Source organism: Strongylocentrotus purpuratus, unplaced genomic scaffold (genome assembly GCF_000002235.5).
Source record: "Strongylocentrotus purpuratus isolate Spur 01 unplaced genomic scaffold, Spur_5.0 spur5_scaffold_2, whole genome shotgun sequence".
Taxonomy (NCBI): Eukaryota; Metazoa; Echinodermata; class Echinoidea; order Camarodonta; family Strongylocentrotidae; genus Strongylocentrotus; species Strongylocentrotus purpuratus.
The window spans coordinates 12,315,021-12,378,488 of NW_022145605.1; the positions used below are offsets into that span (position 1 = coordinate 12,315,021).

General features: G+C 38.8%; 5 protein-coding genes across 5 annotated transcripts; 2 read left to right on the forward strand and 3 right to left on the reverse strand.

The window, feature by feature from the left end:
* The first annotated feature begins 6,039 nt into the window (after positions 1 to 6,039).
* On the forward strand, positions 6,040 to 10,889 carry LOC585626 (sedoheptulokinase). The gene is made up of 3 exons (XM_785446.4): positions 6,040 to 6,766; positions 7,183 to 7,367; positions 8,863 to 10,889. The coding sequence occupies exons 1-3, from the start codon at positions 6,111 to 6,113 to the stop codon at positions 9,462 to 9,464; spliced, it is 1,443 nt and encodes a 480-aa protein (XP_790539.2). The 5' UTR covers positions 6,040 to 6,110; the 3' UTR covers positions 9,465 to 10,889.
* Positions 10,890 to 23,593: 12,704 nt separating this feature from the next.
* Positions 23,594 to 45,948, reverse strand: LOC589683 (telomerase-binding protein EST1A). Its single transcript, XM_011684364.2, has 20 exons — positions 45,648 to 45,948; positions 42,162 to 45,141; positions 41,319 to 41,505; positions 40,195 to 40,302; positions 39,069 to 39,175; positions 38,471 to 38,549; positions 36,832 to 36,942; positions 35,351 to 35,581; positions 34,575 to 34,636; positions 33,336 to 33,481; positions 32,597 to 32,707; positions 31,494 to 31,641; positions 30,499 to 30,596; positions 29,890 to 29,993; positions 28,659 to 28,838; positions 28,042 to 28,194; positions 27,650 to 27,803; positions 26,189 to 26,400; positions 25,110 to 25,191; positions 23,594 to 24,228 (listed from the first exon to the last, which is right to left on the reverse strand). The coding sequence occupies exons 1-20, from the start codon at positions 45,853 to 45,855 to the stop codon at positions 24,101 to 24,103; spliced, it is 5,589 nt and encodes a 1,862-aa protein (XP_011682666.2). The 5' UTR covers positions 45,856 to 45,948; the 3' UTR covers positions 23,594 to 24,100.
* On the forward strand, positions 45,881 to 52,246 carry LOC592015 (transcription elongation factor SPT4-A). Its single transcript, XM_030991050.1, has 5 exons — positions 45,881 to 45,892; positions 46,016 to 46,261; positions 47,980 to 48,086; positions 48,695 to 48,750; positions 50,684 to 52,246. The coding sequence occupies exons 1-5, from the start codon at positions 45,881 to 45,883 to the stop codon at positions 50,803 to 50,805; spliced, it is 543 nt and encodes a 180-aa protein (XP_030846910.1). The 3' UTR covers positions 50,806 to 52,246.
* Positions 52,247 to 53,144: 898 nt separating this feature from the next.
* Positions 53,145 to 56,951, reverse strand: LOC100894099 (spermatogenesis-associated protein 22). Its single transcript, XM_003724234.3, has 4 exons — positions 56,680 to 56,951; positions 55,478 to 55,628; positions 54,277 to 54,377; positions 53,145 to 53,673 (listed from the first exon to the last, which is right to left on the reverse strand). The coding sequence occupies exons 1-4, from the start codon at positions 56,911 to 56,913 to the stop codon at positions 53,479 to 53,481; spliced, it is 681 nt and encodes a 226-aa protein (XP_003724282.3). The 5' UTR covers positions 56,914 to 56,951; the 3' UTR covers positions 53,145 to 53,478.
* Positions 56,952 to 57,523: 572 nt separating this feature from the next.
* On the reverse strand, positions 57,524 to 60,407 carry LOC105446939. The gene is made up of 3 exons (XM_030991051.1): positions 60,203 to 60,407; positions 59,593 to 59,814; positions 57,524 to 57,765 (listed from the first exon to the last, which is right to left on the reverse strand). The coding sequence occupies exons 1-3, from the start codon at positions 60,300 to 60,302 to the stop codon at positions 57,524 to 57,526; spliced, it is 564 nt and encodes a 187-aa protein (XP_030846911.1). The 5' UTR covers positions 60,303 to 60,407.
* Between the last annotated feature and the right edge of the window lie 3,061 nt (positions 60,408 to 63,468).

Consider the following 63,468-nt stretch of genomic DNA (forward strand, 5'->3'; position numbering starts at 1 on the left):
ATGAACGAATCTTGCGTATATTTAAATATAATTTTTGGCGTGCATGGAAAATTCATTCCTGTTGTATTCTTGAAATTCAACTAATCATGGCTAGATGTGTGGCCTCCCTGTCAAGGTCATTTATGTAGCAAGAGATCGAGAGGTATAGTAATTTTAAACTCGTTGTTAAAATTATATTGTAATAATCTCATCAGATCATGTATACATACAATCTAGACTTCTTTGAGACATGCATGCAACATTCGTCGTAGTAAGACAGAGAGTAATACATAGAGAAGTAGTAAACCAGGGCGTAGGAAAGCAGAAAGAAATCTTCATCAATGGGTTTGGGAAATGGCGTTTGATTGAACACATCTCTCGATTTACAGGATTAATTTCTTTTATTGAGTATCAATATAATGCATGTGTATGTCCCATCACACTGATGCAATGTCAGTTATGTTTATATCTGTATATGATCAGTATATCTGACTGGGACATACACACGTGATATCTAGTAAATTGTCAAATGTTTATTCTCATCTATAATTACTATTTCTATCAAGTTTTATTTCAAACATCCATCGCTCCTGTACAGTGTTTTTACCATTACATCTTATACATTCACACTTTCCATTTATGTCTATATTGTACTGATCGTTTCCACTAATGCCTGTGTTGTGGTGATTTTGTCAGTTTGTGTGCAGTATATCTGAATAAGGGAAAGTGAAGTGGAGTTTTGCAATGTACATTACGTTGTGAAAGGTGCATGAATTCTATCTGTTCGAGCTGTATTGAAAATATCGCTCTTCTTACAGGCTTTTTGATCGCCTTGAGAAATTTTGGAATCATCTAAAAGTCTGTGAATTCCTCTGTTTGTTATACATATGCATTTCCAATTTTCATACGTGACTGCTGTAACGTGTTACAGACGTTCACCTACATATCCGGAATATGTTGACTATGTAAATATATATCGATATCTAATGTTCTCAGTCAAGGTATCACATTGAATTAATTCCTGTCTTTGTACAAACGTTTTTATATCTGAATTTATTTTGCAAATATATATGAGAGTGTATATTTCTGTATGTGAGTAAAGTGGAAACAAATAATACGTATGACGAGTTTAACAGAAGGACTTGCGAAATATGGAATTTATTGTAAGAACAACAAATTTTTGTAACTATCTGATCAGAAATTGTAGAGACAACAATTTAATGTATTTATATAAGACTTACAAAATATATTAAATGCATGTCATTTGCTTCTTTTTTTTGTTATCGTGTCATAAACAACTAAATTGGTTATGTCGTAGACCTGATAGATCCATGTTTATAGACTTTATATGGTTATTACAGTTGTGATGTTTTGTTTGTTAAGGTCATTTGGTAAAAATCTTTTGAGTGTGTGTGTGCAGCTAGCTGTTCTAAGATTTAATCGATAGTCAGCTCCAGGAGGACAACCGTTACGTTTGTTTTATCTGTCCGGCCGGACAGATCTATATGTTGCTCATCAAAAGTACATTGTTATTATTCGTCGATTTCCATTTGTATATATTGTGAGATTAAACAGCATGAATAGAGTTTCATCTAGACTGACCATAGTAAGTTCCATCGTTAGGATATCAGTAATTTGATGAACCACCGTGACCCAATATATATATATATATATATATATTGGTAACAGGTAATATCTGTTTAAAAATGAACACTCAGATTAAGATTTCCTAAAAGTGCAGAAGTCAAGAGACAAGATATCACTAATCGTATTTGTTAAATCATATTGTATGATATTGAGATTGAAATTGTAAATATAAGGAAATGCAATCCCTTCAACTTTTACCCACACTGACTGTGTATCAGAGTTGTTATTGTGTTAATAATTGTATGTGTGTACATAATCATAAATATTTCAGAGGAATACACAATGGTAATAACATGTCTTATAGTTCATCTGTTTGTGTTGACTATGTGTTGGAAGGTGTTGACTATGTAAATATAATATTATATATATATATATACATGTATAATGTTCTCATTCAAAGAATCATATCGTATTAATTCATGTGTTTGTAGAAACGTTTTTTTATATCTGAATTTATTTTGCAAATATATATGAGAGTGTATATTTTTGTATTTGGATAAAGTGGAAACAAAATAATACGTATGACGAGTTTTACAGAAGGACTTGCGAAATATAGCATTTGTTGCAAGAACAAACAATGCTTGTAACATCTTTATAAGTCGAGACAACGATTCCATGTAAATATATTTTTAATGGATATATTTTGCTTTTAATTATTGTTTCATCATGTGATAAGAAAAGTATTTGGTTATCCGCGATGTTGTACACATAATTTTTGGATGTTATGTTTGTTGAGTTGAGATGTTTTGTTATATTTGGTAAAATATTTGTGCGTGTGTGTGCAGCTAGCTGTTCTAAGACATAATCCATAGTCAGCTCCAGGAGGACAACATATACGTTGGCGATATCTGTCCGGCCGGACAGGTATATATGGTTTATCCAATTTGTTATTATTCATCGATTTCTATTTTTTATATTGTGAGATTAATCAGCAAGAATAGGGTTCCGTCTAAACTGACCATATTAAGTTTCATCGTTGAGACATCAATAATTTAGTGAACCATCCGTGAACCGAGGAATCTAATGGTAAGAGATAATATCCACTTTTTAAACACTCGAAGTGAACTTTCACAGAAATGCAGACATTTAAATAGTCCTCATAAACCTAGGAAATTGTAAATTGAAGGAAATGTAATCCTTTTAACTTTTACCCGTACTAACTGTGTATCAGAGGTGTATTATTTTTATTGTACTTGACTGTGTACATAATCATAAATAATATGCGCAATTTCAGAGAATTACAAACAGAAACTGATGATATGTCTTTGTACATATGTATAAAACAGTTCGATCCATAACTGATTGAACTCGTGGGATTTAAAATTGTTTTGTTTTTGACAGAAGGTAGAATGGAATATATCGCAAGAAACTGAATAAAAGAATTACATTTTGAATTATCACCTCAGATTTTTATTCGCGTAAACTGGTATAAGTCAGATAGTCGGATAAGAGGTGGGCAACATGAAGAAAGAAAGAGGACAAAGCGCTTTTCACAGGATTGGAGAGTGTGAGAAGGAGAGAAAGGGCGTGGTGTAAATAGACGCTGAAAGATAGAGACGGACCATGAAAGAGAGAGAGAGAGAGAGATAGAAAGAAAAAAAGGAGAATGAAAAGCAAACGCACATACGAAAGCAAGAAACCATGATCTCACACAAAGTCATACTCAAAACAGTATCGACGATCACTCCACATTTTGCTGAGGAACCACTCAGAAATGAATTAACAGATTAACACCCGGGGATTAACACAAATTGACACAAAACGGATTAACACACAACGCCATTATGAACATCGATATAAACCTTTCAATTATATACATGAGTCCTGAAGAAGATCATGAGGTATAGATCGAAAGCTTGTAAAAGAAAAGGAGACTAAAAAAATAATGTTATTTACAACCGTGCATAATTATCTCATTATAGTTCCTTTTACATGTATATACTTCCCCCAAGTATGGAAAACCACACGTCTTTTTTCGGGGTGCATCACCCCCCCCCCCCCCCCCCCTCTCTCTCTCTCTCTCTCTCTCTCTCTCCTCTCCCTCTCCCTCTCCCTCTCTCTATGTATGATGTATGCATACCACCTTAACTTTTGTTTTTGTGCTTCTGATTATCATGATAATGCAGTTTTCGATTGAGGAACAATATATCTAAGGTGTATGTCGAAAGGAGCGTGAAAACTAATTTCTATGACTAATGGTTCTCTCTACTAATATTTTGTAAACAAAATATAAAGCATGAAAGGTTGCTTCAATCACAAAGGAACAAACATGGGCAAAAAGGGTGGATGTTCTTTGATTCAAACCAAATTTCTATTTTTTCTCCTTCACGTACACCCACACACCCAACTCATCGCCCTTCTCTATTCTCTCTCTCTCTCTCTCTCTCTCTCTCTATTTATTTCTCTTCCTCTCTCGATCTCTATATTTTTCCCCGATGAGATGTCATACTATAATAAACTATGATTCCATCTTTCTCTTTTCTCCCACTCTCTCACTCTCACACATTATACACCTATCATCCTACTCTTCCTTTATTTTCTCTATCTCTGTTTGTTTCCCCCAGCTCTTCCTTTATTCTCTATGATTTTCAACCATGAGATGTCGTATTTTGATACACTGAGATTCAATCTAGGGGCATGGGGGTGCACGACCCCCCTGCTTCCATTTCGCTCGCCTTTTTAACCCAATTATCTAATTACTCCTTCTCTTTCTCCCTATGTTACTCTTCCTCTAATAATTCATTAAGTTCATCTGATAGATGTCTTTTTGTAATAATTTAAGATTCCATCATTATTTTTTTTCTATCTCTATATCTGTCTATCGAAAAAAATAAAATGATAAACGTCCCTCTTCCCTCACGCGATGGCTAAATTATCAAGATGTCGTCGACTAGTGGATAAGCCATCGATCGGATTTTGGATCACTTGGCACGTGGTTCGAATCTCTATCACGATTCTAACGTCCTTTGGCCACCTGGCAAGACAATTTTCTGCATTCTTGCGTTTCTTTCAACGCAGCTAGTCATAAAGAAGGGTGGATGCTTGAGCGCCTTATCATGGTAGAGCGGCTAAAACCAGAGCCATAGCTCTACGGGGGGGGGGGGGGGCTGGGCTCCAATTTTCGAGCAACCATCACCTCATATTTGGACAGCGACACCGGCAGCGACATGCCTGTTTATCCTCGTATTTGGGTGTCTGAATATAATATGCCCATCGAATTAAATGCAAGATCTAATCTATCAGCATAGTTTGATCAGGGACGTGATAGAGAAGGACTGGAATCAAGCCGCTCTCCTTTGACCCCATGCTCCAAGCCGCCGAAAAGTTATGCGCTAACCTGCATCTGTTGACCAGGTGGTGAGATAAAAGAGCGCATGTAATTTCAGGTTTTAGCATTCCTACATCAGAAAATGGTATCACAGCAACTGTTCGCTGTCCCTTCCAATGATTTCTCATCCATTGTTGAATGTGTAAAGAGTAGAACAAGCGAACACAAACTTGTGTAATTTCATCCTTTTTTAACTTGAAAAATACAAAAAAACACGCGAAAACACGCATTAGCGAACTTAATGTTGTTGAAGATTGTAAATCATGGATCAAATAACGGGACATTAAAGCATGCACAAATTAGCGCATCATCCTAAAATATTGAGTTTTTGTCAGGATGTAATTTTTCTTTTACCAACTCTGGCATACAAATTATAGGAAGGACGGAGTTCTAAAATTGAAAATTTGTTTGATGCACTATTCTCAATAAAATCACCATATAAAGTTTTTGATTTACACTGCAATTTTGCCGGTAATTTAATATTTTGTAATAAATGTAAAACTGATGCCTGGCTTCCGAAAGTCCCCGCAGTGGAAGCGCGGTTCGGAGCATGGAACTTCAAAGCCAAGTGGAATGTTACACATCCCATTGTTACGCTTTAGAACTCACGAATGCGTTTGAATAAATTACAAGAGTTTCGACTCCTTTCTTTCACCTCCCTGGTTTGATCAACGGTTTCACTATGAATATGACTGACAAAGAAAGCGGACAAAATATACAGTTCCTCAGGTACTCAAAGGAACATCCCTTCACTGCTATTATGTAAAATTGTGTAGAACAGGTGTCACATGCATATTCACCTTTTTACATAATAGCAGTGAAGGGATGTTCCTTTGTCTACCCGAGGAACTGTATATTTTGTCCGCTTTCTTTGTCCGTCATGTTCATAGTGTTTATCATCATATCATTTGCGAGGTTAACGAACTTTTTAATTGTTATCAATACACAAAAGAGGGAAGAAGAGGGGGGGGGGTCACCGTTTGGTTGTAATGCAAGTGAAGAATGCACATTTGGCGTGCCATACGTGTTTGCGGGGTACACGCCCACTTATTACCGTGCTTATCAAACAAATATTAATTTTGTTTATTTTTTCGCTATTTGGAAGACAACTTTGCATCAGAATTCAAACCTGCAGGAATATGAAATATTCATAAAAATGAGTGTTAAGTCCGTAGACACAAAACTCGGGATCGATTTAGGCACAACATCAGTCAAACTATCGCTGATCAACTCCAATACCCGCGAGGTTTTGCACACGGTCGCCCAGTCCACGTCCGCCCAGGCTGCTGGCGTGGAGTACCCACACTTATCGGATGAGCAGGACGTAACGAAAATCTTCAAAACTATTCAAGCATGCCTACAGCAGTTGGCGCGATTTTATTCTGAATGCGAACCCGTGTACGATTTGAAGGCTATAGGCGTGACGGGACAGATGCACGGCATTGTCTTTTGGAAATCTGATGTAACAATCAAAGACATCGTAAAAGAAGTCAAGGAAGATGAAAAAGAAACAAGCGGGGAGAAATTTAGCAATCTGTTCACATGGCAAGATGGGAGATGCAGTCCTGATTTTCTTGCTGAACTTCCATCTCCGGACTCGCACCTCAGATTAGCGACAGGTCACGGCTGTGCTACTGCATTCTGGCATCAGAAAAACAACCCACATTTTTTGGAGAGATTTGATCGAGCCGGAACGATCATGGATCTGTTTGTGACAATGTTATGTGGGATCGATCGTCCTGTTATGTCAACACAGAACGCAGCAAGCTGGGGGTATTTCAACTGCAAAACCAATGCCTGGAATTCTCAAATGTAATTCATTTTTACTTGAAGTACAACTGTAAGTCTAAATAAAAGCTGGACTTAAATAAATCATGTACTATGAGTATGAATAGTATGATCATGACATAGTATTCATGTTTTACCTTCAGTATAAGCAGGCGCGTACGCAGTAGGCCTTTGAGCTCACTTGTGTTATTTCTCTGTATATTGATTAAAATGAACCAAATGTGCTGACAGTTCCCACACTCTAAGAACACCAAGATGCCTCAAAGGCCTATTTCAACTGTTTTATATATTTTTTATTTTATAACGTTCCAAAAGGATGTATTTGATTCTTATACAAAAACCTTACTGAAATAAGAATTTAGAATAAGTAATTGATATAAATTTCAAAATATGAATTCAAGCTAGAATCTGAGTTGATGTCCTGGATTTCTGTACTGTAGGCTGTCCAAGGCTGGGTTTCCAGTCCATCTCCTACCAGAAGTGAGAGATCCAGGTACCATTGCAGGCCAGACCAGGGAGTCTAGTTGGTGTGATGGAGTCTTACCAGAGGCTGTGGATGTTGGAGTTGGGATGGGGGACCTACCGTGTACCATACTACCAGTGCTACAAGCATCGAGTGATGGAGGTATTGATAATTCTGTTCTTTTCTCTTCTTTTTTTTTGTGAGTTGTGCGCATGCACCACTTACCGCCGCTCCACATACATTAGCACGGAAGCAAGGAAAGTCACATTACCAAAGTCCGGAATAATTCACTGGTGTTAGGAGAATGAGCATTAACACTGCTAAAACCGGTGGAGTTTTGGCCGGCGTTTCCAAACACAACACTCCAGTGGATGGGTTTCTTTATTCAGGTGTTTCGTTGTGTTTTGGGGTATTTAGTTGCCTAGCAACTTGCAACAAAACTCTGCCGGGATGGTGAGAAAAACTAATGGTTTTTGCTTGAAGTGTAATTCTTGGGTCTTCACTTGATAACAGATATCGATCACTTTTAACGAAGGTCTTATGTAATGCACTACACTCCTTGCCAATTCTCCATAAGGAATATTTCTTCATCATGAGTTTTCCTAGTTTTACCCACTGGAAGACTCTGAGATCTTGGTGGGGGGGGGGGGGGAGGGGCAGCATGCTCAAATAATTTCCTGGTGGGGCATCCATTTAGCTATGTGCGAGTCTTGTATACCAGTCAATGGTATTGCAACCAAGTCTGGTGTCTGCGAATTATGACTTTAAAGCTAATCTTGAATTTTGGCAATGTTGGTACTGAAGTACCAACATTATGACTTCTGCATCATGCAGATGTTGGGTTTGCTGGAAATCGTATTCACTGACTTCATGTCACTCATTACTTAGCAATGAAGCAACCCTTTTTTTTTTTTTACCAATGTACGTCTTTCGGCAGAACTTCAATTATATTTGTTTGTGAACATTCTTGTAAGTTTAGTTGATTCTTTGAAAATTTATTTTCCATCAGAACTAGAACTTGAAGATTATCTGAAATGCTCTCTAGTAATGTGGGTAGGTAATAGACTCTGCCATAAATTTTTAAATTCTGCTCTAGCTATATTCGGATAAGAATTTGTTTTCGCCCGTCAGAAGCTACGCAGTTTGGGGTAGCATTTTTTTAAACAGACCATTTTCAAGTTAAGCATGACTTAAACTGTTCGCTAATGAATTTTCATTTTCCTCATAGGTTTGAAAAAAACTGGAACCACCAGGTCCCAGTAGGTAACAGTTTAATAGGTTTATTTACCAAACACCATGTGTCAACATATTCATTTTGTGTAAATTACTATAATTCTAGATAAACATAAAAGCATGCCACGTTTCATCATGGATATCTTTTCTCATTTTCATTTCACTTAAAAATTGTTATTTATTCATGTTCTTGGAGAATCGAGAGTGATACATGGCAGTTAAGAAATTAACTAGTAAAATTATGTTATCTTAAGAATACAGACAAATGTAGAACTTAAATTCTGTATTTGCGTTAAATTTCTGTACTTGTGTGAAACTATCGAGTGCCGCATAATCTCGGCTCCATCCTTCCCCGACAATCAAGAACAAACTTTGTCATCCAATCAACCCATTGCTTATCATAATCTTGTACCATTCATTACAGTGATTAGCATCGGCACATCTGCTCAGATTGTTACTACCACACCAGCTGGGTTCAGCCCGCCCAAGTCAGACCCCTCCTCCCCCATCGAGTACTTCCCATTCTTCGACGGGACCTTCCTCTCTGTGGCTGCCGCCCTTACAGGAGGCAACGTCCTGGCCCAGCTGGTGACTACACTCCAGGAGTGGCTGCACAGTTTGGATTTACCCCAAGCATCCGACAGAGATCAATTATTCTCCAAGTTGATCGACTTGGGTTTGAAATGCGAGGACACCACGCTCAAGGTCGATCCCGTTCTGGGAGGAGAACGCCATCAGCCGAACAGGAGGGGTACGGTGTCCAACGTCTGTTTTGAGAACCTGTCCCTTGGGGACGTCTTCAGGGCCACTTGCCGCGGAATTGCAGAGAACCTTAGCGCAATGGCTCCCCCTGATGAGATGGTTGCTAAGGGAGTGACACAGGTTGTTGGTTGTGGCAGTGCCCTGCTTCGTAACCCAGTACTCAAGCAAGAGATTGAGAGAGCATTTCAGAGTTTACCATTCGTGTACAGTGATCAGGGCGATGCATCATTAGGAGCAGCATTAGCAATGTGTAGGGATAAATAGCAACATCGAACGTAATGATGATAATCTATCATATCATTATCATTATGCCCAAATATCCCTGCTTAACTAGGTGATCATTGAATACACTTAAGCATATAGGCTCTCTTGGGAACTTTGAAAATATTAGAGTATTCTTCCGATAACGGAATGTTATCAATCAGCAAGAGTGACCTTTACTTTTATACCGTACAGGTCTTATGGAATGGACTACAATTTCAACCAATTACTCCATAAGGAAAGATCATCGATCATAAATTTTGGGGTTAAATTAAGGGGTGAGACAGTCCAATTCGCTGTTTGCGAGACTTGTACACTCATTAATGGTATTTCCACCCAGTCCAGTGTTGGTGAATTATGACATAAGGAACTTCAAACTTGTAACTAGTTTGCATCACCATAGGGAGACAGGTGATCAGGATGTAGGATTGTCAGGTCAAAGGTCAAAAGTGATAAAGATCAATGTACATGTAAATTTGGGATTTTTTCACTCATCACTATATTTCAAGAATAAATCTTTCCTGAAATAAGGCAGAGGCATATAAGTCGTATTTATGTCTTGTTTAATTGGATTATGCAGACCTTGTGGAAACCATTTACAAGATGGAAAGTGATCCAGAGCAAAAACTGAAGAACATTTCAAGAAAGAGACATAATCCTGAAATAAAAGTAAAAACTAACAAGGAAAATCCAGAGTATGGAATGTCTTTGTCAACATAATGTTATCCAACATTGTCTTCTATGTATAGCTCCAGTAAACCTCACTACCGAGGGGTCATGCTCCCCCATGTCTCTGCATCTCCTCTGCACCATCCAAGGTCGGCACTCTATGAACTCAGACGTGGTCACATGTGTGTAGTGGTGGTTATTTTACCTGACTGCTAAGAAAGCATTTACTCAAGGGGGGCATGGTTGAGGGGAAAACAAAAAAACTTTTCTTTTTTTTTAGTGCTCACTATCGCCCCTGGACATGCCACATTCATGTATCTAAAAATGTCACCAATTTATTGTTAAAAAGGAGCCGTCAAATTTAAGAAGCTCGATAAATTGAGCACACATACACCATTCTTTGTATTTATCGCAGTTTACTGACTTCACCATCCAAATACAAAGAAAGTTCACCAGGGGCAATGAATGCAGATCATAGGGTTGGTTGACACTTGAGATTGCTTCATAGGGTTATGCATGTGACCTTGCATGAGTTCGCTGAGTATCTTTGGGTGGTGCGGAGGGGCCTCACAGACACAAGGAAGCATGAGCACTGATCAATACCAAGGCTTTGCTTGAGCTGATATAGCTGTATATTATCTCCCGATACATGTAGATATATGTATTATGAGGCCTATGGGATAATACTTTTGCCAATTTGATACCCTTGCATATTTTGTGCCATTATTTTGCAAAATAAATTTTCATGAACATTCATATGATATGTAATTTGAGTTTCGACTCCTTTTTAAATAGCACATTGTAAAATATAAAAATGTATCACATCGTAAAATGTGATGAAGAGGAAGATCCAATGATGTAATTCCTTTAAAACATCCTTGCTACATGGTATTAATACAATGGCAACAAAAATTGGACAGATTTATCTTTAGAAATATTAATTTCTGACACTTTTTTGAGTTTGATGTTTCTCAAATGTCTTCATTAAACACTGCCACTGCAGTCACAAGGTTCTTCTGGATATGATTGAGGCAGTTAGACTACACAAACAAGACAACTAATAACCACACCTGTGCTCTTACTGTATTAAAATTCTTTTTAAATGACTGGAATGCAAAATTCATTCCTCTGATGTTTTCAAAGGCATGCTTCACAATTACTTCACAAATCATGGAAATATCATCAGCAATATATGTCTTTTGCATATCTTTAATTCCCAATACTGATATTTTCATAAAAAGCAATAAGAAAGTAACTCATAGCAGAAAATAAATTGTAGGCAGCTGTAAATATTCAGATGTGACGATTCAACTCATGTAGCAGGATGGAATATATCCCCTTGTTTTTTTTCTCAATGTCACATGATATATGTATGTTGCATTGAGCAATCTGCTCTATACGCCTTTGACTTTTTATGGGGCAAGGTCATATCTACCATGTCTTTCATAAATGAGGATATCAAAGCTCCCCTTTCTTTCCATTTCTCCTCTTTCTCTTTCTCGTTCAACCTTTCCTGTTCCCTTCTTTCATCTCCCTCTTTCTCATTCACCCTCTGTTTCTCTCCCACTTTTATTCTTCTCCTACTTTCCTTTCTCCCTTGTGCGCCATTTTTCTCTCTCTCTCTCTCTCTCTCTATCCTTCTCATCTACCCTCTTCCGTTTCTCATCTTCTCTCTTCCTCCTTCACCCATCTCTTGAATTAAAGAATTGCCATACTCAACAAAATTTTAAAATGTTTCTGAAAGGACATCTTTTCTAATTATTCTATAGCATTGTCTTGCCTTGTCTGTTTTGTTTTGTTTTGTTTTGTTTTGTTTTTTGTTTTTTTTTTGGGGGGGGGCTTGTTTTCTGTCAAACCGTTTGTACTCATTGAAAAGATGTTTTATTCATAAAGCATATTACTATCATTTTCCCTCTCTCTCTCTAAGTCTCTTCTCATTCTATTCATCCTTCCCTCACCCTCTTCAGATCCCTCCCTCTCTCTCTAAGTCTCTTCTCATTCTATTCATCCTTCCCTCACCCTCTTCAGATCCCTCCCTCTCTCTCTCTAAGTCTCTTCTCATTCTCTTCATCCTTCCCTCACCCTCTTCAGATCCCTCCCTCTCTCTCTTAGTCTCTTCTCATTCTCTTCATCCTTCCCTCACCCTCTTCAGATCCCTCTCTCTCTCTCTCTAAGTCTCTTCTCATTCTCTTCATCCTTTCCTCACCCTCTTCAGATCCCTCCCTCTCTCTCTTAGTCTCTTCTCATTCTCTTCATCCTTCCCTCACCCTCTTCAGATCCCTCCCTCTCTCTCTCTCTAAGTCTCTTCTCATTCTCTTCATCCTTCCCTCACCCTCTTCAGATCCCTCTCTCTCTCTCTAAGTCTCTTCTCATTCTCTTCATCCTTCCCTCACCCTCTTCAGATCCCTCCCTCTCTCTCTAAGTCTCTTCTCATTCTCTTCATCCTTCCCTCACCCTCTTCAGATCCCTCCCTCTCTCTCTCTCTAAGTCTCTACTCATTCTCTTCATCCTTCCCTCACCCTCTTCAGATCCCTCCCTCTCTCTCTCTCTAAGTCTCTTCTCATTCTCTTCATCCTTCCCTCACCCTCTTCAGATCCCTCCCTCTCTCTCTAAGTCTCTTCTCATTCTATTCATCCTTCCCTCACCCTCTTCAGATCCCTCCCTCTCTCTCTAAGTCTCTTCTCATTCTCTTCATCCTTCCCTCACCCTCTTCAGATCCCTCCCTCTCTCTCTCTAAGTCTCTTCTCATTCTCTTCATCCTTCCCTCACCCTCTTCAGATCCCTCCCTCTCTCTCTAAGTCTCTTCTCATTCTATTCATCCTTCCCTCACCCTCTTCAGATCCCTCCCTCTCTCTCTAAGTCTCTTCTCATTCTCTTCATCCTTCCCTCACCCTCTTCAGATCTCTCCCTCTCTCTCTCTCTAAGTCTCTTCTCATTCTCTTCATCCTTCCCTCACCCTCTTCAGATCCCTCCCTCTCTCTCTCTCTAAGTCTCTTCTCATTCTATTCATCCTTCCCTCACCCTCTTCAGATCCCTCTCTCTCTCTCTAAGTCTCTTCTCATTCTCTTCATCCTTCCCTCACCCTCTTCAAATCCCTCTCTCTCTCTCTAAGTCTCTTCTCATTCTCTTCATCCTTCCCTCACCCTCTTCAGATCCCTCCCTCTCTCTCTAAGTCTCTTCTCATTCTATTCATCCTTCCCTCACCCTCTTCAGATCCCTCTCTCTCTCTCTCTAAGTCTCTTCTCATTCTATTCATCCTTCCCTCACCCTCTTCAGATCCCTCCCTCTCTCTCTCTCTAAGTCTCTTCTCATTCTCTTCATCCTTCCCTCACCCTCTTCAGATCCCTCTCTCTCTCTCTCTCTCTCTAAGTCTCTTCTCATTCTCTTCATCCTTCCCTCACCCTCTTCAGATCCCTCCCTCTCTCTCTTAGTCTCTTCTCATTCTCTTCATCCTTCCCTCACCCTCTTCAGATCCCTCCCTCTCTCTCTCTCTAAGTCTCTTCTCATTCTCTTCATCCTTCCCTCACCCTCTTCAGATCCCTCCCTCTCTCTCTCTCTAAGTCTCTTCTCATTCTATTCATCCTTCCCTCACCCTCTTCAGATCCCTCTCTCTCTCTCTAAGTCTCTTCTCATTCTCTTCATCCTTCCCTCACCCTCTTCAAATCCCTCTCTCTCTCTCTAAGTCTCTTCTCATTCTCTTCATCCTTCCCTCACCCTCTTCAGATCCCTCCCTCTCTCTCTAAGTCTCTTCTCATTCTATTCATCCTTCCCTCACCCTCTTCAGATCCCTCTCTCTCTCTCTCTAAGTCTCTTCTCATTCTATTCATCCTTCCCTCACCCTCTTCAGATCCCTCCCTCTCTCTCTCTCTAAGTCTCTTCTCATTCTCTTCATCCTTCCCTCACCCTCTTCAGATCCCTCTCTCTCTCTCTCTCTAAGTCTCTTCTCATTCTCTTCATCCTTCCCTCACCCTCTTCAGATCCCTCCCTCTCTCTCTTAGTCTCTTCTCATTCTCTTCATCCTTCCCTCACCCTCTTCAGATCCCTCCCTCTCTCTCTCTCTAAGTCTCTTCTCATTCTATTCATCCTTCCCTCACCCTCTTCAGATCCCTCTCTCTCTCTCTCTCTAAGTCTCTTCTCATTCTCTTCATCCTTCCCTCACCCTCTTCAGATCCCTCCCTCTCTCTCTCTCTAAGTCTCTTCTCATTCTATTCATCCTTCCCTCACCCTTTTCAGATCCCTCTCTCTCTCTCTCTAAGTCTCTCTCATTCTCTTCATCCTTCCCTCACCCTCTTCAGATCCCTCCCTCTCTCTCTCTAAGTCTCTTCTCATTCTCTTCATCCTTCCCTCACCCTCTTCAGATCCCTCTCTCTCTCTCTAAGTCTCTTCTCATTCTATTCATCCTTCCCTCACCCTCTTCAGATCCCTCCCTCTCTCTCTCTCTAAGTCTCTTCTCATTCTCTTCATCCTTCCCTCACCCTCTTCAGATCCCTCCCTCTCTCTAAGTCTCTTCTCATTCTCTTCATCCTTCCCTCACCCTCTTCAGATCCCTCTCTCTCTCTCTCTAAGTCTCTTCTCATTCTCTTCATCCTTCCCTCACCCTCTTCAGATCCCTCCCTCTCTCTCTCTAAGTCTCTTCTCATTCTCTTCATCCTTCCCTCACCCTCTTCAGATCCCTCCCTCTCTCTCTAAGTCTCTTCTCATTCTCTTCATCCTTCCCTCACCCTCTTCAGATCCCTCCCTCTCTCTCTAAGTCTCTTCTCATTCTATTCATCCTTCCCTCACCCTCTTCAGATCCCTCCCTCTCTCTCTCTAAGTCTCTTCTCATTCTCTTCATCCTTCCCTCACCCTCTTCAGATCCCTCTCTCTCTCTAAGTCTCTTCTCATTCTATTCATCCTTCCCTCACCCTCATCAGATCCCTCCCTCTCTCTCTCTCTAAGTCTCTTCTCATTCTCTTCATCCTTCCCTCACCCTTTTCAGATCCCTCCCTCTCTCTCTCTCTAAGTCTCTTCTCATTCTCTTCATCCTTCCCTCACCCTCTTCAGATCTCTCCCTCTCTCTCTCTCTAAGTCTCTTCTCATTCTCTTCATCCTTCCCTCACCCTCTTCAGATCCCTCCCTCTCTCTCTCTCTAAGTCTCTTCTCATTCTATTCATCCTTCCCTCACCCTCTTCAGATCCCTCTCTCTCTCTCTAAGTCTCTTCTCATTCTCTTCATCCTTCCCTCACCCTCTTCAAATCCCTCTCTCTCTCTCTAAGTCTCTTCTCATTCTCTTCATCCTTCCCTCACCCTCTTCAGATCCCTCCCTCTCTCTCTAAGTCTCTTCTCATTCTCTTCATCCTTCCCTCACCCTCTTCAGATCCCTCTCTCTCTCTCTCTAAGTCTCTTCTCATTCTATTCATCCTTCCCTCACCCTCTTCAGATCCCTCCCTCTCTCTCTCTCTAAGTCTCTTCTCATTCTCTTCATCCTTCCCTCACCCTCTTCAGATCCCTCTCTCTCTCTCTCTCTCTAAGTCTCTTCTCATTCTCTTCATCCTTCCCTCACCCTCTTCAGATCCCTCCCTCTCTCTCTTAGTCTCTTCTCATTCTCTTCATCCTTCCCTCACCCTCTTCAGATCCCTCCCTCTCTCTCTCTCTAAGTCTCTTCTCATTCTCTTCATCCTTCCCTCACCCTCTTCAGATCCCTCCCTCTCTCTCTCTCTAAGTCTCTTCTCATTCTCTTCATCCTTCCCTCACCCTCTTCAGATCCCTCCCTCTCTCTCTAAGTCTCTTCTCATTCTATTCATCCTTCCCTCACCCTCTTCAGATCCCTCTCTCTCTCTCTCTAAGTCTCTTCTCATTCTATTCATCCTTCCCTCACCCTCTTCAGATCCCTCCCTCTCTCTCTCTCTAAGTCTCTTCTCATTCTCTTCATCCTTCCCTCACCCTCTTCAGATCCCTCTCTCTCTCTCTCTCTCTAAGTCTCTTCTCATTCTCTTCATCCTTCCCTCACCCTCTTCAGATCCCTCCCTCTCTCTCTTAGTCTCTTCTCATTCTCTTCATCCTTCCCTCACCCTCTTCAGATCCCTCCCTCTCTCTCTCTCTCTCTCTAAGTCTCTTCTCATTCTATTCATCCTTCCCTCACCCTCTTCAGATCCCTCTCTCTCTCTCTCTAAGTCTCTTCTCATTCTCTTCATCCTTCCCTCACCCTCTTCAAATCCCTCTCTCTCTCTCTAAGTCTCTTCTCATTCTCTTCATCCTTCCCTCACCCTCTTCAGATCCCTCCCTCTCTCTCTAAGTCTCTTCTCATTCTATTCATCCTTCCCTCACCCTCTTCAGATCCCTCTCTCTCTCTCTCTAAGTCTCTTCTCATTCTATTCATCCTTCCCTCACCCTCTTCAGATCCCTCCCTCTCTCTCTCTCTAAGTCTCTTCTCATTCTCTTCATCCTTCCCTCACCCTCTTCAGATCCCTCTCTCTCTCTCTCTCTCTAAGTCTCTTCTCATTCTCTTCATCCTTCCCTCACCCTCTTCAGATCCCTCCCTCTCTCTCTTAGTCTCTTCTCATTCTCTTCATCCTTCCCTCACCCTCTTCAGATCCCTCCCTCTCTCTCTCTCTCTCTCTAAGTCTCTTCTCATTCTATTCATCCTTCCCTCACCCTCTTCAGATCCCTCTCTCTCTCTCTCTAAGTCTCTTCTCATTCTCTTCATCCTTCCCTCACCCTCTTCAGATCCCTCCCTCTCTCTCTCTCTAAGTCTCTTCTCATTCTATTCATCCTTCCCTCACCCTTTTCAGATCCCTCTCTCTCTCTCTCTCTAAGTCTCTCTCATTCTCTTCATCCTTCCCTCACCCTCTTCAGATCCCTCCCTCTCTCTCTCTAAGTCTCTTCTCATTCTCTTCATCCTTCCCTCACCCTCTTCAGATCCCTCTCTCTCTCTCTAAGTCTCTTCTCATTCTATTCATCCTTCACTCACCCTCTTCAGATCCCTCCCTCTCTCTCTCTCTAAGTCTCTTCTCATTCTCTTCATCCTTCCCTCACCCTCTTCAGATCCCTCCCTCTCTCTCTCTAAGTCTCTTCTCATTCTCTTCATCCTTCCCTCACCCTCTTCAGATCCCTCTCTCTCTCTCTCTAAGTCTCTTCTCATTCTCTTCATCCTTCCCTCACCCTCTTCAGATCCCTCCCTCTCTCTCTCTCTAAGTCTCTTCTCATTCTATTCATCCTTCCCTCACCCTCTTCAGATCCCTCCCTCTCTCTCTTAGTCTCTTCTCATTCTATTCATCCTTCCCTCACCCTCTTCAGATCCCTCCCTCTCTCTCTCTAAGTCTCTTCTCATTCTCTTCATCCTTCCCTCACCCTCTTCAGATCCCTCTCTCTCTCTCTCTAAGTCTCTTCTCATTCTCTTCATCCTTCCCTCACCCTCTTCAGATCCCTCCCTCTCTCTCTCTTAGTCTCTTCTCATTCTATTCATCCTTCCCTCACCCTCTTCAAATCCCTCTCTCTCTCTCTCTCTAAGTCTCTTCTCATTCTATTCATCCTTCCCTCACCCTCTTCAGATCCCTCCCTCTCTCTCTCTTAGTCTCTTCTCATTCTCTTCATCCTTCCCTCACCCTCTTCAAATCCCTCTCTCTCTCTCTCTCTAAGTCTCTTCTCATTCTATTCATCCTTCCCTCACCCTCTTCAGATCCCTCCCTCTCTCTCTAAGTCTCTTCTCATTCTATTCATCCTTCCCTCACCCTCTTCAGATCCCTCTCTCTCTCTCTCTAAGTCTCTTCTCATTCTCTTCATCCTTCCCTCACCCTCTTCAGATCCCTCCCTCTCTCTCTTAGTCTCTTCTCATTCTCTTCATCCTTCCCTCACCCTCTTCAGATCCCTCCCTCTCTCTCTCTAAGTCTCTTCTCATTCTCTTCATCCTTCCCTCACCCTCTTCAGATCCCTCTCTCTCTCTCTAAGTCTCTTCTCATTCTATTCATCCTTCCCTCACCCTCTTCAGATCCCTCCCTCTCTCTCTCTCTAAGTCTCTTCTCATTCTCTTCATCCTTCCCTCACCCTCTTCAGATCCCTCCCTCTCTCTCTCTAAGTCTCTTCTCATTCTCTTCATCCTTCCCTCACCCTCTTCAGATCCCTCTCTCTCTCTCTCTAAGTCTCTTCTCATTCTCTTCATCCTTCCCTCACCCTCTTCAGATCCCTCCCTCTCTCTCTCTAAGTCTCTTCTCATTCTATTCATCCTTCCCTCACCCTCTTCAGATCCCTCCCTCTCTCTCTTAGTCTCTTCTCATTCTCTTCATCCTTCCCTCACCCTCTTCAGATCCCTCCCTCTCTCTCTTAGTCTCTTCTCATTCTCTTCATCCTTCCCTCACCCTCTTCAGATCCCTCTCTCTCTCTCTCTCTAAGTCTCTTCTCATTCTATTCATCCTTCCCTCACCCTCTTCAGATCCCTCCCTCTCTCTCTCTCTAAGTCTCTTCTCATTCTCTTCATCCTTCCCTCACCCTCTTCAGATCCCTCTCTCTCTCTCTCTAAGTCTCTTCTCATTCTCTTCATCCTTCCCTCACCCTCTTCAGATCCCTCCCCCTCTCTCTAAGTCTCTTCTCATTCTATTCATCCTTCCCTCACCCTCTTCAGATCCCTCCCTCTCTCTCTTATCTCTTCTCATTCCATTCATCCTTCCTTCACCCTCTTCAGATCCCTCCCTCTCTCTCTTAGTCTCTTCTCATTCTCTTCATCCTTCCCTCACCCTCTTCAGATCCCTCTCTCTCTCTCTCTAAGTCTCTTCTCATTCTATTCATCCTTCCCTCACCCTCTTCAGATCCCTCCCTCTCTCTCTCTTAGTCTCTTCTCATTCTCTTCATCCTTCCCTCACCCTCTTCAGATCCCTCCCTCTCTCTCTTAGTCTCTTCTCATTCTCTTCATCCTTCCCTCACCCTCTTCAGATCCCTCTCTCTCTCTCTCTTAGTCTCTTCTCATTCTCTTCATCCTTCCCTCACCCTCTTCAGATCCCTCCCTCTCTCTCTTAGTCTCTTCTCATTCTCTTCATCCTTCCCTCACCCTCTTCAGACCCCTCCCTCTCTCTCTCTAAGTCTCTTCTCATTCTCTTCATCCTTCCCTCACCCTCTTCAGATCCCTCTCTCTCTAAGTCTCTTCTCATTCTCTTCATCCTTCCCTCACCCTCTTCAGATCCCTCCCTCTCTCTCTCTCTAAGTCTCTTCTCATTCTATTCATCCTTCCCTCACCCTCTTCAGATCCCTCCCTCTCTCTCTCTAAGTCTCTTCTCATTCTCTTCATCCTTCCCTCACCCTCTTCAGATCCCTCCCTCTCTCTCTCTCTAAGTCTCTTCTCATTCTCTTCATCCTTCCCTCACCCTCTTCAGATCCCTCTCTCTCTCTCTAAGTCTCTTCTCATTCTATTCATCCTTCCCTCACCCTCTTCAGATCCCTCTCTCTCTCTCTAAGTCTCTTCTCATTCTATTCATCCTTCCCTCACCCTCTTCAGATCCCTCCCTCTCTCTCTTAGTCTCTTCTCATTCTCTTCGTCCTTCCCTCACCCTCTTCAGATCCCTCCCTCTCTCTCTTAGTCTCTTCTCATTCTATTCATCCTTCCCTCACCCTCTTCAGATCCCTCTCTCTCTCTCTAAGTCTCTTCTCATTCTATTCATCCTTCCCTCACCCTCTTCAGATCCCTCTCTCTCTCTCTCTAAGTCTCTTCTCATTCTATTCATCCTTCCCTCACCCTCTTCAGATCCCTCCCTCTCTCTCTTAGTCTCTTCTCATTCTATTCATCCTTCCCTCACCCTCTTCAGATCCCTCCCTCTCTCTCTTAGTCTCTTCTCATTCTCTTCATCCTTCCCTCACCCTCTTCAGATCCCTCTCTCTCTCTCTTAGTCTCTTCTCATTCTCTTCATCCTTCCCTCACCCTCTTCAGATCTCTCTCTCTCTCTCTAAGTCTCTTCTCATTCTCTTCATCCTTCCCTCACCCTCTTCAGATCCCTCTCTCTCTCTCTCTAAGTCTCTTCTCATTCTATTCATCCTTCCCTCACCCTCTTCAGATCCCTCCCTCTCTCTCTTAGTCTCTTCTCATTCTCTTCATCCTTCCCTCACCCTCTTCAGATCCCTCTCTCTCTCTCTCTTAGTCTCTTCTCATTCTCTTCATCCTTCCCTCACCCTCTTCAGATCCCTCCCTCTCTCTCTTAGTCTCTTCTCATTCTCTTCATCCTTCCCTCACCCTCTTCAGATCCCTCCCTCTCTCTCTTAGTCTCTTCTCATTCTATTCATCCTTCCCTCACCCTCTTCAGATCCCTCTCTCTCTCTCTTAGTCTCTTCTCATTCTATTCATCCTTCCCTCACCCTCTTCAGATCCGCCGCAATCAAAGCACTTCCGCATCATTTATTAACATTATGTTTTCATGGTTACCCTTTTGATGTCCCGTTTTATCAACACTTTTTTTTAAGCTACTAGAACAACTTACAGAGATTTAAAAAAACTGATGCAGCTTATTGAGTCTGTAAAACGTCCACATTTATTTTTCTCACTGAAAATCATCTTTGTAACAAAAACAGGTACAGATTTGCAGTGGTAAAAAACAGTATGAAACCTTTTTATGTTAACAAATGTGATTTATTTATTTCATTTAACAAGGTTTTCAGTAGTATAGTACTTGACAAGAACATTTTGACTTGTGTGCTCCAGTGAAAACAAAATTATTTCCTTTGAATCATAACTGCTTATCTGTAAGCCTCATGGATTCTTGCAATTCATAACTATGTACATGTATTCCTAACTTCAAGTCTTCCAAAATAATTACACTCATCACATAAATATATAAATAAATTAACTTTCATTGTTCTGAGGCACTTGCTTAAGTCAAGTAGCCAAAACAAAAACAAATGCATTTTTAAAAGTCTTTTCAAGAAGGTAAAAAACAAAAATTCTTCTGTCTCTCTTGCCAAGCATTTTTAACAGCCTGAAATGCATTAATTCAAATCAATTTCAAATGTATATACATGAATAAGACCTGTGAGAAAAGCACGCACTAAAAGGAAATGTCTTGAATTTTGTTATCTACCACCGAAACCTATAAATGTTGTAATTTCTTTCAGATTCACGAGGCAGGATATAGAGAATTATTTTTAATTCAAATGTGTGAATGAAGTACAGCATCACAAGAATCGGGCTGATCAAGCCATTGCAGATTGCTTCAAAATGTGGTCATCCTCTCATTCATACATCATGAATAAATATGTCTTTGGCTCAAAGCTGTAAAGAGTTGCACACTGTAAAAACAAGATTGCTAAAGCAAATGTCACTTTTTGATTTATAGTGAATTCAATTCAGAATAATTTACCAATTATTACCAGGGTGACTTTTGTGATCAAAGGAGGCAAAAAAATACTCATCATTCTCCCACCCCCCCCCACCCCCCCCCCCCCCCCCCCCCCCCCCCCCCCCCCCCGCCTCCCTTTGAAAGAAAATGATTGTCACTTCTATGCCATTAATTTCAGATGCAGGAATTTGCAAGCTGTGGAACAAGATAGGGCATGTGATAGGAAGCACCAAATTTCAAAAGTGTTGGAGATGAGAATGGGGGTATAATACAAAATAATTTAGTTGTATCCTTAAAGAGTTATTAAAAAAAATTAGCAGAGGCATTCGCCTATGAGCACCAAATATATCCATGCATACTCTTGGCACAGGCTTACACAGAGTGCACACAACCTTTTAACATGCATGCAATGGTACTTTTTAAAAAAAAGGGCGGTGCACTTCTGCACATACTCTGCACTCTCTTTAAAAAATATAAAAATAAAACTTTTAAAAGGACCATGTTTCATTCAGCAGAGTGTGAACATACAGGTGTGGAGGTAGTTTCAAATCATCCATTGTTCCATTTTACAGAATCAAGCACTTTCCATTTATGACAGCACATTGACATTGTTTTCAAATAGATGAAATGGCATTTGCCGATCAAATTCCTCCCATCCGAGCGCAAAGTTTTGTCCCCGACAAGGTTAATTTCACGCTGGGCACCGAACAAAGTCTGTTCTTGCCGTTCATGTACAAATTCGCTGTAAATCTATAGAATGGAATGTCAAGGATTTACAAGCAACTTACTTCTTTCAGAACAAAGCTGTCTATGGCGACTGCCGAAGGGAAACACAAAGAGTGGTCTTTGTGGACAGGTACTTTTAGTATGCATTTCAATGAGAAACCATTTTCAAGGGAAACAAAAAATGTGGTCCTTGTAGACAGGTGGTCACTAAAGCAGGTTTGACTGTTATTGGAACACAGCGTGTATAACAGCTATGGGCATCACAATACAAAGCAACCAACAGAGAGGCAGAGACTACACTCGCTCTTATACAATCTCTTAGAAGGCTTTTACATGTTTTCTATCCAGCTGGGTACATGTAACAATTTAAAACACGGGTTTAGAGTAAAATTCTATAAGGCACGTGTGTTGATCTTACACCCTTTTAGGTAAAATCAGGTAATGATAATTGCAATGTAAAGTGCTCAGAAACATAGTATTAAGCTCTATACAAATGCGACTATTATTTAATATTAGAAAAATAATATCCTTTTCGCTTTTGTACGACAGATCCTGATAAAAAATTGCAAAATTAATGAAGCAAATTTGTAAATACTATTACGATGAAAACATTGTGCTCTAGAAGACTGTACACATGACTACAACACAAACGAGCAGCCAGGCATGGCGTTCATAGGGATACTGCTTCACAGTGCATGCAACCCCACTTAGCTTTTTAAGTCTATCAGACGATCAACGGGTTGAAAGTAAAATCAGTGCATCCAAAAGTGGCATCTTTTCAGCCTAGCCCTGATCAGTTAGTACATGCAATACCAAGCATAATCAGTAAATGATCTGAACTCTTTATTTAACCCTCCTAGCTAGGCAGGTAAGTTCGATATTTGTGTTGGGATTACACATTGTACAATTACTCTCCATCTAACAAAAGAGAACACGGGCATAAATGATATACTCCAGAATTTTTCCTGTCAAAAATTTTAAGAAGTCTGAGGCAAAATAGAGTCTGACCCTCATTTATCCGGCCATAAAATATACGGATCCCCCTAGCAACCTTCTTCTTCTTCTTCCTCCTTTTCTACTGGTGGTTGAATTCCTCTGCTTGATGATGAATCATGCTGGGGCACAGGGGAAATGGTTGCGCTGTCAAGAGTTGGTAATTAGGTGAGAGGTACAGGAAGAATGAAGGACAGAAATAAGAAGCCAGAAAAGGGGGTGATTCACAAACATCCTAAGGTGAACTTATCTCTAAGTTGGACTTAACAGTTATGGAAAGCCATTAGCATCATTGAAAATATTTTGTAAAAATTATTGTAAAAGGCATAAAATGTTGATTAAAATCATTCATATTTTCTATTATCTTTGGAGATTTCATATTCTTGATGTGGAATTTATGAAAAGTCTAAAATACTTGAATTTTGCTTTTGAATGTTATTTCATTATAAGGCTACAAATGGCTCTCGATAATATTTAAGTCCAACTTAAAGTTAAGTTCGACTTAGAATCTTTGTGAAACACCCCCAAGGTCTCTGAGAGTCCATTGCCACCAGAACATACCACCCAAAACTTGCTCAAAACTCACTCAATACTCAAACTTGCATTTTGTTCCCAGAAAGTTTTTTAAAAACAATCAAAGCAAAGATTGAATACATTATGACATGCATGAACCCTACTGGCAAAAAGAAGCCATGTTCAAACGTAAATCTCATTTTAGCATCAATCTCATTTTAGGCCAAATCACATATCTAGATTGGTGCCGATCCTGGATTAACGAGGTCTTAATGTACCAGCTGCTTGATTGATCTACCTCAGTCTACATGACTGTATTCACCAATGGATCACAGTCTTTCCTCTCAGGAGCCAACTGCGGAGCATTCTCTCTGTTCAAGGCACTGCTGAAGGAAGGAACACGGCTACATCCTAGAAGACACTCTCCATGATGTCATCAGACTTCCTTCAGACCTTGGCCCATTTGATGAACAGGGCGATGTCCCTGACCGGTACGTTCTGCTGGATGGCCTTGACCCTCAGGTTGCGGTCATTGGTCAAGAGAACCACCTCTCGGTCAATCTGCAGCGGAGCATCTGAGGGCACACAGAGAATCATGCAGAAAGTTCATTGTCTTGATCTATTACTTCAATCTATCAAAGTCTTTGGATCAATGAATCAGAATTCCTTCAACAGTGACATTCCATTATGAATATTCTAGTTTGGCAGAAATTTGGCAGAAATATTCAGTCACTATTTAAGAATGACTCCTATTCAAAGTCATGGGCTAATGAGTCATTTGATATCTCGTGATAAAATGGAAGTCGTCATTTCCCGTAAGTTAGTATTTGAATGTTGAGAGATATGTCATTACTTGGATTTATGTCACTTAATAATAATAATAATAATTCTAAATTTATATTGCGCACAACTCTGCCAACAAAATGGCACCCTTTGCGCACACATCAACAAATCAAATACATTACAAGAATATGGTCATTAATCAAAATTCAACAAAATATATTACAAAATGAAAAGGCCACAAATGATCAACATAACTACAGATATGCTACTAATAACCAAAAGTAATACAAAATATTCTGACTCAGATAATAATCCTAACACTAAGCCTTATTCATCGACAAGGTTTTCAATTTTTGTTGAAAGGTTCTAATTGATGTTCTAATTCACTTGTAACAGTCAATGAAAGCTAAATGCATGAATGCCTCCCTATAATGTGGCACACCTGTAAATCAACTGCTTTGGAACAACCTCTGCAGGGAAACATAATTTCCTATTCACAGTAAGAGTTACATAAATGAGCAAGCTAAGAGCTCTTGCTCCTATTCACTATTATTCCACTCTAGCTCTATTTCACAAGTTAAAACTACATTTCAGTTTTTTTTTAAAGCACATTGCATATTCCATTACAAGAGGAGTGAAAGAGGTTTATACTGGCTTATATAAACAAACATACCTTTATCTTTGGGCATATACTGCCTAGCATCTTCCGAACAGTAATGCATGCAGCATCGCAGAATGTGATCATCATTGTTACCCTGAGTCAAAGTAGAGAAACGGAAGCAAAATTTACTAAAGGCCATTTCACAAATAACACAGGGAAACTGCAGCAGTCTTTCCTCTAACGTGTACATGGATGGCAAGTAGAGATGAATAAAGTAGCTGTGCTCACAAAAAAGTCCAATGTGTGCTCAGTAGACCTGTTTACTAAACATATTCAGATTTTATGCATTCTTTTTAAACACAGGTTGTTTGTGACAACTCGAAAGCTTGCACAAGGTTTCCCCAACATAGCAACAAGTAATGTATGCAGACTAGATTCAAAGTATTGTAGTTCATTCATTATTAACAGGTTAATGGAATAACCCATCACTAGGTGCCCAGGAAAGAAAAATCCATAAATTTGAACATGTTAGTATACTTGTCTATTGTCATCTGTATGTTATAGGAAAGATTGGTGAAGCACACTCCACATATGTCATCATTAAAAACGTCATTGCATCATATGTGAATGTACCCTATAAATCATTATGAATACAATGAATTCCAACCGAGACCGTAACGACTTTGCAAACACTAAATAATGGCCTGGGGGCGTCATAGCTTCCCATTTACAGAAAAAATTGTTAAGACTTTGCTACTGTACATGTAGAAATCTCACTATACAGTCCCATGACTTTTATCTTGAAAATATTTTGCATTTTTGGATATTGGGTTTATGAAAAGATTTCAAGTTAGCCTAACATTTTCAAATTTGTGGATTCTGTTTACAGAACAAGTGGAAAATTTAATTTTGTTTTCTTCGTAATTGAGTTATCATAAGTAAAGGAATTCATGCATTGGGATTCAGATGTACAACATAAAGGAGAGCCATTTGTAGCCTTTTATGCCTTTTATATAACTTTTACAAAATATTTTCAAGGATGCTAACGGCTTTCCATAATCGTTAAGTCCAACTTAGAGATAAGTTCAACTTTGGATCTTTGTGAAACACCCCCCCCCCCCCCCCGATACTCCAATTAGGTTTAGACTCACCCTCCAATCAGCCTCCTCGCTCCTGAACCTGATGTTGTCCAGGCTGCTTCCCTTCGAGGTCAAGGCACGGAGGTAACGGTTCCTGTTGGCAAACTCCTCCTCCAGATACTCGACGGCGTACCTGGCTCCGTGCTGTACCTTGACTGCATGGTGAGGGTCACTGTACTGACCTTCCCTGCTCCCACGGGCTAGTCCATCCAGCTCATTGATCACTGCAGGACAAACAGACATTCAAAAAATAATATTCTGCTTTTATATAGCACCCAATATATCGATACAACAATGTGCCTAAGCGCTTTACAGATATAATATTACCCCGGTCATCGGATTAAGACCACCTGTCTACAAAGACCACTTTTTGTGTTTCCCTTAGGCGTTCGCTATAGACAGGTTTGACTGTACTTGTCTTTAATGAACCTTTACTTTCACTGCCTACAGGGACCCCCTGTGTCTATTTGAGATAAAGTGAGGTTTCCCAAAGAACGCCCTCCTAGTCTGCGCTTGAGAGAAACAGACAGGATCGGTAGTCTGGGCCCTGTCTTACAAAGACTTGATATTAAGCGCAACTATTGCGATTGATATCAATCGCAACTATGTACATAAGAGATAGGAGACTGGAAACTTGCGATTGATTAGAGGACTTATTTGGATTAATCGCAACTCTTGGTAATACAGGGCCCAAGCATGACATCTTTTACCTCATATATCAATTACTCCAGGAAAAAAAGGGACAAGGATAAATTTAAATACAATAAAGAGTATTTGGCAACTGTTAAGCAAATAATTAACGTTGGTGAAGGTTTTGGGACAAACTATCACTTCCGAGGCGATCTGGATGTAGCTATCTTTCCAAAGCGAAGCTGAGGAAAGATAGCGTATACATTCTGATCGAAATCAAAAGGTGATTATTTGCTTTATATTCCACATCTAAAACAATTTAACTACAGAAAGAAAAGGACGTGTATGAATCTACATAAAAGACACCTAGGCCCAAATTCACACCAAAAAAGTTTACGTTTAACCCAACCCCTTGAGGGTACGGTGCGCGCATGTGTTTTCTTTAATTGCGCTCATTGACAATGACAATGACAATGACAATGACAATGACAATTTATTCTCATGTCACCCACATTGGGGTATTGGAGAAGTTTACAATCAGTTAGAATTTGTCAATTTAACACTGTTTTAATCAATGGTAATGCGCGCTTAATTACACCTGTTTTAGTGCACTTTTGGATAATCTTCAGTGAAAGTGCATTGCACTGTGTAGATAGTACCTTTATATTCAGTGAAAGTGTGTTGCACTGTGTAGATAGTAGTACTATCTACACAGTGTAACAAACTTTTAGCTTCTCCCATCAATAATGGGCAAACTATTTTTCATCATGTGATTTACTTTTGACCAATCTCCTGTCGCCATTATAACAATAACCACCACCCGCACCAACTGAAAGTACATACCCACAAGAGGGATGACCACAAGGTACCTCTGACATGTCACCAGTCTCTGGATAGCCGGCAGGTGATCTATGAAGCAGTTGGTGTCTGGTACCAAGAAGTATGGCTTGATGACTATCTCCAGAAGACGTTGCGACCGATGACTCTCAACGATGGCCTGTGAAAAGGTAGGGATAGTGAATGAGTGGTCATTATAGAGTCTCTCACTGTCTGTGTATGATATATTTAGGATGTTCTCGCCCTATTTAGGTATTTTCATAGAATTCTGAAGAGAAATTTCCCCTAAAATTAGAGTCAATTATGTATACGTCCCATTCCCCCAGGTTTTGCGCCCCTCTTTCTTAACTTCTACAAATCTCCAACTCCTTGCTAAATAAAATAGAGAAGCAACGGACCTGTATTTGGGCACCTCTTATCTCCCTGTCCCTGAGTTGTTTCTCTAGACTGTCTCTCCTTTCTCTCAATCTGCTGATGGTTCCATCTCCATGAGGTACGTCATCTTCTACGTAGGACTCCATCACAATGACATCATCATTGTCATCTCCTCTCTGCAGAGACATAGAAAGATATGATTAACAAGTGGAGAACTACTGCTGGTGTTTATTATGTATTGACATTATCATCATCATCATCCACTCTCTAAACACACAGAGAAAGAAATGAGAAACAAGTAGAGAATAACTGTTGGTGTAATGTTTTATCTTTTATGTTGGGCTACATCGCAATGACATCATTATCATCATCCACTCTGTAATTAATCTACATAGGAAAACATCATATCTATTACTGACATCATCATCATCGACATCATCATTATCATCATCATCATCACCACCGCCACCTCTGAACTGAATCACTGTAACCCTTTCCAAAGGGCACGAGGGAATCCATTTAGTTCCGGCCCAGGGCCTCCCAGTTATGAGACCCCTGCTGTACAACTGTGCTGTCTGATTAATAGTTACAACAATCATTCAACAAACTTAGATTTAAGAATACCACCCATACTGCTCACCTCAAGGTCTTTGGCTTGAAGGTAGCTGTGATCTGTCTCTCTGCGAGGTAGTGCCCTTGGGGCTACGGAAACGTAGGAATCGCTCTTGACCGAGAAGCTGATGAGAGGAGTCTCCTGTCCGCTCAGGTACTCACCAAACATGGTCAGTGAGTCAAGGCGGACACGATCGTTGGCAAGGATCTGAAAAAGGAAGATAATTGATTAAACTTCTGTTAAAGCCCCACTGTCCTACTTGTAGCTACTTGCTCCCTCTATATCGAAAACAATGCCTAATCGGTAACCATTGGTCCCCCATGGTCCTCTTTTTCTTATGTTTATTGACAGCTTAGTTGATGAGATAACCACTTGTCCAGTGACCTTGCAGGGCGGTCTAATCCCTCCCATAAACTAGTACAGATGCGCATTAAATTATGTTTAATTATTTCATGGTTGTTCCTACTATTACTACCTCTTAAAGGCATTGTTTAACAATATTTCCAGTTTTACAAATCCGAGATGCATGGCCCTAGGTGTTAATGATCATGAAGTGCTTCAAAAAAGTAAGAATCTTTGAGTGACCGGTTTTACCATACTCATTTTACCCAATAGACTGTAGTGTTATAAAACCCATTCGGAAAACGGTTTTTGACATTTCTAATTCTAATCATTAATATCTTGATAATCAGACAGGCGATCGGCTTGTAAAAGTCATGGGATTCCTGACTGACCTAAAGGTTTATAATTATGATTGCAGCATTAACTAAATCCAGGAATTTTTTTAGAGTCTGATGCAAAGATACCCAATCCCTTTAACGATTCTGATCAATCTTTATTGATATCATTTTCCCATTAACAATTAATCGTTTTCCTTTAAAATGTTAAGGATCTTCATATTTGAGTTCAAAGCTTAAAACAATTTTACTACCCCAAAGACCATGTCAACATGATAAACAGAGCCATGTGTGTTGTGACACTGGTCCACATTACAAAAGATGCATAAGTAGGGAATGAAATTCTCTAGGCAATTTGAGTATGGAATGTCTTACATCCATGTTAAAATACTCCAAATGCCAACAACATAGTTTTCAGAATACTGTATAAAAGAACATCATTTTCCAATACCATCTGTCTGTTGGGAGCTTCTTGTGTGATTAAAAATTCAAACTAAGGGCACATTGTATTCTATAAAATAAAATGAGAGAAACCTGGCAAAGAATATTAAGGTCTGACTAATATGTTCAAATCTGCTCACCTTGGAAGTATCAGCTTGAATGAATACAGGTTGTAGAGGGAGGGCCATGAGCGGCACAAAACCCGACAGTGCCATATCTTCAGGTAACAAGACTTCTAGGCTGTCTGTTAAAGGGTACAGTAAAAATTCAATGAAAGTAAGTTGGGTCATAGAGAGTGGGCCAGGAGAGGAGAGACACAAAACCTGACAGTGCCATATCTTCCAGTCACAAGACTTCTAGGTTGTTAAGAGGGTACATTAAGAATTCAATGAAATGTAAGTTAGGTTATAGAGAGTGGGCCAAGAGAGACACAGAACCTGACATATCATCCAGTAGCAACACTTCTAGGCTGTCTGTTAAAAAGTGCAGTAAGAATTCAGTGGAATGAACATCATACATGGAGAGCTACGAGTGGTACAAAACCTGACAGAATCATGTCTTGCGTCACCAGCACATTTAGACCATTTGATAAAGGGTACATTAAGAATTTATTGATAGTAAAATTGCGTCATCTTTGGTGCCCAAAAGATATTTCCACATGGATTCAATTAATCTTTCTGAAAATTCTGAACTATGATGGGGTAAAGAGAAATATGAAATAGTTATGAGGTTTGAGGATAGACAAATACCTTCTTCATCGTTGACAGCAAACTTGACATCAGGCACAGCCACTCTCTTGACTAGGTTCAAGAACTGTGCTACCGAAGACCAAACATCAAGCGATGCACTGTATATATACATGAAAAATAAATCAATAGCAATGTATGAAGTGACAAGCTGAATGATAAGCCAACATGCCGAGTCTACAGCCCCCTGGCGGGAGACTTCTGTCTCGGAGATGATTCTACGAGAACATTCTTACAAAACTGCTCTCCCAATTTAGTCTGCTCCCCCCCCCCCCCTCGAAAAAAGGTATACTCATATATGAGCTAAAATGAGTACATATCATTATTTTTGTGTTTAAGATAACAATTTAATTCTAGTTTTCCCTGACTTTTTCTGCCTGTGGTGATTTGTCACTATGAGTGGGCATTAACATCTAGGGTACCTATGCACATCTTAGTGCTGGTGGGGCTGTGATAAGACCGAGTATCTTGGCTTCGTGAGCTAGCTGGCTAGCCATGCAATGACACTGTGATCATATCAGGTTCACGCAATATCTCCCTCTCGGGTAGTGTCTGACCTTGGCATCTCTGAACATGTGAGAGGCATTGACTTGTTAGTGTTATATTTCTATTTAAAGTGTTCTTCTGATCTGCAGAACTCCTTCAAATATTATTATATCATACAACTCAGTGAACAATTTGAATTTTTTGAGATGCAAGGAGAGATGTATATGGATTGAACTGTGTAGGGCCACTCACCTCAAAAAATCACTGTTACACAGGTGTGAGCACATATAATATTCTGAAACCTATAGATTATGGTTCAGATTTCTGTTTTTTTTTTTAACTCTTGTTGATGAAATCAAAAATTAGTGAAAAATCTGCTGATAACAAATCAGAAGCAAGGATTTCAGTAGCTTATAACAAAAACTGACATTTGTAACTGATAACAAGTTCTGTGAAACGCCCACCTGAACTCAACCTTATCTACAAGCTATACTTGGTAAATTGCTACTGACCTGTATGAGGTAGTATTATAGCTAGGAGGAGGGTTCCAGAGCTTTGGATGGCACATCATCCAGTCAGCATAGACCTTGACACCAGGTAGTAGCTCGTGTAGATCCTGAGACAACACGCTCTGATCAGTGCCCTGCTGATCTAGATGATCTGGGAGACATAGTTATCATCAATTATAAATATGAACTAAATATTAATGATGATGATAATAATAATAATTCAAAGTGTTCTTTGGATCTGCTAAACATTCACCCTCCGAGTCAGTAAAGCGGTACGTTTGTCTTGATTTTCTCTTTCTTTCTATTGTACCACTTAATTTATATTTAATTACTCATATAGTTTAGGGACAAGCCTTTGGTAGGCCTTTAGCCTTTGTTTGTCCCCTCACATTTTGATACTTCTGTTCTGTTGTGTTATTTGTTGGAATTGACTTTGTATTGTGTATGTTTATTATAATTTTTATCAAATGTGCAAATAAAATGAATTGAAATGAATAATAATGACACCAGTTAGGAACTCATTAGATACAAGTAAGACAAACTGATCAGTGATTTGTTAATGATGATCTGCCATGACACAACAGACCCAATAGAAAGAAAGGTTTAACTGCACAATACCCAACCAGATATCCATAAAATATATTCATGTTCGGTCAGGATTGGAGTAAGGGTTAACACCAGGATTATGGTTAGGATTAGGTTAAGGTTAAAGTTAAAGTTAAAGTCAGGATTAGGATAAGGGCATGGGCAAGGTTCAAGTTCAAATTTAGTGTTCTTTTCAACAACATTCTCATAAGTAGAATACACAAGTTATACATTGAAAGCAATTATACATTGAAAAGAGAAAGATGAGGAGACCTCAGGAAAAGCTTAGCTTGTAAAGGTAAGGTCCCTCAAAACAATTATAAACAATTGGTCAAATACTGCAGAGTTAACTATAAACATTGTTATAACTATATCATAGGAAAAGTGGAAAGGCAAAAAGAGACTGTAACTCGAAAAAATTCCTAATAAAAACAAGTAATTCAAAGACTAAACCATAGGTATAACACGAACAGAACATAGACACATTAAATGAAAGCTCTGTAGAATTCATAGAGTGTAACCTTGTAAGAGTGAACAGCATCTCAAGCATAATAAGGCAAACATGTTGAGACCAAGCAGGATGGCGTGCTCTAGGAGTTGAGGATAATTCTCAGCTGGGGAAGGACTTTCACCTAATGGGAAGACAAATTAGCAAATTGGCAATGCAACAGAACATGGTACCATCATTCCTTGATTTGACATGGTTCTGTTGGCTGATATTTAGATCTTGAATATGGGTCGATCAGGACATCTTTTCAAGGCACTTTGCAACTAAACCTGAATAAATATGATCAAATAGCAGGATTAGATATGATCTATAATTTGTTTTTATTTTTTTATTTTTTTATTTTTTATTGGTGAATATTAAGTACTGTGTGCATTGTAGCTAGATAGTAACTGATATGATAGACATTTTGTTACTGGCTAACAATAGCCATGATCTATATTTATCACTGGGTGCACAAATTATGAGATATAGGGCCCAGACCTCATCAAGTAATGAATATTTTCTCATATCCATGCAATTTTACAATCGCACAATTGGCACAAAGCAGATCATTATCCTAGCAAATTAAAGACTACTAAAATGGATAATAGTAAAGGAGACATGGAGGTGTTAGCTGTACAGCAAACATTTGAAAGGGATGAGGTGTACGAGCACTGAACTTTATCTTACCCTTACCCCCCCCCCCCCCCACCCTCACCACCCCCTACCCCAACCTACCCAATCCCTTTTCCAAATGCCCCACCCCAACTCGCCTGAAGGGGATGTGTTAGCTACAGCAAACATATTGATAGCCATGAGTTGAATGAGTCTTGTACTCAAGATGGCTGAAGGCGAGTGGTCTAGGAGTGCCTTGAACTCTCTTAATAGATGCTCTGTTGCATGCTCGAAGGCCTCCATCCTGTCAAATAAATAAACAGATCAAATTCTTAACCTGTTGCCTAAGGGAACCATGTGGTTCCTGTATTATGTCTATGAGAGAATTCAGTAGTCATCAGGGTCGGTATTCAATTCAATACAATAGCATAAGTAAGAAATTTACTAGGTAAATGGCTAAATTAAGTCATTAACTTATCTCATATTCAAATCGCATTTTAGACTTATACTTTCGTAAGACAAAATCTGAGTACAATACTTACTGATAAGCATTGTGACGTCACACGGTCAATCAAAAGTAATGCGCAATTGATGCATTGCAATAAATGCGCAGGATATAATACTGCGTAAGAAAACCATATGCCTGCCAATCAAGGCCTCCAAATAATTGGCTTAAGTCTGGTATGGAGTTGGCTTAGATTTAGAGTAAAATACTTAGCCAAAAGTGTGAATTGAATACCATAATTGGCTAAGTATTTTATCTAAGCCAAATACTAAGTAAAAAGCTTGAATTTTGTACTTAAGTATTGAATTGAATACGGGCCCTGGGCCCCATCTTATAAAGAGTTGATATCAATCACAACTTATTTGCAATCGATATCTTTCGCAACTACGTATATAAGAGATAGCAGACTGCAAACTTGTGATTTATTGGAGGAATGGCGATTGATTTGGATCAATCGTAACTCTTTATAAGACAGGGGCCAAGGTTGTTCAATTGTTAACAGGTAGCCCAGTTTGCAATCAAAAGACTAAAAGATGACTTACAATGACTAAGAGCTACAGATCTAATTTATTGGTATATTACTCTGGATCGACATGTGTTGTAGTGCACCAAAATCTGACATTGCACCTTAAATTCCTATATGAGAGACAAAGTACTTTACTTTCAATTTGGGCATCTATTATGGGGATTACTATTCACTGAAAATAAAGTTGAAGGCAAATTTAAAAACAAATAAATAACAACAATCACATTCAAAACGATACTTTCAAAAGAAAAGATTCCTATTTCTGGCTCGAAAGTGATTGCTTTCAAGTGTTCCAAGATAGATGTAGGAATATTGACTATATTTAACTAACCAAGCATTATCTAGAAAATATTTGGGTTATCTTACCCCGTTTTTGTGAAGAGCTTCCCATGGACATTCAAGAAACTCAGCACAAACTTTTTGTTGAGCTGCCAGAAAGGAGAATACATTCATACTGTCATTATAAATAAAAATACTTTACGCACAAGGTAGTAATGACCACTTATATGGTAGCCAAAGCATGTGGAAAGAGCATCTTAAAACTCCTATGAGCAATATACTATCAAAATAAAGAGGAAAAATTGTTGCCTTGCCAATCACTGATGTCCAGTCAATAATTCGTTTTCTCATCAGTGTCTACCTAATGGCCTAGTGAAATCTTTAGGTTTATGATGTCTACTCAATCTATCACTCAAAAGGTGGTTACCCATCTGTTCGTTTTACCTCACAGGAGGTGGGGGAGTTGCCTGTGGGACTTCCCTAGCAGGTGACGGCATTTTAGGATAGTTGTCCTGGGAAAAAGGTATCAAAACAAGGGGGGTAGTTGGCCTGGGGGAGAGTTGTCCTGGAAATGGTTGTCACAGGGGATAGTTGTCCTGGGGATATTTGTCCTTCTGATAGTTGTCCTAGGGGGAGTTGACCTTAGAGATAAATGTCCTGGGGACAGTTGTCCTAGGGGGTAGTTGTCCTTATGATAGTTGAGCTTAGGATAGCTGTCCTAGAGGGTACTTGTCCTTGGGGATAATAGTCCTAGGGGATATTTGTCCTAGGGGATAGTTGTCCTAGGGGATAGTTGTCCTAGGGAATAGTTGTCTTGGAGGATAGTTGTCCTAGAGATAGTTATCATAGAAATCTAAGCTCACCTCAGTGGCAGACAGGTGGGAGAGATTCTCTCCAAGATTCTCCATCTCATCCTCGTCCTCTTCCTCTTCCATCTTCTCTCCTCCTACCCTCCTCCCATCATGAGCGACCCAGACTTCCTTCCTTCCTCTGTTGTCATCTTGAGAGGGTCTCCTCCTTCTCTTTCTCCTCTGTTCTCTCCTTCTCTCCATCTCTTTCCTCAACTCCAAATCCTCTTGCTCTTTGTGTGCAACCTGGGGGTGTTTCACAAAGATCCCAAGTCAAACTTAACTCTAAGTTAGACTTCAACATTATGGAGAGCCTTTTGTAGCTTAAAATAAAATATGTTCAAAAGCAAAAATTAAAGTACTTTAGACTTCTTATGAATTTCACATCAAGAACATGAAATCTCCTTGATAATAGAAAATATGAATGATTTGAATCAACATTTTATGCCTTTAAAAATAACTTTTACAAAATACTTTCATAGATGTCAACGGCTTTCCATAATTGATTAGTTCAACTATCTTTGTGAAACACCCCCCTGGTAGAACTGCGATGACAATACAGCGAATTGTAAAAACACGCACAAGAGACGATGGTGCACGTACACTTTAGACTTCAGATTTTACATCAAGAAATGGATTTGATATGATATAATTTTGGAACAATCAAGTTTTGAAATGAGTCGACAAATGTGCTAAAAGAATTAAATTACAACATGATGGATGAATTGAGCTGTTCCAGCGCTAAAATAAGAAAAGGTGTTATTTTTTAATTTATGGGAGTCTAAACTGGTTTACCTAAATGAACAATAGTACTAGAACGCTGTTCAAACTACCCATATTCTTAAAGGTTATCCTGAAGCAAAATTTTACACTGGATTTAAAGGAGAAGTCCACCCTGATATTAATTTGGTTTTAATAGAAGCAGAAAAATGAGAGAAACCAAGTAGTCAAAGTTTGAGCAATTTCCGATTAAAAATAGGAAAGTTATGAATTTTGGAAGTTGTCATAATTGAAACACAAATTGGCAAAAATGTGAGGAATCTTGGGAGCTCCTTTCCAATTTGCTCTGTACAGACAATTTCATAAATTTTCATTATATTAGTTGTTGATGAGGGAATTGATTTTTTTCATACGGGGGTTATATACAAAATATATTTACAATAATTATATTTAGGGTGAAAAAAAATTTGAGGGAAAATATAAATGTTCGACCTTATTTAGTACAGTGCAAATGGAAGGGGAGGGCGCAAGATGTGTCAGGGAGTTGCCAATTTGTGTTTGATTGATCGCACTTTCAAAAATTCATAACTTTCCTATTTTTAATCGGATATTACTCAAACTTTTACTGACCTGTTTCTCTCATTTTTCTGCTTCTGTTAAAATCAAATTAACATCATTAAATTGTTTTGGTGTCTTTCAATGCCACTTCAAAGAATCCAAAAACCAAAGTTTGAATATTCATATACCAAATAAATGCTCATTATTTATTTGTTTACCTTCCTTCTGACCTCCTCAAACAAGGTCATCAAACTTTCTCTAGCGGTTACGAATGGGTTGGTAGCTGCTAAACTCCTCACGTAGAAGTAGACTGCATCAAGCTTACGCCTCTATACAGGATATAAAACAGAGAGACACACACATATCAAACTAAAGAGATAGATGATAATAATATTGAGCATGAACGATCAATAATATGGCATATTCTGTCCAAACTTACTAACTGACACTGGATTAAAGCCAGCCCTAAGTCAAGTTAAACAATGGCAGTAAGACCGTAGTCCTTGTGCACATGACTTGATCCCAGCATTTAGTGGAACTGAACTATTAGAATACTGACTGATGTGTATGACTTAAATGTTTGTTTTCATTCACAGATTTGTATGCAGTCAAAGATAAATAGAAAAAAAGAGAATATTTAATACCATTGTAATTATAGGTGTGTATTTGGACCTAGGCTCTGATTTCCTTAAGGTGGATATCTGGTAATTAACATAATTTTTTAATGGTAAAATATTTTACAGTGAAATTAGCATATTGGTAATTGGCATTATGAAAAATGCCAATTCAATGTACACTTAATTAAATTATGCGCATAATTAATTAGGCGTTCATGAATAAATTATGCGTTAATTAACTTTATTGGCACGAAGCTCCTATGAAAACTTTTGGGGCTACCAGGTTGAGTGACATGTCATTTTAAAGCTATTTTCATGTGCAATGGGACTACAGTCTTTAATATTCAAATAAGAATTGTTTTGCATGTTAAATATAAGAAAAACCATTATTTAACAGAAAAGTGACCCTAATTATGTATGCAAGGTGACTAATAAGTGCACTTCCTTAAAAAAAATTACCAAAAAAAAAAAGTCATCCCATGCTCTAATGTATGTACTGCCTACATGTGATATTTCATTAATAAAGGTAATAAAATGAATGCAGGAGAACTGTTCAAAATTTGTAGATCATTAACAAAACATGAAAGTACATTAAATTGCCTGTAAAGTTTCTTCATATAAATGTGTGTGATTCAGAACATGTGTATTAGCCTATGGCAATCTCACTTGCCATAGGTAATGTACAGGGCCCAATGAGTCAGCATGAACCATAGAGATGGCATGAACAGAGCTCTCACTGGGGAATCCCCATATGGTTATAGCGCCATCTATAGCTCAGATTGTACCTGAAAGATAGCAGCTTCATGATTCTGCTTTTTTCCCCATCAAATTTGCTCAACAAATATGGAAATTATGCATTTTTTTCGGATGATGTCTCCTGGTCTGTCCTGGATGCCATGGCAACGGAAATGCTGGGAATTGCATGGCTCATTAAAGGTACTTAATTAAGTGACTTTCAAAAAGAATTTGGGTATTTTCTCTTTATATCATGAAAATATATACTTCAGACTATTCATTAATGCCAAAAAACCAACAACAAAAATTCTTCATTTTTTAGGTATATTAATTAGCTATTTACATCCTTAAGTTGTTTCATACCCACCAACCTTCCACAGCAAATATTAAGATAAAATCAGAAAAATAACACTTCATGTATGTTCTCACACAGAAATTTTCAGGCCCCAAAATACGAATTATTCCTCCAAAATTGGAATGGTTGACAGCTGCATTGTTGGCTTACCGTATACAAGGCCAATATAGCCAGCTGGTTGTATGGTCTTCCATTCCTTGGTGCTAGATGCTGTGCTTTCATATACCAGCTGATAACAAATGAGGATAAAACACAGTACATTGTTAATCACTCACAGCTACAACCGCTAAAAAAAAATTGCGTCCAGTGGCTCTTCATAAACTTTACAGTACTTTTTATGCAGGGGCTCTTTTCATAAATATTCATAATCCTCAAAGGGCTCTTTTCCCATTAAAAAAAAACTTGTATGTTCCTCCCTCAAAGGACTCCTTGTTTCCAGTTGATTAATATTTCTTGAGCTGAATTTCATTTTCAAAATTATTTCTTTCTACTTTACATTTCAGCTTGTTCATGTTTGAGTATGCACAATCTTTGAGGTACCAGTAAATTAAGGATGTTATGTGACTGGCGCTTAGAGACTTCGGTGGTAAGCGCTTTGTAAGTAACGTATTCATTCATTCATCATCATCATCATCATCATCATCATCATTTAGTGCTATGCCAGACACAGAGAATCCATCATTTCAACCCGGAGCCTCTCAATGCATGGTTGATATGATCATTATATTCTACATTTTTAATGACTAACCTCCTTGCTTTCCCATAGTTGTTGGTCTCGTTAGCCTGCTCCTTGTACCTGGCTATATCACCCAGTGCTATCATGCATCTCTGTGCACTCAGCAGAGCCAATTTAATCTGCAGGAGAAAAAGCAATGGACAGGTGAAAGAAAAACTCACACCTGTGGCTAACAGCCTTCAGTAGCAAGTATGTTAAACCTGGTTTATTTACTGTTAATGTCTAGAATTTTTGTAAATTCATAGTAAATGTTAATCTGTATATGTTACACAAGTGAAAATCAAATATCCAGAAATGGACAATAAATGAATACTAAAGTGTGGCAACTCAAAATATTTCATTCAAATTTCAGGATGGATTTGAAACTTGACAACTATTGCAGATAAAACACATGAAGAGAGAGAGAGTTCCTCCACTTCAATGGATTGTGATAATATTTGGCACCTTTTATGTGAACATTATTTCATTGTATGCCATCGTCTAGAGTCTAAACTCATCTAATACATATTCAGAGATCCAAAATGGAAGTGTCAGCCGCCATTTCTGGGGGGGCATTGAGTATGTTCCATAGTTAAATTATCCCTGCTTTAGTTTAGGGACAGTCATGAACCTGTCTGATTACATACATACATACATACAACATTGAACCATCTCTTTGTTCTGCATTTGGATGCCCTAAGCTATGGTGGATGAAGCACTACAGTGCTCCAAGAAACTGTGGAAACCAAATTGGTCTACAACCAACAGGCCAGTATAATCCTTATACCAAGCAGCCTTTCTGAACAAAACGAAATTGTACAGGATAAGAAGCAAGGTGTATTGCAATACAATGCTAACAAAAACAAATGACAATCCTCTTAAATCTTAACAGTATATCCTAAATCTAAAGTGTGATAAACATAGTGAGTGACAAGAGAAAGAAAAACAGAAAGAAAGAGTATAAGAGGGGTAGAAAGAGAGAGAGAGAGAGAGAGAGAGAATGGAGAAGAGAATGGGGAGTGAATGAAAGAGACATAGAGGGAGAGGATGAGAGATAGATAGAGAGCAAATAAGAGAGAGTGAGAGAGAAAGACAAAGAGAAGAAGAGAAAGAGGGGATGGAGTGACAGGGGGTAAGAGAGAAAGAAAAAAAAAATTACCGATCTTCTAGGTTCTTCATGAAGGGGATCTAAACCGGTACGATTTTCTAACTGGAATTGATAGGTTGATTGCAGCTTGTTCAGCAGACCTTCATAGAATGCAGTGCCCTAAAACAAATTTAAACACAGTTGATCATAATTAAAGCAACAACAACAAAAGTACAGATTATCATTAGGTTTCATTAATTTTATGATATTAGAAAATGCAAAGATTCATTTTGCATAAATTATGAATACACACATTTCATCATTTTATTTTCTTACTTATTTTATTGTTTTGTATTTCTTATCATATCTAAATTCTTTTGTTCTGGAATATATCAACTTACTTTGAGAAACATATCAAAGCAATTTGATATCAATTCATATTACTCCCACTTATACATCTATTACCTGTATTCACATTTCTGCTTGTACATATATATATATATATGCAATTATATCACATTTTGATGACAATCATGACATACTAATTCTCGCTACCCTAAATAGGTACGAAAATCTCGAAATTCGCGAGACGAGGTAATTTTCACTCTCTCGGGTCGTCACTACAACTTCCGGTATAGAGTCCCATCCCGCTGGCGCTAGCGCCTGTGTTCGCTGTGCAGAGTTTTCACGCACGCTAAAATCGATGCCAATCAGTGTAATTTGTACAGATTATAATATGCAATGGAAAGCTTCGGGCAGAATTAGTGACTTTAGCACAAAAGGCCGTTAAACTCTACCGTGAAAGAGAGGGTTGTGATCACGAACGCCTGCACAGGAAGCTGTAATGTCGAAAAGCTATCCCATAATGCAATGCGCGTTTTCAGGATTTTCCCCGGATCTCGGCAGAATCGCTATTTGGGGTAGCGAGAATTGTTATGTAACGCCTTACAAGTATATCTGATTTTGATGAAAATGGTATCAAAATGTGCGTATGACTTGAGGGGAAAAAGTAATGAAACAACAATTTAAAATTCCAAGCGACGCAATCTCTGAAAATGTGGGGGGGGGGGAGCCTCTGGTTGTTAAAAGCACCTATCTATGGATGCATGTAGGCACAGTCTCAACTCAAGTGCGGATAGATTGCATAATGAACTCATTTGTATACTGTAAGTGTGACTACACATCATGTAACTCACATGTTGCATGAAATCAAGAAGATCTTCCTTGTAGCTGTCTCCATTAGGCTGTTCCTGGATGGCCTTCCTCAGTGCTTCGATGAGCTGGTAGTAGCTGTTCTTCCACAGGGTCTGCTCCACATTGTACTGATTACATAGATCTAGGTCTAGCAGAATGATGCCCTCGTATAGCTGCTCCAGCTCTTGCCTGGTGAGGAAGAAGTCGTGTTAGAATTGTTGATTATGGTCATGCAATTTCATCATAAAAGGAACTGTCGAAAATCAATTGGGAAAGGATATGATTAAGTTGTAAATAAATGTATGCTGTGATGTTTTGGGACTACCAAAAGTGACAAGAATATGCATCAATCTAGCTAAAAATCACATGGAAATAGACACATGGGAATACACACAACACTTGTCCACTCTTCAGCTATTTCTCATCATGTTTCAAATATGAAGGAATTTTGAAGAGCACTCCTTTACTAGGTAAATTTCTACCAAGGTATTCCTTCAAAAGTTGAAACTGACATAATAAGAATGAGAAAGCTCACAAATTACATTTCACCTCTATGAGGTTTTATATTCATCACAAGTTTTAATGATAAGATTTATTCTTGCCAACAAAAAAGTTGTGTAAAAACATGTTTTACACTTAGTATGCACAAAGATCTAAATCCAATCAAGTTATTTGTAATGCACCGATTCTGAAAGAGTATATCAAATCTGACAGGGTTTAAGAAATTCACAAAATTGACTCTACTGTAATAGATCATTATAGGGTTTACTCAATGTTCAATAAAACTTTCTTACAATCTATGATTATTATTAAATATTATTAGCCATCAAAGAGAAAGGACTCACTGCTTGTCTTGGAGCTGTTGCAGAGTCTCCCTTGTAGAAATGCCATGACTCAATGCATTGAATAGCTCTGTTTCACACCGAGCAGCATCTCGTAGGAGCTTCTGCGCTGATTGGTGGTTTACAGATTGGTGCTCCTGTAGCACGGCAGCATTAGGTGGATTGATGTATCCTGGGTGATAGGGCATTCCAGGAGGTAGTGGGTAAGAGTGTCCTCCGTAGGGTGGTGGATACTGCATCAGATGAGGCGGCGGGGGAAGGGGAGGATTCCCTGACTTGTATACCTGGGCTGCATCAGCTTGGCTTGCCCAGGAGGAGGGATTAGGCACTTGGTAGCCTGGAGGCGGAGTTGGGTATCCGTACGGAGGCTGCATCATCCCACCAAAGCCGGGAGGATAGTTTGGAACGTAGGGGTTCCAATTCTCTTGCTGAGCAGCGGGTGGTGTTCCCCCTCCTCTAGAATCTCTTTTGTCCAACTCAGGGTCCTGGAAGTGCAGATCACCATGCTTCATTTGATGTTGCTGCAGAGCAGGCTTTTGATTAGGCTTGCTTGGGTCCCACAGGCGGCTCTGATCACCAGTGCGCCCCTTTGGCTTGGCCTTAGGTTCTTCAGGAGTCACTGGGGTATCAGCTTGTCCTTCAGGAGGCTGATAGAACTGATCATACACAGGAATATAACTGCCATGAGGCTGGGTATTGTCTTGTTCTACCTTCCCAGGCAACCTCAGGATACCCCCTCCATGCTTAGTACTGGACTCCTCTGCTTCACTACTGCCTCTTCTTCTTCCCTTCCTTTCAGAGCCATCATCGCTCGACACCGATACCCTATCACGTCTTCTCGTCGTATCCTTTCTCCCTCCAGAGTGATAGCGCGTCCGGTGATCTTGTTCTCTCTGGTGTCTTTCTGGTTCCCCACCACGCTGATGTCTGTCTTCATCAAATCTCTTATCCGGAGCATTTCTTCTGTCTTCAGGTCGTCCATTTCCTGATCTATGGGAATCTTCAGTATCCCTGTACCGTCTGTCATTTCCTGATTTATGGTATCCTTCTGTATCCCCTAACTGTCTTTCATTTCCCTGTCTGTAAGATTCTTCTTTATCTTTAAATCGTCTTTCATTTCCTGACATATACAGCTCATCATCATGATCTCTATACTGCCTTTCATTTCTTTGGTCCTTTCGTTCATTATTAGAGCTGCTTGAATGGGATCTGTTTGAAGCATGATCATGTTGCATAGGTTGCTTTTCATCTCTATTTGGAGGTCTCCTCCTGTCATCATGTTGCCTCTCAAAGCCTCTGTCATCATGATCTCTGTTTTGAAACCTTTCATCTCTTTTTGGTGGTCTCCTTTCTTCATGCTGTCTCTCAAATCTTCCGCTTTCACCAAACTCTTTCTTTTGAAACTTACGATTAGTGATGACCATAGATTCTACATGGAAGTTGAGATCATCAACATTTTCCTCCCACTCACCAGGCATTGTCAAAGCATGACCCATATCAGTTTTCTCACTCCTTAAAGAATTGTCAATGTCCATCCTCTGCCGGGAGCGACCAGCGGAGTAGCTCTTTGAAGGCTTCTCCTGTACCACCCGAGAGCTCTCATTAACCTCAGATCCTGTCTTGACTGTAATCCGTAGATCTTTTGAACTAGACACTGTATCAAATTCTTCCTGACTTGAACTCTCTCTTTCCATCTTTTCTTTCTTGGCTCTTAGCTTCTGTATTTCTACAGCATAATTTTGCCTGGATGACTTGACAAGATCTTTCTTGGGTTCCTTATGTGATGTGTCCAACTCTGTTTTTGAGTGACCCTTTTTGCTGCTCGTTGTTCTTGCTCCATGATCTTGTCTGGTATTAGTTTGCCCGCATGTCTGATTACTTTTGCTCTGTGGAAGTCGTTCTCCTGTCTCATTTTGTTTTATACTATCCCTGTGATGGGTGTCGGCAGACTTTTTAGGTGAATGTTGAGCTTGGTACTGATGCTCAAACTCTTTATCCCAATCACTACCCATCAGGCTCACCACTTCCTGGGATGTATTTTCTGATAATTTAGAGTCATTATGGATCTCCTGCTTTCTCCCTTGATATTCTATGTCATCACCACGTCTTCCTTTGCCATTGCGACCATGCACATGTTTCGGTGGGCTTTCATTCCTACTTGGACCTTGCACACGTTTTGGGGGGCTTTCTCTGCTATTCAGACTCTGCACATGTTTCTGTGGGCTTTCATTCCTACTCGGACCTTGCACATGCTTTGGGGGGCTTTCTCTGCTATTCCGACTCTGAACATGTTTAGGTGGGTTTTTAGTCTCAATTACTTTTTCATCTACTTGAACTTCTGGGGATGTACATGCAATGTCTGTTTCCCAGTCCTCTGGTTTGATTTCCCATGTGTCTTCATGCCCATGCTCATTATCTACTGATAGTGTCTTCCCAGTCTTATGCATCTTTGATAGCTCCTGTTTAACAGGTCTGTCTCGTTGTTCTCTCTGGCGCGAAGGTTCCTGATTTTCCCTTGGTCTTGATCCAGATTTTGCATGGTTGCTTCCACTCTCAGCTCTTCTGTCCAATCTGTCATGCCTGCTTCCACTTCGATCTCCTCTTCTTTGTGGTTTCTCTGCCTCTGATCTCTGTTGCCCTTGGTTCTTACTTTGTACAGCCTCATGCTCAGCCTCTTTCTGTTGGGGAAGCTCTTTGGATTTACTCTCCTCTTGGACACAAGAGACCTGATCTCCTTTGGATCCGACCTCCCTTGAATTGGCAGAAGCCTGGACGGGTTTGGTCGGGGATTCATCTCTGCTGGAATTCAAGTCACTTCCTGCAGACGAAGAGTTCCTGGCTATCCGAGACTTGCCCGGCCTATATAACTGTTGATCTGGTTTTCGCTGTTCTTTTTCCTTGCGTGCCTTTGTAGGACGTGATTTGGTGGGTTGCTTCTCTTCCTTCTCTGCACCAAGCTGTGATTTAGTCTTCCCTGTTTGATCTGCAAAAAAACACAAAAAATTTTAAATCACATTAAATTGCAAACCAAACTACATTTATCATTATAAATTCATTTTCTTTAGACATGGTTCCACACTAACTTTATTGATGTGGTCCCTCTTTTTCCCTTCAAAATCGAATTCTTCAAATCATAATTTCAATTCAATTGGTTGGACGTTGGATGGATGTCCAGAGTCGAAAAATATTGTAGGGGGGGGGGGCCTAGATCTAAGTCAAAATTGTGATTACTAAGTCTTTACATTGCGAAAAAAATGTGACCCAACCCGCTGTTTGAATCGTTTTCATTAGCGGGATGAGCTCTGGAGCTCCGACGCCTTCGGCATCGGCGTCGGAGCTCCCTGGATCTGCAGTTACATTGCCATTGCATTGCCATTGGCATTGGCCATTGCGTACAACAAACACATAGATCTACACCTGAAAGAAATACAAACTAAATCATCACTATGGTAGGTAAGTTCATAAGAAGGAGCACTTAGTTCATCTTACCATCATGACCAGCTCCTTTCTTCGAAGTTTCCACCCTTCTTTTTAGCTGATCATGTGTAACTTTCACAACTTCCACTTTGCATTTGGTCGCCATTTTCACATTTCGCGGTGTAGTTGAACGAGAGAGGGCGCATGTAATAAATGAAATGAATCGCTTATCGGATATGCTTTCAAAACCAATTGGCCTAAAGATGCATCTAAAAAACATGAGGTCTATTTTTTGGTCATATACGATGAAGAGATATGTTTGAATGTAATGGTTATGTCATTTTGAATAGGATCAATATAACGCGGTTGTGTCCTGACTATTTTTTAAGTTGTTACCTGAAATGAGACTAAGTTGCTGTCACACTCAAAACTAAAAACAGCAACAACAACACACACAAACGGGGATTCCACATCCACACTCCACGCACACAAACACATGCGGCGCGTGCATACAAGATCTATGTACAAAATCCAACTCTCGCATCAGCTCTGCACTGCAGCTGCAAGATCGAGAAATACACGAAGTCGATTCTTGGACGAACGGACTCCAAAATAGCAACAAAATGGATGTTGTACCCACTGGAATGCGAGGCTTAAGGGCATGTTTAGTGTGTTCACTTATTAAGGTATTTTTTAGTTTAAAAATGATTAAATTTGTTTTATAATATTATTATTATATTATTGTTGACTAGAAATAAAATCTAATTTCTTCTGTCTGGGACTAGGGCAGTCTAACTCCAGGGAGCTCCCCCGCTGCTTCAGCGGCTGCATAGGAAAACGTTCAAACAACGGGTTGGGCGACATTATCTCAAAATATGCAAAGGGTGTAATTACAATTTTTACTTAATAGGTTGCTCGACTCCTCTGGGCATCTTGCTGGCCACTTGAAAGTATAATTTGAAGAAGTCTTTGATGGGAAAGGGGGTGATTCTTCATCCTACCCCGAAGTAGACCGAATTTTCCGTCTCTTTCGTTCGTTAGCCTCTTATTGGGGTAGGGTCGGCCGGCTCTCTCTTTAGAGACGGAAACCGTCTATACACATTCCCTTGATAACGCCACGGCCATTTCAGGTCGTAGCGTTTTGCCCCCAAAATCCCCCAAAATGTCATTTTACCTCGTGCATATCCACATGTAAATTAGGCCTAGGCTATAATAAATCAGTTCCACTTACCAACTTGACTGAAATAATCAGTTTAATAGTCCCTTTTTAGGAAATTATGGGTCAAAATCGAAATCCATTTTGAAAATCTTTTTCAACATGGATTTCGATTTTGACCCATAAATTCCTAAAAAGGGACTATTAAACTGATTATTTCAGTCAAGTTGGTAAGTGGAACTGATTTATTATAGCCTAGGCCTAATTTACAATATAAAATGCACGAGGTAAAATGACATTTTGGGGGATTTTGGGGGCAAAACGCTACGACCTGAAATGGCCGTGGCGTTATCAAGGGAATGTGTATAGACGGTTTCCGTCTCTAAAGAGAGAGCCGACCCTACCCCAATAAGAGGCTAACGAACGAAAGAGACGGAAAATTCGGTCTAACCCCGAAGGCGAAGATTCTTCCATCATCCATGTTGTATCATTGATTCAACATGGCGAAGAGAAAGTACGCACTAACGCACATGCGTCAGAGCTTCCTGGAGTTACCCGCTGGGCTGCATCTCACGAAACCGTCACAAGTTCACCAACTTCCCATTGAAATGCGTGTATTAAGTTTAACACATGTTTCCATGGGATGTCGCTGAACTTGTAGTTGTACTTATATGACGGTTTCGTGAGACGCAGCCCAGGATTTATCTACGGTCTAGACTCCGCACGAAGAACTTTGCGCATTGAGCGCTGTACAGTGAGTTTAGGCGGATGGCACCAGCATACTTTCGTATCCATTTTTTTACCCATATCTCCGGCGTGGAGATACCCTAATAAAACATACCCCAAAAATCAATTTAATCTTCATTTGTTCAAATAATGGTCATGATCTTAAGTCATGATATTTCTTACCCCTTTCGTGCCAATTTTCTTATATTTTTTGGAGTATTTTTCCTAAAAACAAAGACATTATACCAATCACTTTCTCACAGGTTTCATGGCAAAATGGTGCCCAATTACAATACAATTGCATACCGTAGGCCTACCGTACCGACGGAGGGCCAGTGTGTGGGCGTGAGTGAAGTCAATTTAATACAGTCTATAACTTCACGCACACTCATAATGCATTGCATCTCCGATATCTTGAACTTGGTAATTTTGTAGACACTCTGACTTATTTCTTTTCTTGTGTATACTATAGACTAAAGTGACATTTAAAATTTAAAAAAATTGGTATTGTTTATTTGGTAGACTGCTGACCAATTTGAGGTTGATGGATGTGACAATTGTGCAGAGTTTTTACAGATGAAAAACAACAGAGATATGGTCTTTGATTGCACAAGTCCAACGTTTGATGGGTGAGTACATCTTTCCTTAAATTCTAAACTTCTCAAATCATCACATATTCAGCGTTGTCACCAGAATTATTTTGCTATAAAATCTTTAGCCTTAAGTTTTGTGTAAGCAAACGCTAGTCATGATTTCAAGGAACCACTCAATTCCATTGGCATATATCAGAAGATTGTTTAGACCCTGTAAATGACTTAAAGGGTTTATGCTTGCGAACTACATACATGTACATGTATCTCCTAACTAACCTGTTCCCAAAATACTTCATATTAATATAGTAATTAGTATTCATTATATGAAATTATATTTCATTTTCATTTCATTTCTTTATTGTGTCCATATAGGATAATTGTTTATATGCACATGAACAATCTTGCTTCAACATATGAACATAGGAACAACATATAATTGACATTCATAGGGCCCTGTTTTAGTATACATTTAAATACTCCCTTCTTCTTCTTCTTCTTCTTCTTCTTCTTATACAAATTGGCCTAGATAGTGGCAACTCCCTCGGCTACAAGAAGTTCAATGATTGGGACAATATTGTGTGATAAACACCCACTATTCAGCATATTTAAATCATTTTTTTCCCCCTCTTTTTTCCTTCTTCAAGCTTAATTTCTTTGATGAGTCCAGAAGATAGCTGGGTAGCCAAGTGGCAGAGAGTTAGTAAGTGATCAGTCTTCTTTTTTCTTGTGTTTTTATATTTCTAGGTAATCTTAATTAGTGAAATGTCTTCTTTTTTCATTTTTTTTTGTTTTGGGAAATTTTGAAAATTGGGTGGATAGTGATTCTTTACAATTTTGATATATTTGGATGCCCCTGTGGATGAATTATAAGCACTAGAAAATTCAGCCTCTAAAACACTTCTACTTTCGAAAAAAATTGAATATAAAAATTTACGAGTGCTCCCGGTAAATTTTGATAAATTTCAAATAGCGCCTACGGCCGTACAATGGTAGCTGCGACCATATAAATCTCAGAATGTGTAGTTGTGATATATATATATAATTTCCAAACGGGAATAGCTAATCGGTATGGTTTTAGTCAGGAAACATTGTTTTATATGTGTGTGTGTGTGTGTATTTGGTTTTTACAGACGTGTATCAATCAGATATGATTATTTACGTCTGGGGACCGACCTTTAACGTCACCATCCGAAAGACGTGACTCAGTTTCGAACCTGCGTCCTCGGCTGAATCAGTTTGTAACTTCCACTGTTAGCTGGATTACAGGCGCACGCCACAACGCCTAGTTGTGGCTTAATTAATATGTTGACCTTGAGAGGGAGCTATACAACATAAAGAGTTTATTATTTACAATTTCATAACTTTAGACTTGATTTCAAAACTTTGTATTACCTTTAAGTAGATATGCCAAACAGGATACTGAGAGAATATTTCTAGTCTAGTGACTGTGTACATATTTGATGAAAATTGTTTTCAAATTATATGTCATCAAGGAAAAAAATCAATGGTCATATTATTTGTAAATGAAATAAAAGATTAATCTATATGTGTTGTAGAGGACACCTTTCAAAAATATCCCTTTTGTTTTTAAAATATTTGTGTCACTTTTTTAATTACACCTCAGGATGTAAGGCATTCTATTTCTCAACTTGACTTTAATACAAGTCAAAGATGGCACGCTTAAAGGTACTATGTCCCATTTGCAGGCCCATAAAATGAAAAGGTTAAATTCCACAGCATTTGAAAGGCAATACTAATTTAGAACTTCCCTCAAAACGAAAGGGCTTGAAAATGGCTTTTAGTGGGAAAATAACGACCAGTTGGTTGTTGAATCGACTTAAGTGATTGCAATCAGCTAAGTAAATTCTGATTTTCAAACCCTTTTACCAAATTTTATGGAAGTACGTTTCATGCTGCACAAAGATTTAATCAGTTAAATTTTGGCCATTTCAAGTAGTGGTTTATTGATGTATGGTAGACAAATTCTCATTCAATGTTGTTGAATCGACTTAAGTGATTGCAATCAGCTAAGTAAATTCTGATTTTCAAACCCTTTTACCAAATTTTATGGAAGTACGTTTCATGCTGCACAAAGATTTAATCAGTTAGATTTTGGCCATTTCAAGTAGTGGTTTATTGATGTATGGTAGACAAATGCTCATGTACCTGTTAAAGCTCATTTTATATATATATATTACCAAAAAAAAAAGTATGTCAGTTAGTCACTCAATAGTGTCTGACAGTGAAGTCTAGAAGGTAAACAGGTTTCCTTGCATAATTTGAATACTAGGACACTGCTAATGTTTAAATTGAACAGATGGGACATACATAACATATTCATAAATGTTGCAAAGTTCTACATAATTTGATGTTGGCTGCAAAATGGACATAGTATCTTTAAATGACAATTAACAATGTTTTGACAACATAAAAGATGATATTTTTTTCAGAATACTACCTCAGGCAATGTAACACAAAGATAAGTTAGCAAGTGACTGCTATTTTGCAATTGACCATGATGTACAATCAATCGGTTGAACGATCAATTGCTAAGCTTTGTGTTACAGGTCCCATTAACAATATTCACTTTCTCTGGCCAAAGCTTATAATCATTTCCCTATCTTCTCTTCTAGATCGCTGTGTTAAAGGATGCTATGCAGTGTCTGTAACGGGGGAGCTACCCAAAGGCATGAAGCAAGAATTGAAGAGCAGGGGGGTGATATACAAGTCCAGAGATACCAGTGTCAAGTCATGATGATAACATTTTAGCGATTGTAAATTTGTAAATATACCTCTTTCCCCATGTATGAGTATACCTTTTGTCCCAATCTACAGACATCCAAGCCGTTTTACGACACTTGTGTTTCTGTCACTATTGTTTAGCAGTAATTTCCTCCCCAACTGAATGCCTAACTAGTTTGACCCTTGACCCTTAACCCTATCCCTAAACTTAAAACTAAAATATTGGCAACCCGAACCCTAAACTTAAACTAAAACTCATCGAAAGTATAGATGTGACTCTTTTTTTTAATCTTTATTTTTTTTAATGTAGATTAAGGTAATTGACAAGGTGAACACACATAACCATCTTTAATACTGTACTTTGATACTTGTGAAAGATCATGTTTCAATTAGATCCCTATTTAAATTACATGAATGAATGATGACATTTTTTAACCTGCTATTTCAAATGAGCAAAAGAATTGAAAATGGTATCTCATGTTCCCCCAGAATTTGATGGGGTAACATGAAGTGCAACTTTTTTTCTAGTGCCAACTGCAATAAACATCCTAATTTCTTTATGAAATCATAATCAGTAGGTTAAAAAGAAACAAACTGTGGTTTAAGGAAGTCTACATACTTTGGGTTGTGTCTGAACAAATTTTATGTAATGTTATTTGGGTTATAATATCACAAAAATGTCAAGGGAACTTACTTATTATCAAACTAGAGTTCTAACCTTGCCAATCTTCCTCAGAAAAAAAAAATAATACCCCCCCCCCCCCCCCCACCAAAAAAAAAAAGGAGAAAATCTGTCTAGGCAAAACAAGGAATGCAATGTATATTGCATCCTTATAACTATGTGTTCACATAAGATTTTAGAAAAAGAGAAGAATCTAAGGTTCCTAAAAACACTAGTCTGAATGCCAAATTAAGAAATTTTCCTTCAAAACAGGAATGGTTGGCAGGTCTAGATTATACTGACAAGTTATTAACTTGTAATTTGATAATACTGATGTTTGAAATGCAACAAGAATAGACTTCATGCTTGGTATCAATCCAATTGTTTTATTTAAACTGATGAGGAAGAAGCAATCAATAGTATACATCATGTATTACATGTATATGTGAAGAAAAGCATTATCTGAAACACCTTTATGTCACAAAGTCCTTTAAATATACATGTATTTTATACAGTTTACCATACCATAATTAACTAACAGGACTTACTGACTTGGAACTGTTGTTTCTAACTTACTTATTTTATAAGATTTTCAAAAGAATTTAATAATTGAAGCAGGTAGATACTTGGCATGTATACCCTTACTAAATTGTTTTTCCAAAAATCAGGGGAAACATCATGAATCTATTTTTTCTTATTTTCACACTTTCTTGTAATTCTGTAAATGTCATTTCCTATGTACTGTACATGTTCAAGTTATGTGATGTTTTAAATAAAAGAATTTTCAACCATATTCAATTAGTATGTTTTTCTATGTTTAAAAAAAACATATATGAAATACTTGCTGTAGGACCAACATTTTTTTTGGACAATTTCTTTCTCCAGGAATGATACACTATTTTCTTTTCTAGCTATTATTCAAGAAACAGTAAAATGGAGTAACACAATTTTACATACCTGTATCAACTTCTCAAAATGTTTATTCCTATTTACCCTCATAATAATGGTGCAAGGATTTTTTTCAGACTTCACATTTTTTACTTTGTACTGGTAATCCACTAAAGTGCCAATTGGAATCAATGTTTAGTTCTCCCCTTGCCGCATAATTAATGAATAGGCAAATAAGTGCAATTCTAAAAGGCTTTAAATTTCTCTAAAACCAGAAGCTTTTGCAATTTCTGAAGAACAGTCATTTATATTTGAAAAAACTTTTGCACATTGAAGAAATTCAGTTTGGTAATTCAATCATTTTACAACAGAAAACTGCATGAATCTGGATCACTGGCTGTGCAAGCGAAAACTTTCTGGTTTTATAAATATTTGTTTATATAACAACACTGTCATAAAACTCTAGCTATATATTAATCCTTCAAATCTGTACACAGAAACCTATTTGTACATTTGTAAGGCAAACAAAAATACATAGCATCATATCCTTATTACTATGACTTTTGATCATCACAAGAAAGCATTTCAGACAATTTGAATACTCTCCAAATAAATACCTGTGTTATATATTATATTATACATATATGATACAAGTAGATAGTTTATAATATATACTGAATTTATACACATAAAATGAAACTGATGAAGTTCTATGTACATATCTGCGATAAAGGCTATAGCAGTCAGCCTCTAATGCTCTTCCCCCCCCCCCCAAAAAAAAAAAATAATAATAATAATAATAATAATAAAACCTCAGATTTTGAAAATGTGACATAGATACAAATTAATCGTCAAATTTCCAAATTAAGCCAAATGATCTCCCCCAAACAAGCCCCCTCCCCCCATTCATTTTTGAAAATAAAATTTAACAAAGCTCTCAGAAAAAAAAAGGGGGGGGGGGGCTAACGATTAAGGCTTGTTCACAAATGCTGCCGTAAACTGCGGCTGTAAACTGCTGTAGCAGCATGCAAGAAAGATGTTAAATGCATACTGGCTTATTTGTATGTTATCAGATATAGTGCAGTTTACTGTTGCTAATGTGAACTAGGCTTATATATACAACCTATAATGAATCTTCTATGGCTCTACACCTGTGGCATTTAGCCTCTCTCTGACACCCCTATCGCATGCAGCCACCATGCTTCTCATCACCTTTTGTTCAGGCAGTGTTGCTGGGCGGACAGACACGCAGCGGAAGACACCCTCTTTGGCCAGTATGTTCCCAACACTACGGAGGCATTGACCCCTAGTCAGCAGGCCTAGTGGACGGTCCTGTAGATACAAATATAAAGAGATTGGTCTTCATTTCATTTCAATAGATACATAATTAATTCAATAACAATTAGTTTAGAGAATTGTTTTGCATACATGTGCACATTATTATGGTTTATTATTCATTAGTTGTTGTATGGAGTCACAATTAGAATATGATTGCATATAGAATATCAAGGCACTGTAAAACCAGATATTTTTGTGCACATGACATTTTTTTTTAATTCACAAATAATTCAGACTTGCAAAAGTTTCTGCAAGAAAAAATAGTGGACATAACTGATAGTTAAGATTTTCAAATACATATTCTCACTTCAATTCAATTCAATTTATTTGGCATCATAAACAAATAATTCATAATTTATATAAACAATTTAAACAATAAAGAGTATCTACTTTCTTTTTTGTGTAGTATAATCTAGACTGGCACAGCATATCTATGTATATCTTTGCATTACCTCTTTACAGAAGTAACACTCATGTGATACAAGCATGGAACTCAAACTTAAAGAACAACAGAGATTTTGGTGAATGGTTCCCTTTAAGTCAAATGATAATGAGATACATGTATATTTAATTCATTTTATTTGCTTAATAGCTTACTGTCTCGTAAAAGATGCACTGAAGGGTATGATTGCCATCCTTTAATGTAAATTTCTTGGCCATTCCAGTATCATTGGAACACACAGCCGAGTTAAGGATGCCTGGAATAAAAACAGTCAGTAGTATATCAGCATAATAATTTCAGACATATCAAGGGTTCAGTGACATAAAGACGTAACTCCATATTTTGCCAAAATGAGTATTTGATATCAAAATGTTTTAAAAATGTGGGCTTTCCAGGAAACACAAAGACTCAACTCCAGCCAACACCCCCATTGAAGTCAATGGCTAGTGGAACATAGACTCAACTCCTTAAGGCCCAAGTGCTCAGTGAGTCTGTGACACATCAACCACTTTTTCTCAAAATGGCCAAAATGGAGTTAAGTCTTGGGTCACTGCCCCCTCGATATATACAACTATAAAATATACAAATCCATTCAGCATTTCATCATTTTTTTCTTGGCCACTCAATTTGTAATGGACAACAGACTTGAGGGTTTCTGGAAAACTATAGTGATCTACAAGCATTCTAACAGCTAAAAGCATATGACCAGAGTAGATGAAATTCCACTCAGCAATTTATCATAGTTCTTAGCCTCTACATATTTGTTGGAACACACTGCAGAACTTATTATGCCTGAAACAAACACAGTGATTTCTATCAGCATAATAGAAATATACAGTGTAGGATGGGAAAGTCAATGCTGCATTTTGTAACTTGGCCAGGCACAATGCATCTCCACCTTCCACAGGAGATATTAGGAATCTCCAAGGATGAGATTAAGAATGTGGTGCATTTTGCATGCTTTTAAAAGTGCAGAAAGTTTTCAGTAAACAAGAGAAATGTAGGTTTCGTTATACTAGTTTGAAGGCAAACAAAAATAGGAATCATTCCCCAAAATAGGAGTGGTTGTGAGCTATGAGACACTTTATACAGAAGAGCAAGTGTATCACAGCAAGGAGAAACATTCAGTGAACTGTGACATACCGGTATTGCTCTTGGAACTCCAAAGAGATGCATTTATGGTATGGTAATTGGTATGGTATTTATTGAATCATGCATCGCAGTTACATATACTTTGTGGAGCGTGTGTGCAGCGCTTTGTAACTGCAAGGAAAAGGGGCTATATCAAATATCTTTTGGATTGGATACTGAATTGCACAGAATTATTTAGAGGAGTAACTTTTAAGAGTAACATACCAAACAGTTCAAAGAAGAGTTGCCCTTGGGTGTCTCTGGATACTGTCCAGTACCTGAGCTCCTCTATGGACACAGTCAGCATCTTCATGGATTTATCCACAGAGCATCCTGCACTCTCAGGGTTCTTCATCTCCCAAGCTGCAGTATTAGGCTAGCAAAGCAGAGGATTTGAATTAGAGTATAAAATAGAATATAAAATATTTCATTCATTGTCTTCTTCCAAAACAAAAGAAGAAACTTTCCATCCAGGTGAATTGTATTACCGGTACATAAAATTACACAACTTATACAAAATTTATTATTCAAATACATTCATATCAAAATATCAAATGCATAAAAAGTATGAATAAATAAATAATACATACATATAATACAAATTACATAGAACATAGGATAAAGGGAAGGATAAAGGGAAGAAGACTAGAAGGAACAAATTGAGAAGAAAATAGAATGAGGGGATTAAAGGGGATTAAAGGAGAGTGTAGCCCTGAGTATTATTTGTGCAAAAGGTTTTTTGACTGTGTTTAAATAATCTCCAATAGTCAGGTAAACTGATGGTATATAAGTTAAAGTCATGAATATAACATATTGTTTTTTAAGTTGGTGATTGGTATTACAAAATTGACACAAGGTATATCACACTCGCTTTAAAAATATTTCACTTGTTATGACAACTTGTACAATATGCTTACAGCTCTCGCGATATACCCTTGTATGCCACACAAGGCCATTCAATATCATATAAATATATAAGAAGATAATACGCAAATGTCTGAATTTATCACTCTTTTTACATTATTGCCAGATATGAGATTTAGGATTTCCCATTCAATCCCAGATATGCCACAGATGGTGTGTAGTTAACAGACCATATCTATGATAAAAGCAGTTTCTGACTTTATAACCCAAAAAAGGAAGCTCTTTCTAATTGTGTACAAGATTTACTTCTTCAAATACATCTGCTGCGAAGTGTAGAAGAGAGGTCTGCAAAATTAACTAATGGCAATCATTGATTAAGCAAAGGATTAATTAATCATAATGTTTGCAAGGGGAACATCATATTTACCCCAGACCTGATTTACCCCCTTATTTTGGTGCCACTGTCAGTATCGCCTAGCATTACACACATCTGTCCAAGCATTGATCTGTATCGAGTTATTTTATTATTACATTAGCCATTTACTTGAGGAACCTAGATGTACCTGTGAATGTACCTGTGGTGTAGAGGGCATCCTGAATGGAGATTGGGAATTCCCCATTGACCCTCTGGCTGTGTGACTTTGGGGTGCGGTATGTGGGAGATCAGGTCTCTGATGTCTTGGTGAGGCAGCATGGTGCATGGATGCCTGCTGGTGTGAACTAGGTTGGTGCAGGGGTGATTGGTGCATGGCGGATGGGTGGTGCATGGCCTGCTGGTGCATGGCAGGTGGGTGCATTGAAGTATACCGTGGTCCTTGGGGTTCTTGGGTGTTGTTCCTGCACATCAGCAATGAATGTGATATAAATATAAATGTCCATACTTCACATCCTCTGTTTAGAACCAGAGGGGCATTATACTTGTATACCTTAACCCAGAATAATGCTTGTTAGGCTCTTAACACACGATATATGATTGATTGAATGTATTCAAGGGGGCGCGATAGCTCAGTCGGTAGAGCAGTGGTCTCGTAATCCGGTGACCCGGGTTCGAAACCAAGGCGATGCGCTAGTGCCCTTTGGTAAGGCATTAATCCTCATTACCAGGTCCATCGGAGAGGACCTAAAGCCGTCGGCCGTCTGGTTGCTTACTTACAAGCATGTATGCCATCTTAGCAGTCAGGTAAAATAACCACCACACAATCGCTTCAATCGCTTCAATCACTTTTAGTGCATACCTGATCATCCTAATCTTAGAAAATTACATCTAGCAGTTCAACCATGAAACCAACATATTTACTGCACCTGCGTTGAGTGCCAAATATAGAATGTCTTGCAAAGTAGGTCATCAATCATTTTTCATATATTATTCTCAAATTCATGAACAGCATTTTAATTCAACTTTTTGGATTAGAGGCAATATTTTAAACAATGTCTGCATGCTTCGCTATAATCACCCACCACATACCTCTGAGCAGACTGGACATTACTGGACTGCACAGCTGGTGATGCGGATGGTCTGTAAGTCTTTGCCGGAGAGGGTTCATTGTACTTCTGCTGCCAGGGTCGCAACAGTTGCTTCATGTTTCCAGACTGCTGCTGAGGAGGGCCTTGGTTCATGTTATGCTGGTTGGATTGCTGATAGGGTAAAGCTTCCAAAAGAAAGGCCAAATTATCATTACATGGATCACTGTGTAATCACCACTTTAAAACTACAATCATTAAACTCGACAGTTCCTGAAAGATGATATCAGAAGAAGGCTCTAGGGTCGAACGAATAAAATATATTCAAGAGATTGAGTTTGGACTACGCACATGTATATCATGACTAATTATTTCTGGGCTGCTGCTCCTCATTTACAAGTATTATAAATGCATGTTATGTATTCAATCTATATAGTACTCATTATAGTCAACCCAATGATCTCCAGGACTTCTAATACAACTTTAAATTTATAATAAATCACAGTGAGCAGAAAATGTTATTACCTAGTGGCTATTCTAATCTCATGTTCACTCAATAACTTAACATCTTCAGTAGATGAATATTTTTACCCAGCACTTTAAAAGGTGAAACCATCCTGAATTTAAACACTGGCTCTTTCTAGAGTAAGATATTGTTCATAAAGTCTAAAAAATTCAGCAATGACTTGGGGGGGGGGGGGGTTGGGGGGCGAGGGGTTCAGCTTTCCGGAATCAGGGCAACTAGCAAAATAATAGATGAAACAGTTTCCGCAGTATTCAGGCAAAACGTTTTTTATTTCAAACACTATCTTAATTATTCCATAAAATTCAGATAAACCCAGTAATTTGTTTTACTCTAAAGTCAACCACAGAGTGATAAATCAAATAATTCTCTGGTTTGTATTCTTTTCTCAGTAGAAAAAAATCTAAAGTAGATTAAAAAGATTGATTAATTGAATCATTCTCTAATTTATGTTCATTTGTAAGTAGAAGAAGATTACATATAGAGTAGATTGAAAACATTTTACCAGTCACTAACATTCTGCTTCTTTAAATAACATATTATTCAATCGACTATCTTCCTACAACAGCTCCCCCCCCCCCCCCCCCCCCTGAAGAATAACTTTACATCTAAAGTAGATTGAAAACATCATACCAGTCACTAACATTCTGCTTGTTTAAATCACATATTATGCAATCAACTATCTTCCTACGACTACCCCCCCCCCCCCCCCCGAAGAATAACTCTACATCTGAAGTAGATTGGAAACATTTTACTAGAACTTTGGTAATATTTTACCAGTCAGTAACATTTTGCGTGTTGAAATATTCTTCTTACAACTTCTTGGATGGTATCATGATTCTTCTAGCTTTCTCAAAGAGTGCAAGTTAAAGGCCCCTGCAATATAGTCTCACATTTGAAGAAGATTATGAGGTACAATGACTCAGTGGTAGAGCAGTGGCCTTGTACCTGGGAGATCCCAGTTTAAAACAAGTCCCTGTGCTACAGGTACATGTAGACTGCTAGTGCCCTTTATTAAGGCAATAATCATTTACCATTTCCTTCAGAGAGGACTACTGAAAGCTCTCATTCTCCTAGTCGCTTATTTAATGTACAAGCATACACATCCTTTTTAAGCAGTCTGGTAAATGCAAATCATTAAATCAAATCAAAGTTAAGCCATCAGACCCATAAATCCAAAGTCACTGACGTCATTTGGAATTTTCTTCACTTCATCATTTTCTACTCTCCACTAATTAGTTCTTCTATCCATTCTTTCCTTGCAAAATAGATTAAAATCTTTAGTAGGTTTCAACATTCCAACTCAGCAGATACTGACAATCTGGAGTGCATTAATTAACTCATTTTGATGGACCTGTGCTAAACAAAAGTCATCAACAAATTCAGCTGCATTCTTCTAATGAACAAAATAAAAAGGTCATAAATTAATATGATCTTCCACCCCCTCCCGTCCCGTCGTACCCCTCCTCTTGCGGTGTGCTTGCATACTTACATGGTGCCCAAGGTCTATTTGAAGTGGTGTTCGTTCTCTGATGGACAGACTTGTTAGTGCCCTGCCAGCCGCCTGTTCTACCCTCACCTGACGGCAGGTGCGACACACTATTATTAGCACCTTGCCAACCATCGTTTGTCCCATGACCTGTATACTGGTTGGAACCACTGAAGGTCTGCTGGTGCTGGATGTACGGTGCAGAACTTGGTGTGCCACCAGAGTCTACATGGTAAATACAGTAAAATCTGTTGTAGCGACCACTTTTATGGAAAGACCACTTGTACTAATATGTGGTAAATCATATCAGTAGGCCTATATACAACAATCAGCAGTAGGGCAGTCTTTCTATACAGGTTTTACTATAAGTACAATGGTAGTCATTTTTTGTATGTTTAATAGTAGAGGTCTATGAACCCATATGTTGATAAATAGTGGTAGAATAGACAAACTCAGATTTATTAAAAAGTAAACCTTGTGAATTTCAATTAAGAGTTATCTCGGACTACGCATGGAGTCTATGGAAAAAAGAATGTTAATTATGGTATATGCCAAAGTTTTATCATATCCAACATTTGATTGCAAGAAATATCTTTCTTACTCTTAGTCATACCTGTATTCTGTGAGCCTTTACCTGGAAAGGCATAGAGAGCCTGACAAGGTCTTTTTCTTTTGTTAAAGTTGGGAATGTTTTTCTCAGATGGGCCTTGCATTCTGTTTGTAGAATGGTCTTGTACTTTTAAGTTTAACGCTGGACTGGTAGTGGTACTACTACTGGTAGTGGTACTTGATAGTGGTAGTGAAGATTCACAACATTTCCTAGCCTGGAAGAGAGGAACAAAAGCAAGGAATAGATTATTTCAAATAAAAATAATAAAACCTCAATCATTGTAGTCTTACTCTAGACTAGAGTCTAGACCATTAATATTTGTCTATTTCGTTCAGAAATATGTTCCGAGAATATGTCTGGGTGAATGTCCGAGAATATGTCACCTACTCGTGATGTAACTGATGTGGTTTCACCAAGTGACCAACTGACCTTGAATATTTTTAACTTTTAGGTCTAGACTACCCTCCAAAATTAAAGGCAAAAGAGTCTGATCCCGTTAGCCATTATAACCAATTTGGTCTAGATCTAGAGTCTAGATCTTAGTTTCTGAATCTGACTAACTTTTTTAGAAGTTAGGTTCTATTGATCTTCCATAGATATGAACATATCGTCATCATCAACGATGAGAAATCTCAGTAAAAGTGTACCAAAACCGGTGAGTCGCGGAGCCAGGGTGTCGGCGCACAAAGCTGCAGGAGGGCCGTAGGAGGTGGAGGAAGAGCAGTAGGCGAGTAGCTCGTAACGTATGACATGAGATGGGATGACCAAAGACAAAGTTCGCGAAGATTTAAAAAAATATATATTAGGAATGTGATATTCGATCTATGATATGATTTTTAAAATGTATAATTAGTAGTTCTTACCAGATGGCCAGCAAAATTTTACACCTCAGTTCAGATCACTTTGGTTGCAACTACAAAATGTATCGTGCCTATTCAGATCAGGTGATATCGCGATCTCAGAATTCGATAACGGATCGGAATTTGTCGCAATGGTCAAAAAACACACACAAGAGTTTACAGCTGATTTTATACAGTGCGTCCCAGAAAAAACGAAACCGAGAACTATCGATGTTTTATCACAGCTTAATCACATATTTGTAACGCTTAGATCCTCCTCTTTTATTAGGATGCAACTCATTCACTCAGGAGTGATTAAAAACAATTTGCACAGAGGGTTATTATTATTGTCTGTTTATCTGCTACCATTACCCTATAACAGTTTAGTAATTTGACGATCTTGTTCACTACTTTCTCTTAGTTTTTTTATGTTGGTATTGTATTGATTGAACTGTATTATTTTGTTCATCTTTATTACCATCTTGTACTTGTCATTGTCATACCTGTTCGTTTGGCTCACTATTGTATATTTACTGTATATATAACTTTATTGTATTACTTGTAAACTTGATCAGTTTTGGTCCTTGGACCAGTTTGAATCATATATATTTTAATTTATATGTCTTTTTAAACCGAAATAAAAAAAAATTAAAAAAATTAAATTTTAAAAAGGGTACCGAAAAGTCATTTTGCGGGCAGTATCTGAATCATAAAGAGAAAATCACATTTCTAGAAATTTCATTTCCTGCCCTTTCATATAACACCTCAATCAGGAAAAATGAGCAATAGATAAGAAAGTTGCGTTTGTTTAAAGTATATAGTTGTTTGTGTCATAATTTGAATTCGTTTTCAAGTTGGCTGCCTGCCGTGGCAACAAACACTCGGAGTTGACAAAAGTTTCGTTGAGGATCAGCCATTCACAAAGATACGATCGTCGACGAAACGGAGTTAATCTTTTGTCTACTCTGTTTGTTGCTACGGCAGGCAGCCAGTGAAAACGAAATCGATTAATCAAACTATGGAAATGCAAGCATTACTTTAAACAAACACAACTTTGTTATTCCTAGCTCAATTTTCCTGATTGACTTGACAAGGCGCGTACGCAGGGCGGGGGGGGGGGGTTCGGAGAAGGGTTTTAAAAAAAAAACAGACCTCCCCCCCCCCCCCCCCCCCCCCGCTCACTGAACGAAATACCTAAAACTAGATCCAAAAAAATAGTAGCTCTTAGTAAAAAAAATAGTAGCTCTTAGTCACTAATAATTTGGAACACATTTTATGGTGAAAGGAAAAGGGGGCACTTATCCAAAAGGAAAAGGACATCCGAAAAGAAAAGGCGCACGGGTCAAAATATAAAGGGGAGTTTGGCATTGAAAACGGGGTTCTTTTCGCCCCCGAAAAAAAGGGAAATTCACCAGAGATGCAAAAAGACAATTTGAGAACGAGAAAAGGGGCCCCTTTTTACAAAGGGAAAAGGGCAATTATCAGAAGGAACATTTCACTTATTTGAAAGGATAAGGGGGAACGTGTCAAAATAAAACGGGCACTCATTTCAAAGTTAAAGGGGGGCACCTCTCAAATTTGAATAAGGGCACTCAACGGAGATGAAAAGGTGCACTTAATATAAGAAAGGGGGAAACAAAGGAAAAGAGAAACTTGTCAAAATATAAAGGGCACCTCTCAAAGTTTGAAGTGAGGCAATTATAAGAGGTAAAGGGGCACTTATCAGAGGCGTTAAGGGCACTCACCTGAGATGTATATATACATATATAGGTGCATATGTGAGAATGGAAAGGGGGAACTGATTACAAAGGTAAAAAGGGCACTTGTCGAAAAGGGGCACCTATCAAAGGGGTGAGAAGGGGAGGAGCTCTTTTTTTTTTTTTAAGTGCATTTATCAGAAGGAAAAAGGTCACTTATGAAAAAGAAGAAGGGGGCACGGGTCTTAATAAAGGGGGACACTTATGTGGGGGCACTCATCGGAGATGAAAGAGGGCACTTATCAGGAGGGGAAGGGGCACTAATTACAAAGAAAAAGAGCACCTTTTAAAGTAAAAGGGACACCTCTCATATTTAAATAGGAAGCAATTATCAACGGTGGAGGGGCACTGATAAAAAAGGGGCAATTATCTGAAATAAAAGGAGGCACTTTTCCTTTGTAAAAAGGGCCATTTTAGTGATGCTTCAAAAAGTGGGGGAACTGTGCCCCAAACCCCCCTGGGTCAGCCGTCTCTAAATTTATAAACAAATAATAATCAAAACAAGTGAATCAAGTTTCTTCCGAGTTCATTTCCGTATTTTTTTAAAGAAATAAAATCATAACCGAAATTTTTTCTCTCCTTCAACTGTTTAAACATTTTCCAAATTGAATTACTTGTTGATATATTATATATATATATATATATATATATATATATATAATAATAATAATAA

Excerpts from the sequence above, each read along its gene's own strand:
- LOC100894099 (XM_003724234.3), bottom strand. The coding sequence starts at position 56,913 with ATGCACCCACCTGCCATGCACCAGCAGGCCATGCACCACCCATCCGCC. Across the intron at positions 55,629-56,679 it reads CACCACAGGTACATTCACAG|CCTAATACTGCAGCTTGGGA; the intron begins GTACATCTAGGT and ends CTGCTTTGCTAG. Across the intron at positions 53,674-54,276 it reads AGTGCATCTTTTACGAGACA|GACCGTCCACTAGGCCTGCT; the intron begins GTAAGCTATTAA and ends TTGTATCTACAG.
- LOC105446939 (XM_030991051.1), bottom strand. The coding sequence starts at position 60,302 with ATGCAAGGCCCATCTGAGAAAAACATTCCCAACTTTAACAAAAGAAAA. Across the intron at positions 59,815-60,202 it reads TAAAGGCTCACAGAATACAG|ACTCTGGTGGCACACCAAGT; the intron begins GTATGACTAAGA and ends TTTACCATGTAG. Across the intron at positions 57,766-59,592 it reads AAATAGACCTTGGGCACCAT|CTTTACCCTATCAGCAATCC; the intron begins GTAAGTATGCAA and ends TTCTTTTGGAAG.
- LOC585626 (XM_785446.4), top strand. The coding sequence starts at position 6,111 with ATGAGTGTTAAGTCCGTAGACACAAAACTCGGGATCGATTTAGGCACA. Across the intron at positions 6,767-7,182 it reads AATGCCTGGAATTCTCAAAT|GCTGTCCAAGGCTGGGTTTC; the intron begins GTAATTCATTTT and ends TCTGTACTGTAG. Across the intron at positions 7,368-8,862 it reads ACAAGCATCGAGTGATGGAG|TGATTAGCATCGGCACATCT; the intron begins GTATTGATAATT and ends CATTCATTACAG.
- LOC589683 (XM_011684364.2), bottom strand. The coding sequence starts at position 45,855 with ATGTTTTTTAGATGCATCTTTAGGCCAATTGGTTTTGAAAGCATATCC. Across the intron at positions 34,637-35,350 it reads CCCACCTGTCTGCCACTGAG|CTCAACAAAAAGTTTGTGCT; the intron begins GTGAGCTTAGAT and ends CCTTTCTGGCAG. Across the intron at positions 33,482-34,574 it reads AAGCTCTTCACAAAAACGGG|GATGGAGGCCTTCGAGCATG; the intron begins GTAAGATAACCC and ends TTTATTTGACAG.
- LOC592015 (XM_030991050.1), top strand. Across the intron at positions 46,262-47,979 it reads TAGTGTGTTCACTTATTAAG|ACTGCTGACCAATTTGAGGT; the intron begins GTATTTTTTAGT and ends TTTATTTGGTAG. Across the intron at positions 48,751-50,683 it reads AGCCAAGTGGCAGAGAGTTA|ATCGCTGTGTTAAAGGATGC; the intron begins GTAAGTGATCAG and ends CTTCTCTTCTAG.